Source organism: Brachionichthys hirsutus, chromosome 7, assembly GCF_040956055.1.
Source record: "Brachionichthys hirsutus isolate HB-005 chromosome 7, CSIRO-AGI_Bhir_v1, whole genome shotgun sequence".
NCBI classification, from domain to species: Eukaryota; Metazoa; Chordata; class Actinopteri; order Lophiiformes; family Brachionichthyidae; genus Brachionichthys; species Brachionichthys hirsutus.
In genome coordinates, this window is record NC_090903.1 from 8,093,778 (window position 1) to 8,165,866 (window position 72,089).

The 72,089-nt window shown below is 44.0% G+C and overlaps 3 protein-coding genes across 3 annotated transcripts in view; 2 read left to right on the plus strand and 1 right to left on the minus strand.

The window, feature by feature from the left end:
• The window catches only part of loxl4 (lysyl oxidase-like 4), a 16,663-nt gene extending 6,272 nt beyond the window's left edge, over positions 1 to 10,391 (plus strand). Inside the window, exons 6-14 of the mRNA XM_068741004.1 lie at positions 1 to 71; positions 4,120 to 4,274; positions 4,893 to 5,060; positions 5,474 to 5,636; positions 5,716 to 5,959; positions 6,899 to 7,014; positions 7,313 to 7,449; positions 10,122 to 10,233; positions 10,321 to 10,391. The exon at positions 1 to 71 is cut by the window's left edge and continues 107 nt beyond it. Of these exons, the coding sequence (XP_068597105.1) occupies positions 1 to 71; positions 4,120 to 4,274; positions 4,893 to 5,060; positions 5,474 to 5,636; positions 5,716 to 5,959; positions 6,899 to 7,014; positions 7,313 to 7,449; positions 10,122 to 10,233; positions 10,321 to 10,391 (1,237 nt within the window). The remainder of the gene's footprint in view (positions 72 to 4,119; positions 4,275 to 4,892; positions 5,061 to 5,473; positions 5,637 to 5,715; positions 5,960 to 6,898; positions 7,015 to 7,312; positions 7,450 to 10,121; positions 10,234 to 10,320) is intronic.
• Positions 10,392 to 24,241: 13,850 nt separating this feature from the next.
• Positions 24,242 to 37,045, plus strand: crtac1b (cartilage acidic protein 1b). The gene is made up of 14 exons (XM_068741020.1): positions 24,242 to 24,423; positions 25,371 to 25,567; positions 25,946 to 26,082; positions 28,073 to 28,229; positions 29,738 to 29,872; positions 29,964 to 30,106; positions 32,948 to 33,084; positions 34,528 to 34,610; positions 34,833 to 34,933; positions 35,008 to 35,176; positions 36,199 to 36,344; positions 36,414 to 36,456; positions 36,557 to 36,700; positions 36,921 to 37,045. The coding sequence occupies exons 1-14, from the start codon at positions 24,242 to 24,244 to the stop codon at positions 37,043 to 37,045; spliced, it is 1,899 nt and encodes a 632-aa protein (XP_068597121.1).
• Positions 37,046 to 46,874: 9,829 nt separating this feature from the next.
• On the minus strand, positions 46,875 to 58,576 carry golga7bb (golgin A7 family, member Bb). Its single transcript, XM_068741022.1, has 5 exons — positions 58,550 to 58,576; positions 53,127 to 53,252; positions 52,153 to 52,305; positions 47,538 to 47,639; positions 46,875 to 46,964 (listed from the first exon to the last, which is right to left on the minus strand). Exons 1-5 carry the CDS (start codon positions 58,559 to 58,561, stop codon positions 46,875 to 46,877), a joined length of 483 nt encoding a protein of 160 aa, XP_068597123.1. The 5' UTR covers positions 58,562 to 58,576.
• Positions 58,577 to 72,089: the final 13,513 nt, after the last annotated feature.

Sequence of the window (72,089 nt, forward strand, 5' to 3'; positions counted from 1 at the left end):
CAGCATTGCGTGCAGAGAGTTGGGCTTTGGCACTGCCAAGGATGCTCTTCACGGAGCCTTTATGGGTCAAGGTAAAGGGGAATATATGTCACTCTGAACAAAGAGCTTTTCACGTTATGGTCTGGAAAGTCCGGGGTATTTAATCTAATCTAGTTTTAAGGCTGCGATTTGGCTGCTGTGTTTATTCTGCATTATGGTATTACAGAGATTCCTTCGTATCTTTTGTCTATATTATACACAGCAGTAAGTAAGCCCCAGCCAATTGCATGATGCCTCGTCTTTTGCTTGTCAGTCTCTCTGTGTATGTTACCTTGTGAAGCCGTGACTGCGTTGATTGCAAGACGTCCAGCTGTTAATGCACGAGCCCTGTGCCGGGGCTGCCAGCTGCTCACACTCCGTGCATATCGAAGCCACAGACACACACACACACACACACACACACACAACGTGATGCTCTAAGCCACGGTGGTTAACAGTGGCATTTGGTAGCTAAATCCACAAAATCCCGCCGCCTTCAAGCAAGCTTTTTATTCACTCCCTGAGCGCTGCGGTCTTTTCCTTCGATTTCGAGCTTCCAGTTTTGTGGAACACGCGCTCAGTGAGCATCCAGCTGTGCCAGCGGCGTCCCCACCCTTACGGGACTCGAGAATGGCTTCCCCATGCCTCGCGCTAGTACGAGGTCTCTAATCATGCTGATCGAGATTGGATGACAGTCCGCTGGTAAAGCTAATCATAAAAGGGATATTTTTGTGGATTGGTCACTTTGCGTTTTGACCTCCATAAATTTGTTGTTCTGGAGGTTTTCTCCTTTCCTTTATAAATAAAACGGTTTCCCCTTTAAGGCAGCATGTTGCACCAGGCTTGGTCGGTGGGTCCATTTTCAGGTTCATTGTGGTTTAAGTAGTCTGAGGCAGAGGTGTTTAACTGTTTAACTGTCAGGAGGGGCTAAAAAAGCGTTCATTGACCAAAAATAGGCTTTCCTTGATCTCACCACAAAGCTACATTTATCTATATGTGTATTTTCTACCACATACATTATGTGTGTGTGTGTGTGTGTGTGTGTCATAAAAGCGGTCTTAGGATTATTACATGCCGCTTTCTTTGGTCAGCCAAATGGCAGGTTTAGCCTCTGCTTTTATTTTACTCCTGTCTCATTCCAGGAAATGCAGGTTTCCTGCTCCATGTTCTTTGAGATGACCCAACGTGATGTTTTAGTCTTTTTGGTGGAAAAGCAAACTTGCATGTTGTTCTAAGAAAGTTTGTCACTAGTTCTCTGATGCCCCCCTCTCCCAATAATGGTGTTGATGACAAATATGGTAGCAGTTCCTGGCATTTCCAAGGCCAAAGGATCATCAATCATATTTGAAACCGAAACAAAATGGGAGCATCATTTACATGAAAACATCAGCGGCGTGACAATAGATGAGCGTCTTGCGCTGTGTTAAAGTGCAAAAGAAAGTGCCGCTAGCGCCTTTTCAACCAGTGGAAAGCCAAACTGCTTCTTAGAGGCTTTGCTTTTTGATCCAAATCTGCTCTGTGCCAGAAAGGATCCCATCCGTGTGGCGTTTGTAAGTTCTTCCCGTGTCCATGTGGGTTTTCTCCGGGTTATCCAGTTTCCTCTAAAAACATGCAATTTCGGTGGATTGGTTGCTCCAAATTGTCTGTAGTGTGTGAGTGTGTGCGAGAGCGGTTGCCTGCCTCTGTGTGGCCCCGCGATGCGCTGGCGACGCATCCGAGGTGTGCCCCGCCTCTTGCCCATAGCAAGCTGAAATGGATTCCAGCAACTCCCGTGACCCGCAAAGTCCCGAATATTCTGTGCCAGCGCGGAACGGGCAGCATAAACACAGCGGAACCTCGCTTGTCAAACATAATTCGTTCCGTAATACTGTTCGAAAACTGATTTGTTCAAAAACCAAAACTATATTTCCCATAAGTTATCATGTAAACTAGATGAATCTGTTCCTACGCACCAGATAAATGCCCATTTACATGCCAACAGTTATGTTAACGTGTAATTATGTGTGTCTAAACAACAGATAACTCTGTCTATCACACACACACACACACACACACTGCCATTGCTGGATTGCCGTGCTGTGAAGTCCTTTCACAGCTTCCTTTCTGTAACACGTAGACATGCGGAGGGACGTTTGGAAGCGGCGCACGCTTCGTTTATTTGTGCTAGACGTGGGCTTTTTCCACTGTGAGGTTGCTTGAGAGCTCTCGCTGGACCAAAGCCAGCGCTGCTCTGTCTAATGTACAGTATAATATTTGCTTTAATTATGGCCCAAAGGCTGCACCGTGTGAAAGGTGGCCTGTGCAGTCGTGTGTTGTGCTGTTGTTTTACTGCACTATTCCTGCATGGCGCCATCATTTAGACGCGCCTTGCTGTTGTCAGTTTGCACATTAAGATCTTTAGTTAATAAATAAAACGGCACAAACAGACGCATACAACACTGGGGGAGTTTTAATTCGACTCCTTTTGGGATGACTCGCTCGGTAAGGGTTTGCTAAAGGGTGAGGCGTTAAACAAATGTTTGATTTGCACATGTGGGTAATTTATTTTTGAAGTTTCGGTGTTTCGCAAGGCAGTAATATTTTGATATGACTGTAAATGCATTCTTACATTCTTATAGATTGCATAGAATTTGGGTCCAATCGCTTCACGTCAGCATGTAAGAACAAACTTCTTTTGAATGTTATCTCTTGCAGTCTGATTCATCCGGACCGCACAGGAGAGCGTAGGAATACTGACGAGTATCAAATGATAAAGTCCTGGCTTACGTTTTTGGTTGGAGATGGTGGTAGACAACCTGCCAGCCGTCTGTTTCCAGCTCCAAGTGCTAACCTGTTCGCCACCTTTTATGCTGCTGTGAAATTTTGTTGACAAAGGGAAAAAAAAGACTTCCAAACTCTTTGGATTCTACCGTCTCGATGCCCACAACCAAACATAACCATTTGCAAATATGATTTTAGCACTTGGCTTCAGAAACGGATCGGTTCAATGACAGGCATAGAACAAGACGCTCTGTGGAAAGAAAGACACACACTTGCTACGTTAGTGTGCCTAAAACGGAGAGTAATTTCAGAGGGGGGAAAAGAACGGCAACCACTAACCAACTATTTGTGCTATTCTCAACAAGAATGTGACTGATGTTGCATGTTTCCATCGCCTGAAACATGCTTAATATAAGCTTCCACATTTGTATTACGCCTCAACGGCTCTCTCGTTGCTGTATATGCCATCGCTCATTAAGGTTTCAAGTTGAGGTCCATGCAAGCCGATGCCAAGGTCCAAGTAAAGAAAGCGCGACTGGCACTCTGTAGTGTATATACACCCCAGCCAAGGCTGAACAACCGGTCCTCACAAAACACCAGATCTGGGATCTCACTGACATTGTAAAGTCAGGGACGCGTTGGAAAAAAAATGCAGCGCTTTCAGCTTGGCTTGCGTTTTTAGGATTGAAGTTTGACCTTATTTGGTTTTGGTGATGTTTGTAGTCCTTTTAATGCGAGTAACGGAGCAGATTTGTCCCCAGCTAGGATTACCGTTGCTGTATTGCCTCCCAGTATGTGTTGCTTTAGTTACATTTATCCCAATGCCATTCGTTTCCAAATTTACAGTTTTGACCTTTTATTTCACTAAGAAACCGAAGCTGCCATTTTTTCCCTGCTTGCAATTGTTCTAGTAGCAGCTTTTACTTTCATGCATTCTTTAACCTTTTCCTCCATCTTTCTATGCTGTGCTGAGATGCTCTGGTTTTCGTCAACAAACACAAACAACTACGTGTTCAAATGCCCAGAATGGTCGACTATGCATCGTTCCTTTCTGTTGTGCCTGAAGCAGCAGAATGGTGGTAATGAAGTGTGACAGATCCCCAAAGTAGATGTTGCTGGTTCTTCTGCATGGCTTGCTGGAGCATTATGTCACGACAACATTTCAAATTTCATTTGAAGATAAAGCAGGAAAAAAAGGCACATTAAAAAGGACATAGAAAACCTTGTAGGTGTGTGTGTGGCCCTTTTCTGTGATGAGGTCTGCTAATCTCATTGTAACGACATTAGGTGGGTCCCGGGCGGTACACAAACATTGCACTCTATCATGTCCTCCCTTTTCAGGCACTGGCCCGATCCACATGAACAGTGTCCAGTGTATGGGGTCAGAGCGCTCCATCCTCGACTGCTATTTCCAGGAAGTCCAACCGTGGACATTCAAGCACAGCCAGGATGCCTCAGTTCGGTGTAATGTTCCAGTGACTGGCACAGAAAACACGGTACGTAAGATGCACAATCACAACATGCGCTTTTCAAGATAAGTTGCACCTTTGTTGATCCACAAAGGGGGGAATTGAACATGACACAGCAAAGCAAAGGAAGATGGTTCAGCATGAACTACTAACAATATAGTCCAAATAGAATACCACTCAGAGAGCGCAGACCTCCGCCAAGCAGCTCATCCCCCTCATAGTTAGATTTACACATGGTGATCTGGATCATCACCAAAAGGTTCTAAATTGTTCTTGGTATCTGTATACACCAAACATAAAAAGTGAAAGTGAATCAGAGTTTGTGTGTTTTTAACAGATTTATGAATCAGTAAATTGAGTTTTCAATGTTAAAATGTAATATTATTTTTCCTGACCTCATTCTGGATCAGATCCAGAAGACATTATGCACGATAGATTATATCGGACGCCTTTATGACTGTGATTTTTGGTGAGTGAATTGAATGCATATTTTACAAGATATGATTTTAAATCCTTCTGACAAACAAACAAACAAACAGAAGATATAGTAAAATAAAGTTTGAACGTAGAGAGGCAGCTGCTGTGTCAGCCTGACACATAGATGTACATCACTCAGTCCATCCCTTTAACCTACTGGATTTATAGGTTCGGCTTGCTGGTGGCAGGGCCCACTCAGAAGGCCGCGTGGAGGTGTTGATGGAGGTCGGGGGTCGTAAGCGCTGGGGCGCCGTCTGCAGTGAGAACTGGGGCATCAATGAGGCCATGGTGGTATGCAGACAGCTCGGCTTGGGCTTCGCAGCCAGCGCTCACCAGGTAACGATCCCCCTGACAGCCTCAGCATCCACGTCTGACGAGGTGGCAGCAAGCATGTCATTTTGATTTCCGACTGTGGTGCCGCCCCTTAAGTTTCGTAATTGTAAAAATGACAAAACGCACCATCTTGAAACCAATACCGATGACACGCCTACCGACGTTTCTCCACGTTAGCGTCTAAAATTATGGACGTGAGGCCCCGACTGAATAAACGACGTGTCGCCCCTCTAAAACTAATTAGTTTAAGTTTAAAGATGTCAAACAGATTTCTGTGCTATCATTTGTCCCAGACTTGACAAGATTCAACAACAGATTGAGGCCAATCCATAGTCCAGTGCATTCAAAAGGGTGGACATGAGCCACGCTGCTCCTTCATCGTTCACCTGATACCTTTAACCCCCCCCCTCTGACAGGAGACATGGTACTGGTCTGGTCATCCAAATGCATCTGATGTGGTTCTCAGTGGAGCTCATTGTGTGGGCACGGAGCTGTCAGTCCAACAGTGCCGTCGCAACAACTATGTCCACTGTCCCCGAGGAGGCGGGAGCAAGGCAGCGGGGGTCAGCTGCTCGGAGAGTGAGTTCAGCTATCCTCCAGTGGCTCCACGTTTCTCCTCTGCTTCTAAATCTGACCTCTCACTTCTAACCTGCTGTAGCGGCGCCTGACCTCGCCGTGGACGCTCAGCTCGTCCAGCAGACGGCCTACCTCGAAGACCGGCCCCTCCACCTGCTGACCTGTGCCAACGAGGAGAACTGCCTGTCCTCGTCCGCCGCCAGGATGAACTGGCCTTACGGACACCGCCGCCTGCTGCGCTTCTCCTCCCGCATCATGAACCTCGGTCGCTCTGATTTCAGACCCAAAGCGTCCAAAGAGAGCTGGACATGGCACCAGTGTCACAGGTAGAGGGGGCTCAAGGGGGTGTTGCGTTGCGTTAGTCCACAGGTCGATGCAATGGAAAGAACTGATGAAATACTCAGCATTCGCGGTTGACCTCGTTGGTCATCCTCAGTGTGGTCGGAGTGTCCTGAACACAGGAACGCCTTTAGAGGCTGTCAAAAAAATATTCTGACAAACACCTGCTCCTCTTACGAAATCGCTCGTACGTGCACGCTGAGCAATTTGGGTTATATTTAATTTAATTGCGTACAATTGCTACCAGGAAAGAAAACATTTTTTTTAATATACGTGTGACCGCTGCGCATGCAAAATAACCCTTACACACACGAGACTTTGTGTGTCACTGGGCCTGGGCAGCATCCTATCCCTTAGTTAAGAATAAATGAACTATCATCATCATCGAGTCTGTACTTAATAGACTCGATGATGTCTATTATCGATTCTATTACTCTTCCTCTCAGTCCTCGCTCACTAAGTTAGTTCAGGTCGCTCGTCGTGAGAGAAGAAGCTGTTTGAAGCTGAAGCTGAAACGGCGTCGCCTCGCATTTATTAATCGCCCAGCAGCGCGTGTTTGAGAAAATGGCGGTTGAACCAATTACAGTTTCACCAGATCAGGTGTGCAGCCAGCAGTTTGTCACAGCGACACACCAGAGCCGTGGGTGTGTGTGTGTGTGAGTGCGTGTGTGTGTGTGTGTGTGTGTGTGTGTGTGTGTTTCAAAGCCCTCCTTTCACTCAGTGGGTAAACAGCTGGCACTAAAACAAGCTTCTGTGCGAGGTGTTAAGGTGACACCCACACTCGTGTTCAAGCAGTGAGGTCATTGGGCTCCAAACCATAGGGAGCCACTGTTCACTTAAGCATTAATGCACACACACACACACACACACACACACACACACACACATGCACAGTCTGACCTGGACTTTCCCTTCTGTTGTCCCAGGCACTATCACAGCATCGAAGTGTTCACACATTACGACCTGTTGACTCTGAATGGGACAAGGATCGCGGAGGGACACAAGGCCAGTTTCTGTCTGGAGGACACGTACTGCCCTGATGGTAACGTTCACCATTCACGTGTCCCAGTGAGACGCTTTCCCATTCCCCGCTGACATGACATTCGTACCTATGATTCAACTACATCTATTTAGAGGTTTGGTTGTCACTGCTGTGGATTGTTCTCTCTCCATTTACTTTTTTCCCATCCATCCATCCATTTTCTTAACCGCTTTATCCATGGATGAACAAGAAAAATGATAAAGCAGTATTTATATGTAGTCTAACACAATCCAGGAAGCTCAGGGCTCTTTAACAAGCTGTGATGTGATTGCTAATGGTGTCCGTGTCTGCGTTCTAGGTGTGCAGAAGCGGTTCTCCTGTTATAACATGGGTGATCAGGGAATCTCGGTGGGCTGTTGGGACACATACCGGCATGATATCGATTGTCAGTGGATCGACGTGACGGATGTGCGTCCAGGAGATTACATCTTCCAGGTCAGAAGCCATTTAAAGTTCCTCCTCTCTCCTTTTGTGGATTCATTCATCCTGATCCTGAGTTTTGTTCTGTAGTTTGAATATTTTTCAAAGTACCTTTTTTATGTCATATAAATCAAACACCATCCAATGTTATGTTTAGAGGAACAGGTCTTCTTTTTTTTATTTTTTTACCCGGGAAGCTGTCAAGGTGGTCTTCCTCATTATTCAGTGGGGTTTCTGTCTATTTCAGTAAAACCCGACCTACCTCATCACTTTCAGCACCTTAACCATTACGCTGTTTCTTATTACTTTGACCCAGGTCAGTCATTCGAGTCATTGTGGGTAGCTGCTACACTAAAACACATCAAGGACTCCATATCCCATTATATTCTATTTGCTGTTCTGACTACTGATCCCGCCGTGGCGTGCAGCAGTTCTCAGATCTGCTGCTGCCAGCTTTGGAAGATTGGCTGCAGTGAAACTCAGTGTCTGCTGTTACCCAGCATCAGAGGTCACTCAATCTTTGTAATTACACTTCTCTGCTCTCTGCAGAAGAAGAATTTATTTAATTTATATCTGAAAGATGGTGTAACAAAACATATACGCGCCAGCTGGACACATCTTAGGCACGCCGTGATGCTTTTTATTATCGTCGTACGCTCTCATCGTGCAGTGGTAAGGCAGAAAACAAGACTGAATGACAGGGGACAGAAATGGAAATATGAAGAGGCCAGGGCAGGGGTGGTCAAACTTTTTGACTCGCGGGCCACAATGGGTTCTAAAATTTGACAGAGGGGCCGGGCCGGGCTGGAGTGTTTGTGTGAACAAATATAAATGACATGTAAAAGTCATTACATGAAAGGATTTGACCTTTTCCAGGCAGCATTACAGGGAAAAAGGTCAAATGAATGAGGTTTATAATAAATTTTTATTTAATGATATTATTTGGACAAGTTCAGCGGGCCGTATTATAAAGCCTAACGGGCCGTATATGGCCCCCGGGCCGTAGTTTGCCCATGTCTGGGCCAGGGTCATCTGAGGAGACCGGCCCTTTATGGGGACATAGAGAGATTTAAAGGAGAAGAAAAAGAGGATAATATAAACAACACAATCTAGATAGTAGACTGGTTCTTCAATAAAGCTACAGAATTGGGAAAATACACATTTGGTTCCTCTGCTGTGTTCCCTAATTCTCATTCTACAAAGTGCAGATGATGCTTGACTCTTCTGACCCTGGCCTTCATGTTCAGCAGGCCTGGCTTTGAACCACCACTGCTAATGAAACATGCTAATTACTAGGGGTGAAACGGTAATGTATTGAACCGTTTCGGTTCTGCGTGCTCGGTTCGGTCCACTTGCGTACCGTTTCGGTTTTTCGGTTGTATGCATTTTTTTCTCATTAAATGTATTACTAGCGCGATCTAAGCGCCCCGTGCGGAACTAAAGTCAGTCTAATTTAATTGAAATATCACCCAAATGGGTCGCTTTTAAATACAAATTCTATTGTTTGCATTTAAAACAAATAAAAACATTTAAGTAATTTTTTCTGCCTTTTTTGACATTTTAGCGTGCCGTTACACCCCTACTAATTACACGATGGCCTCCCTTCAGTCAAACAGCAGCTAGTCCCCCCTTCCATTAGGAGGGGCTAATTTGCCACCAACGAATGCTTCCTGCCCTGTTTTTATTTTTATTGCCACTTTCTCACCGAGCAACACATTTCTGCCACTGAACCAGCAATGTGCTAAAGCCTCATGCACTCCTGTTCAAGACTGTAATTTACCCAGAAAAATTAAGAGAGACGAGGTGTTGCACGTTCACTAGGTTCTTTTTGCGTGTGTGTGTGTCTAGTTTGCCTTCTTTCTGCCTGTAGCTGTTTGTAACGTGTACTTAAAGTGGGTGCAGCAGTTACAGAGCAGCTATTACTGTAAAATGCTCCTCAGTATTATCACCAGGCCAGATTAAGAGACTGGTTATATCAGCAGTTCTGGAGCTGCTCTCCAAATGACACGCTCTTAGTACAGACTAGAGCGTGGCAGCACTCAGAAGCAGACTGATCTCAGACACTGAAACGTGCCTCTACACAACAACCCGTCGCAACCAACTACAATTTCAGGCTAATTCAAGTCTTATGCAAACCCTTACGGCATTTTGACCCTGACCCCAGATCAGCCTCAAAATGCCTTGTTTTCATAGAAGTTATAAGCATTTTTTTTTTTACGATAGGCTTTCCTCCAAGATTGTCTGCATGACGATATGGAGAACATTTGTCAAATGATCATGCTGCATGCATGCGGCTTTGCAGGACCAAATGAGCATCAGGTTCATGGATTGTGTAATGTAATAACTCCTTCAAATACAGTATGGAAAAGTCATCCAGACTTTTATAGATGGGAATGGGACTGACCATGAAAACAATACTGACCATGCATGCTGTTTAATGACAAACCCTCAAACTATTTTACATGCAGCTGCTCTTTATTGAAATGGTTTCGTCAGGGTCTCTAGAGAAGAGCTGCCCTTGTTGGAAATACAGATACAGCATTAGAGCAGCCGAAAGCAAAAACAACAGCGTGATAAACTGTAGCGCCTTCCTCATAAATGTTTCTTGCGATGATGAAGTGCACAGCTGGAATTCATCATGCTTTTTAGTGCCAAGTCAGTGCTTCAGTGATCGTTTCTTATTACAGGTGGAGGTAAATCCCTCGATGGACATGGCAGAGTCTGACTTTATGAACAACGTCATGAGATGTCGGTGCAAATACGATGGCCACAGAGCGTTCATGTATGGATGCCATGCGGGTGAGGACTGAAAGCCTCCTCTCTCTTTCTTTTTTTCCTCCTCTGGGCCATCACTAATAGTTCCTGTTCTTGCGTTTTCTCTTCCAGGTGATGCATACAGTGCAGAGGTTGAAGACCTGTTTGAGCACCAGCGACAAATCACCAATAACTTTGTGTAGCCCCCTCCCACGGCCAAATATGAAGGCCTTCCAGTGGGGCCCAGAGACTACTCAGGGTTGGGTCGAGGCCCCGGGACCACAATAACAGAAAACTCACAGAATGGTGCCGGTTTCTTTCTCCAAGTCAGGTGTTGATGAAATATCTTAAAGTGCATCATATCACAGCAGCGACCATTGCAGAGTGGAAAAGGTGCAGGGCGGCTCAATATATATATTTTTAACTTGAGTTAAGACTATAATGGACTTTGTTTCAAACGTATACTTATTTTTGTGAACGTGGACAAATAGTAACTTAAGTTAGCTCATCCAAATATACATTATGTTCCCATAACTACTCTATCAGAAAGACGGTGGGGAAGCCGATCCCGTTGGGAAGTCTCCTGAAGTCTACAGTATAAGATACGGAATCTGAGAAAAGGAAAGTCTTTCTGTCGCAAAGATTGATTTAATTAATACACCATTAATGTAGCCAAAGTGCCAAAGCGTCCTCTGGAGGCATTATTTCAGCCAAGGTTTTTCCTTGTAGAACCAGTCGTGTGTGTAAATCTTTTCCGTGTTGGTGCTCTTTAACAATGTCGTATGGCATTATATCGACCTCACTGTGTTTCAGGTTAATAGTGCTGTGCAATGCATTCTGGGTGCTTTTCTTCTCAGTTAATTGGATATTGCAGTGGTTTTAAGATTTCTTTGTGTGTGTGAAACTTTAGTTGTGCTATAAAGTTTTACATTACAGCTAAAGTTGGAAAGCAGAGGCCCAATGATTTTCTTGGAACAGAGCACTTTATCACCAGTATTCTGTGCCCCCCCCCCACCCAAACGTTCTAAAATTAGCCAGCAAATTGACATTTTACGGTATTTGTCTTCAAATTCTTTGTTTTACAGTTTTCAAAGTGAAATATAAGGTTTCTGTTCAGTCTTTACATACATTGTACTATTTATGCTGTAACTTTATTTATTCATAGACATTACACAGCACACTCAGTGAAGTGCCCATGGTTAAGTTCTGGTTTTTAGGACACAATTAACAAGGGAGAAAAAATAATAATGTTGACGCTCCCATGACGTGAATGCTAATTAATTGATTTATTTTATTTATTAAAATAAAAGTCACTGTACGGTTTTGTCTTCCAGTCTCTCGGATGGGAAAACTGGACAAAAAAACCCCCACGGTATTGTGGTCGGTGAGCGTGCTGTGGTTTTAGAGCGTATAAAAAGCCTTTTCATTGCATCTGTTTGCGTTTGGCTTATAGAGCTATAGTGTGCGCTTTACAAGGACGCTGTGGAATTGTTGCTTATGGAACCAGGGGGACAAGGATGAATCTGGATCTCTACATTGACTCAAACTCTGACAGAGAGTTTCTAGAAGACTTGGCGATAGAGAAGGGGGTTTAAAGAAAGAATCAGAAAGTGACAAAGAGATTAAACTTGCTAAGACAAATGCCAACTTGCAGTTTTACTACCAGAGCTGTGTTTTTGTAGGCAACTAGTCAGAGACCACAAGCTGACATTTTCAGCTCCCCAACGAAAACATGTTTTTCTGGGAGAAAAAATAAACCCGACAATACCTGCTTCTACCCAGTAAACAGCGGCCTTGCATTTTACCTAAGATGAGCTCTTCAGAATATTCTGTGTTCATTTTTGTTTTATAACTTTTTAGCTAAACCCCCCAAAAATATGCGTCTCTGTTTTCTGTGCGACACAGAGCGGGTGTTGTTCCCCCTCCCAGCTGTGTCTGATAGGTTTCTTGTCTGGTTGAACACACTAAGGTGGTTTTCTATTGGACAGTTTCTGGGACACTTTGTGTAAAAGATACGTCCCTTTGGAGATTGTGTCTCCCTTTGCTTTGCCTCTGTGATATTAACGCCACAAACAATGGTATCAAAAATGTTCAACAAAAACATTGCTTTAGGAAATGTTGAAAAATTGGCCTGGCTTAAACTGAATGCTTGCCGAGAAGCTTCTCTGCTGTTTTGTGCTTGACATATTATCATGGTCTGTTATGTATGTTAAACCAAATCCTGCATCTATCTTAAATGAGCTCTCATTCTCCACATTGCTGTATTTGTGCCCACTGGGACATTGTTTTCCATGGCCAGTTCTACTTTTATTTATCTACAAAGCTGAGTGTGAACTATACCTGGTGCTCATCTACAGTCATATTCATAGCAGGCTGTGCTCTCAGGGACTTTTGAACTCATCTAAAGGGTCAAGAATGACATTTCCTTAGGAGGTTGTTTATAGCTGTGACGCATTCATGCAGACACCGATGGAAATGGTTATCTTTGTAGCTGTCTGCTGGCATCGCAGGTAAAACGCCGAAGGCACCACGAGGATGCATTTCAGGTTTTGCCTCGAGGGAGGGAAAGTACATGTGGATAGACACGAGCAAATTTCACTTACAGAACCAATCATAAGCCATTCATTCATTCATCAGTACTGTGAATCAATAAAGCTTCATCACGTATTGCAGCGTCCTCTGCTTCCTGCCTCCTCTTCACTGTTGATTCATGATGCCGCAGAATGATTGTTCGTGACAAACTGCAAGCTGTGCTCTCACATCAACAAGCAGCGCTGTCCTTCCACCTGCTCTGACACCCGGCGGCTGATTACGAGGGCAGATTTAGTCCATTCGAACCAGTGACTGAACCGCTCTGGGTTTTTGGACACCTTTTAAGATCAAGGAATTTTGGAACATTATTTCACAAGGCTTAAAATGCCCAAAGACAACCCTTCAAATGTTTTTTCTTGTTGGAACTAAGACAATTGTCCCTTTCAGGAGCAAAAATACATAAAAGTGACCTGAAATTAGGGACTTAATTCAAGGATATGAAATCTGGTGTAAGTGGGCGGAGTAAAGAGCTGTGTCTTGAAAGGAATTCTGCTCTGAACAAAAATTGGATTTGATCCCAGCTGACATGTCCACCCAGAAAGAAAGCAGCGGGGCTGTGAAGTGGTCAGTCGCTGGCTGGGATGAAACAGCTGCTGGACAAACAGGAAAGGAGTACTTGAGAGCAGAGCGCCTGAGTTCATTTTAAGCATTCCGTTTGGGTACTGCAAGCCATGTGTAAGTACAGTGGACTTCATAGATTATATTTATTTTAAGTCTCAAAATCTTTCCTTTAATCCCCTTTGGAATCTCTGAAATGAAACGAAAGAAAATCTGCCAGCTGCGGCAGTTTAACTGGAAACATGTCGCTACCATGGAGAGAGCTCAAATTATCTCATCACACTGACAGACGCTAGACACCGGCGTCTGGGACGTGCTTCAGGAGAATAGGATTCTGTAATCCACAGCTTGACTGCATCCCCAGAAGGGCTCATTCAGGTGCGGTGGATGCATTTGAACAAAAGCAAACTGAATCGCCACATCAAGATGAATCAGACGAGGTGACAGGACGCAATTTGAGATCAAAGAAAAGAGCTGAGGAAATATGGCCAAACTCCATTCCTAAACATTTGGCCATGCACTTCTCATTTTATCCTAACAGACCCACTTCCTGTTTGCAGCACGTGTTTTTATTCAGGAGGCCCCTTTCCCACTGCGCCTCTGACCTGATGGGGACCACAGACGGCTCCACAATGGAGACTGTGTGTGCTCTCTGAATGATAGACCTGTCCATACAAGCTACAAGGCTCCCCCCCCCGACTTCTCTCTCTCTCACACACACAAACAACTGGACTGCATAACAGGTTTTCTATTCGGAATGCAGTGTTCCATGGTTTAGGTGTCGAGACAGACGGGACTAAAGTGATTAAACTCCAGATTATTGAGATAATAGCTAATAATATATATAATACAGTATATATATATAATGCTAGAAAAATACTCAGAGAGCGCAGACCTCCGCCAAGCAGCTCATTCCCCTCCTAATTGGATTTACACCGTCCGCATGGTGATCTGGATCATCAAAAGGTTCCAAATTGTTCTTGGTATCTTTACACAACAACCATGTAAAGTAAAAGGGAATCAGAGTTTATTTGTATTTTAAACTAATTCTTGAATCCATAAATGTAATTTTCAATGTTAAAATGTAATATATATACCCAGATGAATCCAGATCCAGATGAAATTTGGTGGTGCGATGGAGGCCCCCACCCTCCACGACTCTGTCATATTCCATAAGCATCGGCCAATAATCAACCGAGATATCACAATTTCAAAGTGATCCATAATCCAGGATCTCTTCCGGGTCATCACCAAAATGTAATCATCTGTTCCCATGGAAATATTCCCAACCTTCGATGAAAATTCCATCAAGATCCGTCCTGACCTTTTTGAGTTATCTTGCTAATAGACAAACCAACGCCGGCGATTACATAACCCCCGCATCGGCGGAGGTAATAACTTGTTTTTTTAATTATGTTCAGGGTGATGAGCTGCTGCCGTGTAACCCAGGAGGCTGATGAAAACCATTATTAGTGCCCCCTTTTACCTCCAATTGATTTACCTGCTCCATTATTTCCATGTGCTCGTGGATCACAAGCGAGCCAGCCTAACTCCTAACCTGGGTTTGTTAATATTTACTAATAAGGAGGACGATTTCCTGAATAATGAATGTCTCATAATTGTCCCGTCTGGATGAGTGTAAAAAACACATTAAGAGACACACATTGGATAATCGCGTCTCGCCCACTGACAGAGCAAATGAATAGGCAGTGAAATATAACGACTTGCACAAGCAAACAAGGCAAATTAATTCAATGCCTCTTCCTAGGCAATTTGATCAACTTCACTATGGAAACACTGGAAAGGAAATTAAACCCTTTTAATTCACGCTAGAGCCTACATGACGGTTATTGAATACTTCACAATATATTAAGTCTAGATGTTTATGATACATGCATACATTTCAGTCTGTATGAGAACCCACAATCACCAGTACACATGAATGGGGGAGGGTGAAACCATATAGTACTGCGTACAGATACTTATCCCAGAGAAAAGAGGAAAACACTAGGAGTTGAGCATTGTAAGCGGATTTATGTGTGCAAGTGCTTATGTGCATGTACACACACATGCACACGCACCCACACACACCTCTCCATTACCAAAGTTATTGCAAAGCAGCACTGTGAGAGAGGACATATGCTCTGCCCAGTCTCTGCACTGCACCCTGACAATTACTGCTATATATACCAGCCCAAATGAGAGCCATGAACTAGTGTGATTACAGGGTGGAGCAGCGGCGAAGAGGGAGACGGGGCAGCGAGCCGAGAGAGAGAGAGAGAGAAGAGGAGAGAGGGATAAAGAAAGGAGAGAAGAAGGACGACAGGCAACGCAAATGGAAGTGATTGAAGTCTGCTGTAAATAGTTGTGCACATCTTTCATGAATCAGTGCGTGAGAGACGCTATGTCTTAGGCAGACGAGCTTTCTTCTCAAAGAAGAGAAGCTGCGATTAAAGAGATGATAAGCACGCAGGGAATGAGCAGCAGACGTCAGGATGATGACCTCTGTCTGCATACCTCTCAATGAATGACACAGGAGAGCTTGAAGGGAAGGAATCCCATGATGAATGTGGGAGAGATCACGTTTAGTAAAGACGTGCTGCCCTCTTCTGGACATGAGGGGGAAAAACCAAACACAGGACATTAATTATGAAGAGGAATTTGAAACTAGTTTGAAAATTGTGCCAAGATGAGACGTTCTCCCCTCTGACAGATCAAATTCAGTCACTTTGCAGGTATAATTCTTACATAAATTGTCTACAGTGCAAATAGAGAGAGGTTCTTGAAGCATGACAAGAAAACAGTAAAGCACTCGGAGAGCGCAGACCTCCGCCAAGCAGCTCATTCCTCTCCTAATTGGATTTACACTGTCCACATGGTGATCTGGATCATTACTAAGGTTCTAAATTATTCTTGGTATCTTTACTCGCCAACCATGAAAAGTAAAAGTGAATCAGAGTTGATGTGTATTTGTAAATGAAGTTTTCAATGTTAAAAAACTTCATCAAGATCATACGTCCAGTGTGGAACGCTGAAGCAGCTCACATGGGTCTCCAACTCATCTCCATCCATCGCTCGCTTCCCTGGTGGTTGTCTAAAGCTCAGCTCAACCCTTCAGCAGACTGACAGCCGGCTGGAGGAGGGGGGGCGCAAGAGTAGGATCACATTACCCATGTACCGCTTTTCATTGCACAGGAGCCCACGCTCCGCCTCACTCCAGCGATTCGCATAATTGAAAGCATCTTGGCATGAAGATAGAGTCAAGGTGGCATATCAATGGGCGCATACTCCAAGGGCATGCAGATAAGAGAGGCCTGCTCCTCTTAACAGGTCGTTTCCATGATGAGGTCACTGGCCCGCCCTAAAAAAAGACAGCAGGGCGGGTGTTGCCTCACATGCAAATAGCTCGGACTGATCGGTGGAGTGGAGCGCAGTACAACTCACTCCCAGCGGCGCTCATCTTCAACACTGAACTGTTTCGTTTCCAAGTCTGCAGGTAGAGACGCTGAAGAAGAGGCTGAGAAAGAAACTCTAATACCTTGATTGTTGTTTAATACTTCCTAAAACATGAGTATTAGAACGCAACTTACTATTCTATATGGGGTGTGTTGTGTGTCTGAATTAACACTTTAGATAATTACCGTCGTGCACTGACTCCCATCCTTTACTGGCTGCTTAAACAAACAGTAAGTTTGGGAAGAAAACTTATTCATGGCCCCCGAGGGGAGATCAATCAGGTGATGGGGGGGTTGGAAGAGTGCAATAGGGCGGGGATCTGTAATTAATACGGAATGCAGTAAAAGATGGAACCCGACTCTTCCCTCTTTCAATCTTGCGTCCCTCTCATGCTCGTCCCTCCTTCTCTCAGAGTCCGTGCCACGTTATTTATCTCCGCTGTCACACCGTTGTTGTGATTATGGATGTCATGCAGCTGGAAAGCGTTTTAGGATCAATAGCCCTGAAATTAAACCAAAAATGAATTTCCGCAGCGCTGGCCACATGCTCTCCTGAGCAGGGATTGCCTTGCAGGGGAACGGCTGATTACCCCACTGAGGAGACGGCAGCAGAAACACAGGGGGGGGGGGGGGGGGGGGGACTGTCAGCGATGGCATTTAGTGCAGGGACAGTTTTACAGCTGCCTGTTGTTTACAGCTACAGAACACACGGTTCTGTTAAACTGAGCTTCAGATGCTAACTTTAGCTAAAGTGTAGCATCAGAAATGGGATATTGGCAGAGGCCGACCTCACATGAGCCATAATACAGCTTTCATACAAACATTATAGATAAATATATTTGTTGGTATTCTGTGTGCTGCTTCAACACCCAAATTTGTTTTTGGTTCTCGCTTGTTTCCCTTGTCCCTCATTTAGAATCGATTTGCTATTAATGCCGGATCATCATAGAGGGATGGTGATAAGGGGTTGAGGTGAGCTCCAGCTTGCTTGACAGGCTTCTTCATCTCCGAACAGGAAATTTGGTTTACATCAACCACGGGGCGGGAAATGCCATCATGAGCCCTCAGGGCTAATGTGTTAGATTTATGTCCTCCTCGGGTAAGAAACGGCTAAAGTTGCAGATGTTTTTTTTTAGTGTTTGCTTCTATAAGTTTTCATTACTGGAACATGGAAATCCTTAATTCACGCACAGTAATGACTTCCCTGCACTTATATAACATGGTCAAATAAATTCTCCTTGAGCCATTTGTTTCTCTCCCTTAACGTGACATGTCAAGACAAATTGGAGCCACGGCTCCAGGAGGCCTGATGCAGGGCATTAACTACAGTTTTGCTTTTCAAATCAATTTGACAAACCGTTTGAGATTTTTAAAACAGTCTTAGAGCAAATAAAGGCTTGACACTCTGCATTAGCAGGAAGGCTATGAGTCAAGTCTGACTTCTAACCGTGCGGCTGCTGGGTCCGCTCAGGAACGCCGGGCTCTGTCTCCTACGACATTGTTTAAGGTCAATCAAGGTCATTGGAAGCATTGGAAACATCATGTGACCCATTTTCTTATTTCATGGTTCAAATCTAAGGCTAAAAAAAAGGAACGCAGCGATTCCCGCTATTATTTTCTCATCCTTGTGAGCATCGCAGTGACTGAACTCCTTCCCAACAATTAATTTGCTTTATTTCCTGAGATCAGCTATAAAGAACAAACACTATTAAGCAGCCAATCAATAAGGGAACGTCGGCGCTGTCCACCCCTCCCCTCTCTCTCTCTCTCGACAAAATGGATTTATCTTTTCAGCCCGAGCAACATAAATCACATATTCATACATTAAATTAAAAAAATATGATTGATAGCAACACAGAGTGTGTACAAAACCTCACAACGTAAAAAAAGAAATGTTTTAAGTGCAATTCGTCATCGGCTGAGTTCACAGGATCAGCAGAAGTTAACTGACATTGTTTTTAAAACTGAGGAAGTCGTTCACATAAAAAAAAACATAATCTAAATATGAACTGAAATCACAACTCAGTGTTAATGAACAGTTTTAAGTGGCTTTAAAGGATCGACTCGGAGTCCAAGAGGTGTTTATCTTGACTTTAAAGGGGCTGGGCCGCCATCTGTGTCCATCCTCTGCTGGGCAAAGTGCGCTAAGATGAGCAGATGAATTCACAAAGCGACGTTCAGATTGTGTCATACATTACAGGGCCCAGTGGTTACGGGCACGTTCCAAAGGGGAGAAGCAGAGGAACACGGCAGCAAGCATCAGAGGCTGGGCCAAAGAGAAAAAGATGCAGGGACAGGGAGGGAACAAGAGCTGGAGGTTGGGGGCCGGCCAAGGACTTTTAAGAGAGCTGTCAGGGGGAGGCTGATCTATGAAGGACCCTGCTGGCGAAACCTATATTCCTGCATATGTGTGTGTGTGGGCATGTGTGTGGTCACACCAATGAATGCAGAAGCACGTGTACTCACACACCGGAGGCTAACGCCTCAGTGAACTCGAGATGATTTTGCTGCGCGGTAACAACGCTTCCCTGGATGAAGGGTCTGCACACACCACGGCCTGTGGAGATTACATTTGGCCATTAATCTCAATAATTTTTAATAGAGTAAAATTAATATAATAATAATAATAATAAATAACATTAAAATAAGAATTAATATGCTAGATTTAAACATGCAAACTTATTGTAATTCTTTTGCTGTGCATTCTTGTGGTAATGTTTTTTTTGTGTGTGTAGCTGACTGGATGTTCTACAAACAGAACAGACTATCAAATTTGTTATATCAATTGTAATCACATGACAGGAAATGGCTTTAATTGTGCTTCGCTACAAGGTTTAAACGTATGCATTCTAAAAGAATTCCACATTGTGGATCTGCAAGATCTGCTGAGCATTGCTCCAGGTAGCGCAGTCTTCCTCAGCTGTGTCTGGGATGGCCCAGCATGAGCAGTGAGCGCCAGGCCGTCCTGCCAGAGGGGACGTGGCACTGGGACTAATACTGAAGTTTAATGACATGAGAAGAGTTCTCCTCGCCACTGTGGAGGGAATTCATCACGTTGGCGCAGCACGAGACGTCTATCAGGAACCTTTAAAGGGGAACGGGGACATGTCTTGGCGACTTCTGAGGATGAAGCAAGGTGGTGAGAAGTGCTTGATGTGTGTGTGTGTGTTTGTGTGATTGAGAAGCAAAGTCACAAACCACAACGTCTTGTCTGGGACATGTCCCGGTGTACCCCAGGGATAGAAATACTGTTTGTGCTCAGCCTCAAAGTCACACTTCACGCCGCCACTGGCTTCAGCTTAGTGCTGATAGATGTGTCTCTGTCCCCTCGTAAATAAAAGCACGGAGCCTCTTCTGCTGAGAGACAGGATAGATCACGGAGTAAATAGCTGCGGGTTGTCCTGTGCCGCGGGACGTCAAGCATGGAGGGTCTTGTCTGTCTTACAGCCCTTCACATTTTGCAACTGTGTCAGAGAACTCTGCATCCTGCAAATCAAATGGGGGGGGGGGGCAGATAAACTGCAACACAAGAGTGATCAAAATAGGCAAAGGCATTGTTGACTCTGGGTCTTTAACATCCTTTTATAGCCTGGATCCGATGCAGTAATGACGGCACTGAAAAGCAGAACTTTTCCATCCTGGCATTTGCGTTGTTCGAGTCGCAGCCGCCTGCCTGCTGACGTGCACCAGTGGATCACAGACAATAACAGCAAAGACAGAAGTGCACTGGTTTATGACTTCAGCACCTTCAGCTTGAAGTCTTCCAGCTCCAGTAAGTTTAAATTATGGCGGGAGACGTCCTTGAAATGTGAACATCTCATTTCATAGGGCTGCACGCAACCACACACACAATCTAGCGCACACGCACCACACCTATACACACATCTCATTTCACTGGGGGGGGGGGGGGGGGGGGGTCTCTAGGAGGCTGGATTCAGCAGAGCATGACGTAAGAATTATACATCTGGCAGCACTAAACCTGTAAACTCTCTCTCTCTCTCGCTCTCTCTCTCTCTCACACACACATGCATGCATGTGACTCTATGGATCACTAAGTTTTTCGTTCATTGCTCTTAGAAGAATGATTGAATGTTTCTGAAGATTGTTGCTATTGATTATTGTGTCACTGCTCTGTGCTAATGTGATGCTAAGAATCAGATAAACAGCACAGGTTTATGATTCTTTTAAAATAATTTTCTCAGTTTCACTCAGGTGTATTATTATTATTATTATTATTATTATCATTATTATTATTATTATTATTATTGTTTTAGAAACTAAAATGAAAACAGAAAAGAGGGCATGTGGTTTATTAGAGCATCCAAAGAGGAATCGGGAAGCTCTGCTTCGTCATCCCAGCTGCGTCATAATTAACACCTGGGGACACGCCCACCAGCTGGTGTCCAGCTCTGTCATTGGCTACATGTTTAAACATCGCTCGAGCTGTCTGACGATTGGCTCGAATATCCCACATGCAGGCGATTTCATAAAGCAAATCTTTTTGAAGTTGTGTAAAGGGGATAAGTGGATGGGGGGGGGGGGGGACCCTTGAGATCTGCTGCTGCGTTCAGACCGCAATTAGCCGCCATTCTGCTCGCTCGTTGCTCGCTGAAGGATTCTATCTGGAGCGTCTCTGCCTCTGTGAGTACCTGCGCTCTTCTTGCTGACGCCTCTCGACGGCGCTCCGCTGGGATCTGCCGCAGGGGGGGGGGGAAGCTGCTTTACAGAAAGTAGACCCCACTAAAAATAAATAAATACATTTAAATTAATTAATTAATAATAATAAAATAATAATAATAATAATGAAATAAAAACAGGCAGGGATCATTTTTTCAATGTTGCCGTGGTTGCACATTTTCTTTGTATCCACTGCTGCATTTTTGAAATTCTAATAGTTTTTTTTAATGATGAAATTAAAGCTGCGCGCATTATTTGATTTCATCATTTAAATAGAAGAACGTCTATTCTGTCTCGAAAATACTGCATAATATTCTGCGCTCTATACAACAACGCGTTTGTTGTGAAGTTTTGCTGACGACTCTTTCAGCATTTTAAACTGCTGTTTGTTTTGCTGAGACGACGATCAGGTATTTTGATGGATGAAGCAGAGCTTAGCGATTGGTTATTTCTTTTTAAACAGGACTTGAATATGTAAATACAATTTGTGTGTGCGTGTGTGTGCGCGCACGCGTTCTGCAGTCGCAGCGCGTCTTGAAGTGCGCGTGTTTGAAAGGGAAGAGCTGCTGCCTTGAGCGCGCCTGCTGAAGTTGCCCACTGTGATAACGGCATGGAAAACATTTCTGTTTGAAAGGGCCCCCCCACCCCCCCTTATCTCATCAGGACGGAACCCGCAGTGGCTCCAAGCACTCATTTGTCCTTCTTCTGTACCACTAGTGTATTTTTTAATAAACAACAAGTATTAAAAAATAAAAATAAAATAAAAAGAAATTCATGGCTCGCAGTTGTGAGGCCTGATCAATTAAAGCCTCGACACCATCAGGACTTCTTAAATCAATTTTGCAAATTGAAAAATAATTTGACAGATATTATTATTATTCCAAGTTAAAAGTGGTTCTGCAACATATTCCATGCTGAAGATGCAGAAGTGACACGTCTGAGAACGGCGCGGGCGCGTGCAGAAGCCTGAAAGACTCATCCTGTGTGTGGTGACGGCGCCGGCCGAGAGAGCGAGGATGGACCCTTTGTTTTGTAAGAGACGTACCAAGTTTGTCCCTTTTTTAAAAGTTTTTTTTTTTTTTACTGTAACTGTGTGTTTTAAAAATGATTTGCCAAAAGAGTGTAACCTTTCCAAAGCACTTGTTCTTTTTTGACTTTTTAAGTTTCCTTATCGTCCTCTTTTTCATTCAATTCACAGCCCTTATCTACCGAGTAGAAAATGAGCAAGCCTATAAAGCTGCCTCGTGTGTTCGGCAGCTGCTCCGCTCATTTATCAAGACATCCTGTTGTAATGGGGGGGGGGGGTACCTCATCCTGAGCTCTGTGTGTTTTTTAATTAACCCTACTTGCTCACCGCCACACTAGCAGCCGGCGTTATCGCTGCGTGGCCTGCCTGCAGAGCTTAGCATTAGCCCCCGGCATATTTCTGCAGGTGTCAGTGGAGGTGCATCCTCTCCCTGCCAATGTGCTTTTGAGAGTATTACTAAAACAGCAAAGCAGTTTTATCTTAAATTGAATTGTTGAGGGGGATGTTACAGAGCCATGCATCACCTGGACACTCGCAGCACAAAGGGGGGGGGTCTGCAGCAGGGTGGAGGCTGAGATGGGAACGGCCGGCTGACATTACAGGCGCAATGAGTACTATGATGAAGGCTGAGCCATAAATCCAAAGGCAGAGCAAATCAAGTTGTCAGCTTGTAAATGCCATTTTGAGCGTGTGTGTGTGTGTGTGTGTGTGTAAAGCTTTGCAGCGCTGTTGATGAGGAGCGTTTTATTTTAGCCTTAAGGAGGTGACCTTCCGCTTCCCTTGCTCACCCTCAACTCTTCTCATCTTTTAGCATAAGCGACCACACCCCCACATGCCTGCGCGTCGATGGGATCAATTCCCATATCTACTCTTTTATCTACTGGTCACTTAAAGGGCACTTACACACCACACAGCCCTTTTATTAAAACACCCAGACACTTCAGTGATTTACGGTGGGTCTCTGTCTCTACACAGAAACACCTCGGGTCGGATCGGGCCGTTCTGGCCTCCTCGCTTGCTCGCTCGGCCTCTGGCTAACGTCCCGCTCCACGCATGGATTTTCTGTCACGCATTTCCTCAGCCTGTCGGCCTGTGATGGGTTGTTCAGATCTAACCCTGCAGAGTGCGGCTGATTGCGCTGGTATATCGTCATCTTCTTCATGTCTGAGCATGGCAGAAAGCTCTGGGCCGATGGTGTTTGTTTCGCAATTGATTTGGAGAACTAGCAACGAGCGCGCATGTTGCAGTTTGCAAGTGTTTGACCTACCGCTCTTATACCTGATTGGCCATTCACCATCGACTAACTTGTGCTGCAGTGCAGCTCAAGGGTATTCAGCGTGCTGGAATTGTGCTTGGTTTTCGCTTGAGGAGACTTTTCTAAAGCTGCAGCGTGATTCAGATTCAGAACACACTATTAATCCCAAAGGGAAATTCCTGCGCACGAATAGGCAGCAATGCAGAAAGCAGTTACAAGCACATCTAGTACACAATAAACACACACATATTGGAATGGTGATGCTGCACTGGGAACGTGGGGGGATTTTCTTCAAGACAATAAGGATCCAGGCCAGTCCTGGGAAGCTGGGACCATGGCGGGTGGGGGAGGGGGAGCAGGACAGTCGAGAGGATGAAACCAGAACAGGACAGGCGAGCCATTGAGGGAGGGGTGTGTGTGTGTGTGTGTGTGTGTGCGTCAGTCCTTCATCAATTAAGTTGCAAACGGTATTTCCTCCCTCAGGTGAAGATGCTGTGGCCGGTTTTACTCCTGCCTGCCATCTCTCTGGCTCAGCGATCAGAGCCCATGTTCTCAGCGATAACCAAGAGCGTCCTTCCTCCCGATTACGACAACAACCCCACCCAGCTCAACTACGGCGTGGCCGTCACTGACGTGGATGGAGGCGGAGACCTGGAGATATTTGTAGCTGGGTGAGAAGAACGGAGGCAGGCTTGTATAAGCAGCCTTGCGTTTTCTCAAAGTTTCTTTTTATGCAAACCCCCGTCCCCCCCCCGGTCTTTTCAGTGTTACAAACACTATATCATCTTCATTATGCACAATTACAACGATAAATGAAGTATTGCGTAGTTTCTAACTGCACCAGAAGCTAAAACAGAAGAACTCTCTCATTTTCTAAGCGAAAGGTTGAAGACAAAGGCAAAAGACTAAAAGATGAGATATAGCGAGGGTGCCCTGGGGCTCACTCAGCTGATGAAAAGGGATGTGATTGGACAGAGCGCCTATAATGGGGACATTTTTGGCAAGTGTGCGTATACCCAGTGAAGCAGCAATACATTTCCCAGTGCTTAAAAGAGAATAGATGGATCAGAATGACCCTGCTTCATAAATGTCATTTAGCCAAGACATGCTATTCAGCAGGTTTCCTGGAAAGAAGGGCATCACAAGCCTCGCAAGCAACGCCACTGTCAGTGAGGAGAATATCAGGATGGAGTGTCTTGAGATTTTATACCCGTGTCTGGTGTGAGATGAGAGTGTTATTACACTCTTATTACCATAAACAGACTATCTGAAAAATAGACATCTCTCCAGGGCAGGTTTTCAGAAGCTTTTGTTAACGCAGCACAAAGGTGCACACCAGTTTAAAGGTTGGGACTATTTCAATATTCATGCATTCAAATATTGAATATTTGAGCAAAGTTTGATTTTGATGGCAAGCTATTGCCTCCGCTTAAACCGCACCTGAATAAAAGTTGCATTTGCTGTCAATTCCGGGATATAACTACTAATTTAATAATAATAATAATAATAATGTAAAGCATACAGTTTAGATATTTTAATCTCCCTTAAAATGTAATTTGTAAAATTACTTTGTGGGACTGGATTTTGTCACAGCTTTCCATCGGTGCTTTGTCGACAGTTACAATGGCCCGAACCTCGTGTTAAAGTACGACCACGAGAAAAGGAGGCTTGTTAACATCGCCGTTGACAACCGCAGCTCACCGTTCTATGCCCTGAGAGATCGCCAAGGCAACGCCATCGGGGTGACGGCATGCGACATCGATGGAGACGGTCGGGAGGAGATTTATGTCCTGAACAGCAATAATGCCTTCTCAGGTATATAGCACATCATTTTATACACATGCTCACACTTTCATTAAAAATATATGTTGATAAATGTATTTGTGCAAACACTCACAGGGGCCGTTCCTCTTTTCTGTACAGAGACAAAGTGGCAGAATCATTTTGCAGATATTAAGCTTGTCTCATCAGATAACGGCTAAGACGTCTGCTGCTATTAATCAATCTGAGGCTTGCAGAGCGCACGCTGCCAAACATCCCAACTTTTATCTTTTTCCTACAAATGTGTTTTATTGCGGTCACTTGAAGCTGCTCTTCTATTTCCATATCAATTGCCTTCATTCTTCCAGTGTGTGTTCAATCAATCCTCTTTTGTCTCCACGCAAACTTTGGCTGACCGAACGCTACATCGAGGTCGGGCAACATATTCGGACAAGCTGTTTAAGTTCCGTAACGGACGTTTTGAAGATCTGCTGAACGATGACATTAACGAGCACAGGGACGTAGCCAACCGTATGGCTGGGCGTTCAGTGGCCTGTGTGGACAGAAAGGTACCACACACACACACACACACACACGCATGCAGGAGAGTATATGCAGAGCCACAGACATGCATAGCCTCTCCAGAGTACGTTTCGTGTGCATGCATGGATGCTTCTGTTTGTTTACCGGTGATAACTCATGCCCTGCCTGCGCCGCCCCTCTCAGCACGGGCTGTGACAGTTCATTTGGCGTGCCGTTTTCTCTGCTCTGTCCATCGCACCATTGTAATTACAGCAGCCAGGGCTCGTTTGTTTTATAGAACGCTGCACGACGGTGGAGTGATGTCTGCACACACACAGCTTCCTCTGCCTGTAGCGTTTTCTTTCTTTTTCTCAGCTTCTTTTCCATTGCTTCTTTGCACATCCTTTTTCATGCTTTCCTTTCTTTCTTTTCTCTTTGACTTGACACACTTTCATTCATTCTTTAGTCCCTTATCTCTTACGCACGCAATGCAGTTGTCACTTCCGATCAGGGGACGGGTGCAAAAAGAAATCGTTGAGAAAAGAGCAGCAGGGATTACAATAGATTTTCAAACGCAGTCCCATCCCGGTCAACACTGATCGGCTGTGCAGGTGCCAAACTGATTGAAAGATATGTGCTTTTAATGCTTTTAGAGGACACAAAAAAACAATGTTTTCTCTTCCATCGTAGTTCCAGCATTTTCCTATTGCTGAGCACATTTTTATTTGAACAGAATTAGAGCAGTGACAGAAGGTTAGACGGGTCAAATCCGAAGCATGACATAAAAGTCAGGCAGGTTGCTGATGCGTTTGAGCCTCTTCTCTCATAAATAGCATGTTATCGTTTGGGAAAAAAAACAATCATCCCTCCCAGGCTCCTTGAAAGTGACATTTTATCATTAGTCTTCTATAAACTGATGAAGGTGACACACGGAGAGGTCTCACAATGATCTGACGGATTGGTTCACTTTGTACATTCAGGCACGTTGGAGCTTCTGGAAACAAGTAGATTTCAAAAGCCAGCCTAATTTAAAGAATTGATCAAATCCTGAAACATAATGAAATGAGAGGTGGTCGCTTCTCAGGCGTCTCGGCGATCGCTGTGTTTAAAGGTGAAAAGCAATGCAGCCACACGTTCCTGCACCAACGTGCACTTTGCAGGCTTGCATGTCACGCTATTCACAAAGTCAATTCCGGTGACAGAAATTAGCCTTGGGTAAAGAATTATTGAAAAATCATTGACTTTTAAGATCGTTAAGTAACAGCCAGTGGCCTTCAGGGCTTTCATTGTGGTTGATTCTTGTGTGTGTGTGTGTGTGTGTGTGTGTGTGTATGTGTGTGTGTGTGTGAGAGAGAGATTATGCATGCAACCCACTCCTCCTACCACAGCAGATCATAATGTGATGCTTTATGATATTTACATGCATTAGTGTCTCTTTACATTTCATGTCATATGATAAAGGCAACACAAATGGTGAATCATGCATGCTGCATGTTAAGCCTGGTGGGAAAGCTCAATGGAATCAAGTGTGTAGTCTATTAGTGTGGTTCCATCTGTGAGTTTGTGTCTGCAGGGATTCTGACTGATAATGGAGTGTGAAATTAATCTCCAAAGGGAGGCAGATGACGGAGTAGAGAGAGAGAGAGAGAGAGAGAGGCAGAGGAAAGGCGGTAAGGGTAGGAAACAGGGAGGAAAATGGGAAACGATGCCCTAAGAAGGAGGTGGAGGTCAATGCAATGAGCTGGCGTCTCATTTGGGGTGTGCCCCACCTCTCACCCGTAGCCAGCTGGGACAGGCTCCAGCAGAACCCATGACCCATAAATTCGGATAAACGGCATATCCAGTTTTTCTGCCATTCTGCTAACAAACACTCAAACACTATCAAAAACCTAACCTTCTCGGAAGAGGTAATACTAATAATAGTTACTCTGATACAAGCAAGCGCCAATCCAAAATTCTGAGACTGTTTAAGGGCTTTGATTGCTCTTCTCACACCTAGCAGCACTAAATGTAAATGCGTCTGTCTTTGCTTTCCAGGGTACAGGCCGCTACGCTATCTACATAGCTAACTATGCCAGCGGCAATGTGGGCCCTCATGCTCTCATAGAAATGGATGAGGTGGCGAGTGACCTTTCTCAGGGCGTCATCGCCCTCTCCAACGTGGCAGAGCAGGCCGGGGTCAACAAGTTGACTGGTAGGTGACTTACAGTAGGACCATCATACATCACCAGGCCTTCTGTCAGATACACAGAGGCTGCTTCACCCTGGCGGGAATCAGAGTTGATGTGTATTTTTAACTGATTTTTGAATCTGTAAATGGAGTTTTCAATGTTAAAATAAAATATTTTTTCCTGACCTCATTCTGGATCAGATCCAGAAGATGATCCAGAAGATACGATTTTTTTTGAAAAAGTCAGATTTTTTTTTTTTTACATGCAGACAGGTATCCGGATCGCTCTCAAAATGTAATGGAATCAAATTTAGATCAAGTCTCATCTTCAGATTTTTATTCATAAAGATCCATCCAGTATTTCTTCAGTTATCCTGCTATTAGTTACATCCGCCCCCCAAAAAACAAACGGCGTCAAAAACAACCTCCTGGGTGGAGATAATAATTCTCTGCAGTTATATTATTAGTCATAACATCTTATATGCAAATAATCTAGTTTTAAGTGTATTAATTGTCTTACATCAAGAACAGCAGTGACATTCACGGCTGCACCTCACCTGACTTCCTTCGGCTGCAGCAGCACGTCCCTCACCCCTCTGATGTATATCTCCTTTGGTGAAGACGAGGAAGTAATAAATCCCACAGTGAACAATCTCACCGTGATCTGCTTCTTTGATAATAGAGGTTGTCATGAGGGGGGGGGGGGGAAACGCTGCCCCAGTGATACTTTATTGTAACCACCGAAAAGTCCTTGACGCTCATGTTTCGGAAATGGGAGCCTACTTTATATCTCACCGTAACCCAAATCAATCTTCATCATCTGCGGATCTTATTGTATGCAGGGTGTCGTCGAAGTCACCGGAGGGGGCAGCGTGGGCAGGTCCAGCGTCGCTGTGGATGATGTATCGCAGCTGGCTTTGTCATCAAAGTGCCGTTAATCAGAACGGAGGGACAGTCGGCGAAGTTGTATATCTAATGGCGACACATCTCTGGAGAGCCATCAGTGGTTTATGGCCATAGGGGGGCGAGTGATATTTGTCTGAGCTGATGGAGTAGGCCAGTAAATCACGAGTGAGTCTCTGCATACTGGAAGGGCAATCGAAGCCCTCTCGACTCCGTAATTAGACACCGCTGGTCTCGGGTGGGACACTCCAGCAATTCGCTTTACTTCATGGCGTGTGGCACTGGAAAATCCGCGGGTTGATGAGGAGAAAATAGAGTCAGTGATTTCCAGCACGTCACATCTTCGTGTTCCTCTCTCTGTTTGTGTCGTGTTCGCTAAATATGTGTGTGCAAAGCATCAGAGTCAGTGATTGTGTGAGCATAAAGACTTGCCGCGCTGCGAGGAGATGGACTGGAAAGACGGTAATGATCTCTTGTATTTCACTTTTGGGAGGCAGCGGATCTCTCTCTCTCCCTCTGTTCTATCGCTCGCTGAACCTTTGCTGCTTCCTTTCTCAAGTTCCGTCCGCATTCCTCTTTTGCATTTAATCCTCTACGGCGACTCTGGCCTTCCGTTCCCATTTGTGCAGGAGGGCGAGGTGTCGTGGTCGGGCCCATTGTCAGTCAAAGCTCGTCGGATGTGTTTTGCGACAACGAATACGGACCCAACTTCCTGTTCAGGAATAACGGAGATGGAACATTCACTGATGTGGCGCAGCAGGCCGGTGAGAGAATCACTTTCACACATCATAGCCTTCAAATCGCTTGGTGTGAATCCCGTTGTTTGTAGAATGTAGAGCTGCTGTGTTCCTGTAGGCTTGGAGGACCCCATGCAGCATGGCAGGGGGGTCGCCCTGGCAGATTTCAATCGTGATGGCAAGACAGACATCGTCTATGGGAACTGGAACGGCCCGCATCGCCTGTACATGCAGCTGAATAACCGCAAACAGAAGTTCAAGGTGGGTCGAGATGTGTTAACAAAGTGTGTTCCTACCATTTTTCTGTTCTGGAGTTATCGGCAGAATTCAATTTCAAACCTAAAGGATGTCTCCTGGCAGTGAAGGAGTTAATGGACACAACTACCACTAGAAAAGCACTTGCCGAGCACAGACCTCCGCCAAGCAGCTCATTCCCCTCATGATTGGATGTGCGCCATCCACATGGTGATCTGGATCATCATCAAAAGGTTCTAAACTGTGTTGGGTCAGAACACTGTGAAACAGCGTCTTGCCGTTTTGCAGACTTGGTGCTAGACTGACCACATTAAAATCAGAGCCCAACCCCTTCCTTTCGTACGCTGCCTACTCGCCCCATAATGGCTAGAAACGTGTTTTTAGAGTTGTTTGTTCTTTGTATCTTTTGTCTGCATGCTTGTGAGCTCATTAGTTAGTCTTTAGTTAGTTTAAATCTTAACTCGTGCTTTTATTAGGTTGTATTGTACTATGTGAATTACTTTGAATTAACCAGTGCAAGAAATGTACTATACAACTATACGGTAAAGTTGACTTGCCCACTTCATCATGTTTTGCCCACTGGAGGGGCAGTCTACAGGGCACTTATTTGCATTTTTTTTTCAAACAAAGGGCACCGGGGGGGGGAGCAATCTGATTCCACCACAATTTCAGACATCATTAGTCAACTTGACAAGCACTTTATTTGAAGCATTCTGTGGACCTAATATATTTATTAAAGAGCCATTGAACCTATCCATCCATCCTTCCATCCATCCATCCATCCTAGTTAACTAGCACTCATTGGGGTAACCCACTTAAGGACTGTGTGAAATTTGGGATTGAGAACAACGCAACTTCTAAGAAATGGCCAAAAATGAAACATTTCCAACACTCAAAAATTAACAGAATGTGAAGAAACATAATTTATGTGTTATAATGCAGAGATCAGCCACTAAAGCTAATATATAAACCCGCTAAACCTGCTATGTAATTCCACTTTGCACCTCTAGAGGCAGTATTCTGACAGATATGGGTGGTGAGTTTTTCTAAGTTTCACACGTGCTTAGTGCTGAGTCTAATAACAAGAACTTACCCAATAAATAATAAGCCAAACTTACAAAATGTAAATTAAGAACATGTTTTAAGTAACACTATTTTATCTTCTATATATTAAAGGTCACTGCTGCCAAGGAAAACTCTGAAAAGTTTTTCAGTTAAAAGTTTTTAATGGTAGCTATGGCTACAGCCAAGATATAACAGAGAGTACATCTTGCAGCAGTTGGTGGTTACTCATTTCTGGAGCTGCCTTCGAACCCAGACACATTGTACGAGCAGCACCCGTGAAGATGGATGGGCACCGACTCACTGATTCAGCGACTGCAGACGGGCTCTGTGAAATGGCCAGCAGTTGCAGTGCACGCACACACACACATATATGTTTTTATTGCTGTTAGAAGCAAGAGAAAGAAATGTCCTCTGCTTCATTTAAATCTGCCTGTTTAGTGATCTATCTGTCGGGTGCATCGTCCACCAAACAGATGAATGAACAGTCGACTTCTTAAAGGGGTCAGGTAAAGGGTTAAAGTGTAATGCTTAGTCCAGAGACATTTCAATTAGCATGATCCACACGCACGCACGCACACACACACACACACACACACACACACACACACACACACATACACACACATACACACACACACAGAGGCAATCTAAATTACCCAGTCAACATTTTTGTATCTAAACTGAGAGAGTTAAATCCAACGCACACAACTCATGGAAGACGCCTGTTTGCTCCACACAAGCTGACGCCCGCCGGCCGCGTTGACCTTTGGCATGCATAATGAAGCTGCTGCATCACTCCAGTAAATCGCTCATTAAATTGGGCTGAAGCAGCAGCTCGCCCGGGTGCAGCAAAATGCCGATTAGGCCCGTTTGTGCGCTAATTAAAACGTATTGCTTGTGTATTCTTAACAATAGGCTTGACAAACTAAAAAACACAACCACGTATGTATCACATGTATTTAAATTGAAGGAATGGGTCCCATATGAACGTTCTTGTATTCATGTTGTATGTTTTTTTTTTTAAGTCATTGAGTTTTCTAAGCCACACAGGATATTCTTTACTATGACTATGGGACCCATGCAAACACTGAATGTACCAAATGAAAGATTACAGTCTCGTCTTTCATCAGGGACAGAAAGTGTTTCGTTCTGGAGTTATTGGCTGTTGAAGAGAGGCAGATTTCAATTTCAGGGTTGGCAGTGAATAATTATTGTTTAAACTCACTTTTTTTCCGACTCTCCTCTCTCACTCAGCGGTTTTGCTGGGAGTCCGTCTCTTTTCATCGTTCTTCTTGTCACAGCGATGCAGTAAATCTAGACCCGCCGCGCCCTTGAGTCTGACCTCTCCTTCACCTGAGAGGCAGAAGGTCAGCACTCACTCTCCCCCATCAGCTTTATGAGCCTTATAATTAAAACAGGGAGTAAATACTTGAGGGAGTGAAGGACTGCACTTTCACTGTCGGTGATGTGAGCGGCTATCCGCTACTGTCTCTCTGCTGAGGAGACTGTGTGAGTAGAAGAGCTATCAGATATTCTCTTTCATCCATAGACACAACTCCAGATCAGGTTACCTCAGAGTGAGACGAGCTATGTCTCATACCAGGGCTGGGATTACTGATGTTGTGAAGGCTGAACGCGTGACCTTCGTGGTATGGCGCTCTCAGCTGGCGTGCCTCCCTCCCTGCAGCAATCACACAACGGATCAGACGAGCGTCACGGCATGTGTTAGCATTGACCTTTCTATTTAGAAACAAAGCAAATGCTTCCTGCGTTGGATTTCAGGACATAGCGTCCCAGAAGTTTTCCATGCCGTCGCCGGTTCGCACCGTCATCACTGCAGACTTTGACAACGACAATGAGCTGGAGGTCTTCTTCAATAACATCGCCTACAGAGGGCCGTCTGCCAACAGGCTATTCAGGTAGTCACACACACACACACACACAATATATAGTTGCTCAGTGAGTTTATGAATGAACTACCCTGCTCTTGATTTAATATTCTAACACTTGCATGGAAGCCGAAAATGAATTAAAACTTCCAAGCCAAGCATATTTATCTCATCTGGCATTCAGCATCCTTCTCCACACATGAATGAAGCTTTCATTAAGACCGTGTTGGGTCTCTTTTTGGCTCATGATTTTACTTCCCCTCCAGATAATATTAATGAACGCCGCTCCCAAAAGGCAATTTATGATGTATATCAATTGTTGGGCCGGGCTTCGTATCAGAATAAACCCATCCTGTCTGTAAAAATCTGATTTGGAATATTTTTCCTGGACAGGATACAGAAGTCCTCATAAATGTTGCCATGAGCTGCAAGGTCCGTTCATTCTGGATAAGACGAATAAGTGGAAGCCTCTGATTCTACTGGATCAGAATGTAATTTTTTTGTTTCTGGACACAATGACAGTCTGATTTAGGATCGCTGCTCCTCTGCAATTATCTAGCTTAAAGGTGAATCAGCTATTTGGTACTTAAAAGAAAAGAGAGCTTGTACTTGTGCTAATTCATTCCAGACAACAAATTAGTGTTTAGCTGAGTTTAGGGATTTAGCAGCTCGGATCAGCACATTCAATGCAAAATGATATTAGCACTGAAAGAAACTTGAATATGGAAACTCCTTGGAAATAAATATACATGGCACGTAGCAATGTGAGTAATTTAATCCAAAAATGTCATCTTGGACACATAAACATCATTAAAAATTAATTAAATCACACTGCTTTTCAGAAAATCACAATTAAGTGTACATAAAACAACAATAATTATAAAGTAAAAATAGACAAGCAATACATGAAAACAAACATATATTACAATTATTACATGTAATTCCCATTATAACTTAATAAACATATAAGAAGCATTTTTTTCCGGCCATGTTAATTAACTGGGGTGTATGTAGTATACAGCATTAAAAGGACTACGCACTGTTCATGTCTATATAATAAATTATATAATATTGTATTATTAGTATTGCATTTTATCATTCACTGCTTACAATGAAAAGTAAAAATGTGCTATATTCAAAATGTATTTCAAGTAAAATATAAAGGTTTCATGTCATGACAAATTATTTCACTGGTATCTTGTGAATGATGTTTTAACACTTAACCAACATGTGGAAGTTCTTAAAGCAATTGTGTGCGTGTTGTAAAGACTATTTTGACCAATCTGAGACAACTCCCTCCTAATTAAACGTATTGGATTGTAAAGTAGTTTTTTTTTATCTAAGTAAAAGTACTCTTGTACAGTACCTCAAAGTTACAGTATTGGACTTAATAAGTTACCATTCAATGTGACTTCCATATTTATAGTCATGGTATTGATATCTTACAGATTGTATTGGTTATTGATGTGATAGGGTGAGCAGGCGAGAGCATGGAGACCCCCAGATAGAAGAGCTGAATGTGGGGGAGGCATCAGAGCCCGAAGGACGAGGAACCGGTGAGTGAGGCCGAACAATGAGTATCTGCTTTTCCAACAGCCAACCACTGGATGGCAGCAAAGCTCCATTTGGAACCCAAGTTTCTTGGTGCTCTTCAGACTTATTCCACACATAACTACTTCTTTGACTGTTGAAGCATACGCTCCATGAGGATGACAAATGTCACGCAGAGTGTCTCCTCCAGTTTTGACTCGTGTGGCTGTCCTGTCCTGGTCGCCTAGGAGCTGTAGCCACAGACTTTGATGGCGACGGCCGTCTGGAGCTGCTGGTGTCTCACGGCGAGAGCGCAGCTCAGCCGCTTGCTGTCTACAAAGTTAACCAGGTGAGATTCTGCAAACATCTCAGCATCATCACTTCCTGCCCTTGACCCCTTCGTTCCTTTCGCCTTCATGCCAGGGCGCCGCTAACTCCTGGTTGCGAGTGATTCCCCGGACCCAATTTGGTGCTTTTGCCAGAGGAGCTAAAGTGGTGGTGTATACGAAAAAGAGTGGCCCACACACACGGATCATTGACGGTGGCTCAGGGTACCTGTGTGAGATGGAGCCTGTCGCCCACTTTGGCCTTGGTAAGTTTGTACTTCGACATTTAAACTGCTGTTTTTGTTGAAACCTGTGCACTTGTAAAAACTATAGGCCATTTAAGCTCTCAGTAAACAAGTAAATAGGAATTAAGTTATCACAGTTCCATTTTTATATGGCTCTTTAGATCAAAGCTGAGAATAAATAGACTAGATGTTGAATGAAGTCAACTGGACTTGGAGGTAAAGCTTGAAGACATTTTGGCTCTTGTTCAAGAGGCTTCCTCAGGTCAGGAGACGCCGTCACAAAGAGCTATGACAACATGGAGAACATTCACAGACTTTCAGAGAAGAAAGCGTCTTTCAAATCAATCGTTTTCAGTATAAAAATCTTTTTTAGGGTGTAAAGTGAAACCTTCATAGCGTCATGTTCGATTCTCCAGTTCAATGATAATAAAGCAACCGAAAACGATATGAAACTGTTCATTTCCGTATTTGAATCAATGAAACCCATTTAGGTATTCTTTTTCCCTATTTGATATAGACGAATTCCCCATTGATTGATTAAGTGACCATTTTTAGCAAGAATTCCTTGTCTCAGCTGAGAAAATGACAGACGGCCATTAGAGAATAGGTAGATAGTCCTGGTGAGAAGGAAATCGAGCGCTCCATGTGGAAGGCCTTCATCATTACCTGATTGGACACCTCTTGGTAGATGAAGTTTTCCATGGCGGCAAAGTCATGGCAAACATTCCACGCTGTCTTGGCTTCAGAACAGTCCTCACACAAACTTGTCAAACAATTTAAGGGTTGAGGTAATCTTGAGGTGATCTTCGTCTCCAGATCTTCTTAAATTACACACGACATGAGACTTTAATTAAGGCCTGCGGTTCCTCTATGGAGAGGGGCTTTTCTTTACGCCTGATTGCTCTATTTAATGGAGAGAAACGGGTTTCCAAATAATAGGAACTCTTTGTGAGACGGCTGTCGACATTATCTCCTGAACTGCGTGAACCCTCAAAAAATGACTGAAACGCCCGTGACCTTTTCTGTGTTGCACGTCTGACCAGGTAAGGATGTGGCCACCAATGTCGAGGTGTACTGGCCAGACGGTCGCTCGGCGGCCCGACCGCTGGAGCCTTCAGACCTCAACTCGGTGCTGGAGATCCACTATCCTAGAGATGAGGAAGAAATCACTCCCCCAGTGGAAATAGAGGTACAGCAGGGCTTCGACACAATCTACAATTCTGAATCTACCTTAAAATGATCCTTCCATGCTTTACAGTGTGGTCATGGGTTCGCCATGAATGAGCTCGGCCGTTGCACAGGTAAGCTGTAAAGCTTCGCACACCCACGATATGCTTGTTTGAAGTTTAGGAAAAAGTGCCTTCCTAGCCTCACCTCCCCCCCCCCCCCCCCTCCCCCCAGATGAAGATGAGTGTACCCAGTTCCCTTCTGTCTGCCCCTCTGACCGCCCGATCTGCACCAACACCTACGGCAGCTATAAGTGCCGGGCCAAGAGGAGATGCGGCCAGGGCTTTGAGCCCAATGACGATGGGTCGGCCTGCGTGGGTGAGTGGTCCTGGTAGACACAAAGGCCGATGCAGCTGGAGCTCCAAGATCAGGAGGATAAAGGAATGCTTTAAAGGGCCTTGATTGGCCTGGTTGAGTAAAAGCTTCTAGGCACTAACATTATTTTGGCTGCACCTCGCTATGCGTGAATGAGCTCTCTTTCACCCATAACTTTGGGCTAACTTTTCCCTATCCTCTGTTTTCACCTCTTTCTACACAGCCCAGGTGGCTTACTTTGGGACACGGTCTTCTGGCGGACGGCAGCGCTCCGGCCTTTCACTCCGGCTTCTTGCCATCTCTGTGCTACCCTTTGTTTCTATCCACCTCCAGACTGGACTAGTGTAAGCTGCCTGCTCTCTCCTTCACAACTATCTCCACTGCTAAATGGGGATACAGAAAAAAAAACTCTTGAAGCAAACTTTTACTCCTTCCTCTCCTCTGTGGATATCTGCTCCCTGTTTCCACCAGTTATTGAGTCTTGTCCTCCTCACTGCTGCTTTTTTGTGTCGCCGCTTGGCTCCTGGCCTACTCTGGACCATAAAGGGAGCATGCTCGCTGGGAGCTACAGGGTCCGAACTAACTGTGTCACACCTGCAGAGGCCTCATGTCATCACCTGGCACTAATGCTCAGGAGTCAGGGACGAAGGACTAGTCGATACGTGGATCTGCAGCTTTAAACCTTCATGCATACCACCCTTCTGAAGATCTAATGATTTCATTAGAGAGATGCTGAGGTCACAATGTTAACCCTCATAACGTCACTCTCATTCTTCTTTTGGGTGCCGGGGAAAGACAGGTTGTAGGTCCTGTGTGTGTGTGTGTGTTGGGTAGAGAAGAGAGGCCACCTGTTTCCAATATTGTGTTTCCTGTGGATAATCCCATAGTGTAGTGGAGAATTGAAACACGTGTACATGAGTGTGTAAGCACGAGAATAGTTTGGAACAGTCCCGGAAAGGTGTAGCCATCATAAATTACTTAGCAACTTTTAAAAATACTTAATATAGAACTTTATATTGTAAATTTTAAATGAGAATCGTAGAGTTTTTTTTTATTGCTATTTAAACCTGAATTGGATTTTTTTTATTTTATTACTTTTTTCCCCATTTTAAATTAAAATAAAGGGCAGATGGCAAAACCATGAAAATAAAAAGGAAGATTGTGTTTAATGGAACAGGATTTCCTACTATAAGTCATCATTAAAGAAAATCCGCTAAATAAAAGTCAGTATAATGTAGCGCCCCTGAAGTTTCATATACAGGCTTTTATTTAGTGGATGCAAAGAGTTTAAGTCTTGTTGCCTGACAGTCTACTTATTTCATAAAAAAATCACGCTATTATATATCTATATTATGCCCAAAGGTCAGGGCCCAAACATAGAAAATGAAGAAGGTGAGGATAAACAATAAACAAACCTCCCCCTTTCTTCAAGTGGAACCCTCCATTTTTCCAAACACTAGTTGCTTTGTGTTTCATACAGAACAATGTGTACGAGCTGAACAAGAAGCAAAAACCTAGTCCTGCATGAGACACTGACAGCATCTTGACTGACAGATTTTCAGCCCACTTTTCTTTCCATTCGAGTAGCAGCTCCCTTCTCAGCCAGCCCAGTGCAGAACCTAAACCGCAGCTCCCAGATGATCCGGCTTTAGAGCACAATTACTGCCATAGCAGGGGATACATTTATCATCAATTGTACTGTTCTTCAGGGTAGCGTGTGTGTGTGTGTGTGTCAGTGACGTGCGGTGAGGTTCATGTCTGGTGAGGCACAGTCAGATTTACAAATAAATGAACCTACAGCTTGTTCATCATTTGATTGGCAACATTTAACGTGTTTTGTTTAAAAATTCGTACCAGAATTTTTTACATACTGTCACAAACCTGGCTCATCAGTTTATGACAAAAAGGGGAGACCACACATAATCTCCGTATTTACAAAAGATTTAATGAAATTATATGACGTGAAATTATTCAACTCTGCGTATCAGTGTGCGTGCAGCGTTGAATGTGTGTGGGTGCGTGTGTTGATCAGTTAAAGTTTAACTGATGTTTATGTGAGGGTCATGTTGCTGCACTTGTTAATTTGCCTTATTACGCACACCTGTTTCTGCCTCTCGCTCCTGGACCTGCGGCGTGGGGATTGGCTGCGGTCACCCCGGGCGCACCTGAGGCAGATTGAGCCAAATCGCCACCAGCCCTCATAAACCCGGGTCCTGCGCAGCGTTTTCTTTTTTTTGTGACCGGTTTTTGTTAGAGCTGGCTTTTTGGTTTTTCTTTCTCGGCTGTGTTTTTTGTTATATAGATATTTTCGTTGGGCCCCAGCCACCCCGCAATCCTGTGTGCGGCTCCAGGATATTGTGTTTCCTGATGGACATATCAGTAAAATATAAAGTCCACGATCGCGACATCTCCGTCCTCTGTTCCCTGGGGTCCCCTCGCACCCGTCCACAACAGTATAACTGTTAAACATATGTTCTGACTCTGAGATGTGTGTGTGTGTCCAGCTGGGGCGTGCGCGCCGCGGTTCTGCTTGTGTTTGACGAGGCTTCTCGGTAAATTCTTCATGTCGCAATATCCCATCCGAGTCCAGACCTTGTCAGAAGTTGAGGAAAGAAGGCAAGAAAAGCAGAAAACACAGGTTCTTGCTTGACGTCCAGACAGCCAGCATTTCCGTGTTTACAAGCCCGTCTGGAACGAGCGGATCAGCTGATGAGTGCACTGAATCACTCACTGGTCTCCTATCTTCTGCAGGCAGTATTACATGTGGCCTCATTCTGCAGTATTTTAATGCCGCTGAGCACAAGAACACGTGACGCACTTATTGTATTATTAAAAATGAAAAAATCCTAAAATATATAATGTAATATCACTGATGTTATATTATATCTTATATGATTTTTATATTATTTTTAATAATACAAATACATGATTTTTATATGATGACAGGTGAGGCTGTGCCTCACCTGCCTCCCCTGACTGCACGTCACTGGTGTGTGTGTGTGTGTGTGTTCGTTCGCTTGCTGAGGCAAGTGTAATATAGTTTGGATGTTTCCAGCCAAAAGCCTCACTCGTTTTATGGAAGACACCAGACTGGGGCTAATGAGCTGGACCCGGACCACACGCAATGTCAACTGTAAATATGAATCATTTCACCTCAGACGTAAAGATTTCACCCATTTCTCTCCGAGGCATTTTAATTAAAGCTCAGAGCCATCGGAGCATAAAGTAATGAACAAACAATAATGGATGCGTTAAAGCCGTTAAGGTTAGCCGCCACGGATCTCTGCTGGATCCGTGTTGTCCCGCTGTCTGCGTGACCAAACGACTCTGTGGAGAGCGTGGCAGAGGGTTTGGTGTAGCCCTGCCCACTCCAGGAACACATCTGAAGATGCTAAGAGATGGATTTCTTTTTAGGGAAGGATGAAAACTATGAATCACACCTGATGGAATTGTTTCAGGGAGGACTGATATGTAAGCTCATAGTTTGCATGCTATGGAAGATTCACAATCAAATCAAATGTGCATGTGAATCCAGTTTGTGTCTTTTCCTACAAATGTGTTTGTTTGAAGAGGGGAAAGAAAAATTGCTGAAGATCGTTCAGCGACATATGCTGTTCAGATTATTCACTGCGTCATTCGGACATATAGGGGGTGCCTGAAAAATGTACAGTTATACAGAATGAATTCAGGCGTGAGACGTATCTGTGCTCGTCCAAACTGGAGTTTGTTCAGAATTTGAGGTAATGCTGAAGAAATGAATTGAAACACACTTATTCGCCAGGTTGAGTCAGTTCACTCAACCGCTTCAGACGCACCTCGAGGAAGAAGTGCATATTTTAGTGAAAAAAAAAAGTTAGAAAAGTGAAATGTTATCAGTGATGACAATAACAAAACAGAATCAACTCCACAGAGGAAAGTCAGCTTGAAAAGAAAAAAAGGCTATGTAATGCAGCTGTACCATGTCAATACTGTGTGTGTGTGTGTGTTTGTTTTGCATGGTTTGAGTGTCGTTTTGTGTCACAGAAGCTCCAGCTGTGATTTTCTTTGCTGAAATAAATTGAAAGTGGAGATGTCTCTGTGAAAAATCAATCCATGACCACAACACTGTGTGTGTGTGTGTGTGTGTGTGTGTAGCTCACATGTCTCTTATTTCATGTTTCAGACCACTAATCACAAAGTCTGCCCAAAAGCAATTACTCAATATGGTCAAAGGAAATGACAGAAGATTAGATATGAAATGGTATTTTAATATCATATTTGTGCTGTACTGTCATCAGACAGAGGAGCCGGGGAGGAGATTGTCCTGGACGTGAGCAGGCGAGCAGGTCTTTCTAGCATGGCGATGTGTGCAGAGCTCCTTCTGCGTCTCGGAGCCGGGCAGTACAGGCCTGATTCAGTATGCAACGGGTTTTATTGCAGCCAGACGTAAAGTCAATGCTTGGTTTTCCATCATAATTGCTCAAGCACACCTCAAGTCATCTGATTTCAATTTATTCAAATCATTTCCCTGTGTGATGAAAGAAAATGAATGGCAGCGCAGATAAAGCTGCGTCAGCAAGAATGGATTAACACAGCAGCTGCTGAACGCCGTTCATACGATATGCCAGCGTAATGAAACGGGTAATAGAATTATATGAAATGCCTCGTCGCTCCTTTTCATTTCCTAAAGTGTCACAAGAGGTTGGGACAGTTTTCATGATGCAACTGCAGAAAGTAACAAGTTAAAGGACAATATTTTAATAGACTTATTATATATATATATAATAACCTAATAATAACAACTTATATTTCCAGATTATAACTATTATTGCATTAGTTATTACTCAAAAATGTAGCCACAAATGTATCAGGTAGAACAGACCAACGTTGAAGTCCTTTTATTATAATGAATGTAAAACGTATCTTCTTTTTAAGTCTGACTTGATCTTTTGTTTTCCTTCATCACTTTGCAGATAATATAATTGTCTCGTAATTTTGTCTTTTACTGTTTCCAGTAACTATTTTTACGGATAAATTGTGATTTTGTGTGTTCTGTGCAAATGCAAATGTCATCTTCTCCTTGTGGGGTTTAGAAGCAGTTCCTCTGCGGGGCTGTGTCATCCTGTTTCTGCTTAACATTCAGAGCAGTGGCTGATGCAGCAGGATGCATCTGCCTTGAGCAACACGTCGAAGGAGAATGACACACAATGGCCTCCGTCTCACAGCTAACCGGGGCGATCAGAAAGACTTATCTTAACTGCAGCCGCGCATTTCTAGCCATGGGCGCTTGACTATGTGGCATTCAAGGCTGCACAACTGCAGCACTGCCAATCGAGCAGAGGTTGAGTAAACTGAGATGCAATTCATGCCAAAGCCAACAGTCAGGATATAGGGGAGATAAACATGCTAAGCGCTGAGAGAAATCCTGCAGTTTAAACCATGTTTTAGGTCTTCTAAGAGTGTCAGCTCAGCAAATGTAAAATATCAGTTACATCCCACACTTCAGGGAGTCAGAATGGTCTGCGTGAGTACAGGATCTGTACAACAAGCGTGCGTGCTATAAGCCGTGTCACTGACCTGTTCGTTTTATAGGAAGACAGAAGTTTAATGCACAGTGACGGTGCTTTAATGAACCGATATGGATAAAGACTTGGTGGGTCTGAGTGATCGGAGTAAGCGTTTTATGCCTCGGAGGGCTTCGGCGTAGACCAGAACTGAACAGAGAAACTATTGGACTGAATTCTCAAACAAGGGTCAAGAGCGGACATCCTCCTCTAAAAGTCATGACAAGCCCAGTGCTTCTCCGATGCCAAGAGTTTTCCCCTATAATGACCATTCTGCATTTACCCGTGTCAAAACACTTAGCATGCAACAGTGGGATTCTGATGTTTCTGTCATTGGAGGAATAAACATTTGAACCGATGGATTCCTGAAAGTGACATCCCCCCCCCCCCCCTGGCTCTTCGTGACCCAGACCAACAAATATGTGAAAAGGTTCAAAGCTGGCCAAGTTGTCTCTTAGTTAAAGAACAAGAAATGAGGAAAAAAGGCAGGAATGGCAGGGTGGAAGTAAAGAAAGTTTCAGCAAGAAATAATAAAAAAAACTTGGAAACTCTAAAAAACAGTCATCATAACTATCTGTGGCAGAACAGAGGAATAAAAAGAGGTCTGTGCGGAGGGAGAGGCTTCTTTCAGTCTAAGACTGACCTTTACCCACAGGTGTTTCTTCACTGCTCCTCCTCCTCCTCCTGAGATATTCACCCACTCTCAGGATCTGCCAGAACCTTATTTCTCCTTTTTAGCCTTATGAGCAGGTTATGATGGATCGACTGCACGCGTCTTGCTGTACAAACTTGCTGTACTTGAAGTTGGTGTATTTGTTGTGGCAACATGAAATGTCTGTTGGCCACCTGAGAGCAATGCACCAATGAAGAAGATCGACACGCTGTCAACGTGCTGCAAACATTCGGTTACAAATTGGGGCAATTTACAAATCCAGCCTGGCGCCGATATTTTTCATTTGGAGCCGTGATCAACAGAAATATAAGTTGATTTCATGTAAGCGTCTTCCAACGTCTCCTTCAGATCCATTTTGCAATGCCTCAACATTTCTGGCTCTTTAGTGCTCATGTTCACTGGTGAGCTGCCAACTTGGACTTCAGTTTATTTACATACAACCATGGGAGTGAATGAGTGGCTTCAGACTGCTGTCTTTGTTAGCTAAGGACAGCAGACGCAGGGACGGTGAGTCGTTGATTCAGAGTACTTTTAAACTTCTCCAACATTATGTGACTTTTAAAAGGAAGGGGATCGTTGTGGTCTCCCATCAAGAAACCGCATTTCATGCTGCTTTTTAGGTTCATGAGTACATCTGCATGTTTTGGTCTTAGAAAAGCTCAGAGGCTCTGAAGTGATGCAGCCATTCTGTTTTATATCTCGCCAGTGAATCTGAATAACAGATGCCTCTAGCAGAGGAAGCTTTGCCATAACACCTTCTCATCTCAGTTACTGCTGCTTTGCCGGGAGCTCCTCTGCGTCTCATTTGTGTTTCATCCGTGCGCGATGTGACAAAAAAAACTTTCCCACTCGTGCTTCAGGAAGAGATCTGTGACATTTGATTTCACGCTGAATGTAAACTCCTGGGTAAAAGTTGTGTGTGACATGTCACTCGACCCAAGTTCACCTCCTCGCACCGAGAGAGTTTACCTCTCAGCTCCGACAGTCTTGCAATAACTCGCGCCTCTTTGTGAACATGTGCGTGTGTGCGTGCCTCAGATGCACGCAGACACACAGCACTGATTGAGTCTATAGGCAACATAATAAATTGAATACAAGTGAATTGATACCAACGCCGACCGTCACAACAATTCTCCTTTCCATCAGCTTCATCAGATATTTTATTCATCTCATGGAGACACAACTTGCACGGATCCACTTCATTAGATTAGTAGATAATGTGATGTAAACACCAATAACACCAAGATAAGATAGAGATTCGTCTCCCAGAGCAGCACCCCTTCGTTTTCACACACACATCATGCAGCTTTAAACATCGATGCAGTTTGAGGCTATCCTTACACAACGTAGCTCAAAGGGGCTGCTGAGAAGAAACAGCACACACCATTTACATTTCACCACACACATCATGCAACACTTTGAATAAGCCTTCCAAGTCAGCTTTAAAGGACAGCTTTGATTCTTTTAATAAAGTGCTCAAATGAACACGCTGATGTGACAATGATTGAAAGAGTTGTGGAACATTATTCCTTTAATGCCTCCGGCTGTCAATGCTCTGCAGCAAATTGCTGTAAGGCATTCTGCAAGAAACACTAATAGTACATCCATGCCAAATGCAAAGTGAATGTTCACATTTATTTACTTCAATAATTTGCAATGCAAAATAATGTAAATCCATAAATATTAATCGCTTCCATCTCAGAGACAAACCAAAAGAAAAGGAACGTTGCCATTGGCGTTCCCTTCCATAGTCAGACGCAACTGAAGTAATCATTTTACTTGTTATGTCAGAAAACAAAATCTGCCAACGACCACACACGTAAGAATCTCATTGCTGACTGGCTTTCTAAATTCCTGTCCCCTGGTGAACGCTCATAGTTTTACTTGCTCCGTTTGTGTCATTTTCCTGGCGTGAGTTTATGTTTGCTTCCATCTCTGCTATGCTTTTGTAGACAATTGTGCGACGGGACAATTTCACTTCCTGATTGTTGCAAATGCGTCATAAGAGCAAACGACTCGCTGGCAACTCCGTTAGGCTGTAACTGGCACACGAGCGAGCTAAATGCTAGGTTAGCATTCTGACATGCGCACAATTACAACATTCGTCTCAAAAGGTCAGATGCTTCAGTTTTGTCTATGAGCATGAAAACATTTAAGAATCAGCAGCGGGCTGGAAGTACAGCTGGCTGCTGATTGATGCCTAAATGAGAGAACATATCAAGACATGGTAACAGTGGATGGTAATTCCCGTCCACCTCACAAACTCCCATAAATAATCGATGAAATACATGTTAGCGTACAGAGCTAACAGTTCACACACTCTTTTGTTTTGTCTTTATGCATTGTCCAATGAGCTCCATTATTGGCATATTGGCAGTGATGAGTCTTTTAATTGATCAGTCCACCAGCCCCAGGTTGTGTATCCATTCCACTGGGATGAAACATGAAGGCATCAAAAAGCACAAGAGGCTGAACACAAGCACGGCTGAAGTCAACGACTGTGGCAGAATGTCTCTGAGGGGGGTCGAGCCCTCATCCAGGCGGTAAAATGATGAGCTGAAATTAGACTAGCCAATGGACTGAAGTAAAGCGTCTTCAGTTCCACAGCGACCTTTCTGGGGAAAGGGACACAAGGCTGTTGGAATGAGGTGAACAACAAATGTATAAAATAAAGCAATAGTGGAAGTGGTAAAAGAAAGAGGGAGATGGGACAGGCATAAATATGCTGACACTGTAAAATGACTTCTTTTATTAGACACTGTGTGAGTTCCCTGTCTACAGGCATCAATGTCTTTGCGCTCTCATTAGCCGCCACTCACACACACACACACACACACACACACACACACACACACACACACACACACACACACACACACACACACATGCGTCTTTGAGAGACAGAAATTCCCCAATGAGAGAGGCAGAGTTTCTGCTCCTCGGGCTGCAGCTCCTGCATAGCAGTGCAGTGGTGTGAATAGGTAGTGCTACATTAATATTGTGTTCCATTTAGGATCAGACGTCATTTTTCTAATGTTCTGTCAGAAGTTCAGAACTTCCTCAGTTAGGCCCTAGAGGGCGCTGCACCTCTGGGTCGCTGGAAGATCTTAATAAAGAACACAGGAGGCGTCGAAACTGGAATGAACCGAAGGACTTTGACAATGGAGAAATATTAAATATCTTCCTTTCTCAATGTTACTGTGTGCCAAATACGACAGACTCTAGACGTTTGTTCGTTGCGTTGATTTTAATTTCAACTAGAAAAGCACTCAGAGAGCGCAGACCTCCGCCAAGCAGCTCATTCCCCTCCTAATTGGATTTAAACCGTCCACATGGTGATCTGGATCATCACCAAAAGGATCTAAATTGTTCTTGTAGCGTGACCACAGCCTACCTGACTTCAATGCAATCATTGAGAGCATCAGGACTCCCAGGAGGCTTGTAGCGTCCAAATTTCAGAACTGGTGCACATACTACACCCCCGATGAGTAAGCATGCAGGCCTAAAGTCAATGACCCATGTGAAAACAATCAAGCGTTGATGTCCTGTCTCATCAAGGTTAAGCCTGCTGAATGTGTAACACAGAGATGATGTGTGTGAGAATAGACATGATGGGATGAGCAGAAATAATGAAAGGAAGACGTGGAGTTAAAGGAATTAGGGTTCTTTTGCTTTGGATAGCTCTTGGACGGTTGGGGACATTCCCCTCACAGACTATGGATGCTAACTTGTGCACGTGTCCAGTGTCTCGGTGTAGGTTCTGCTTCACTCACACTTTATCTGCTGTTCATTCAGCGTGTTTGGGCAAGCCAGATCCTGTTCTTGAGTTGGTACATAGTCGCCCCCCCCCCCCCCCCCCCTTGTCTTAGAACCTGGTGCTCTCATGTTTCAGCATGCGGATGTTGGTGAGCGTGCCGCTGCTCCTGTGGTGGTACCCGTAAGCCTGGCGCTGCCCCTCCAGTCACCGCGTGCTGCTGCCTGCTGACGACGTGCTGCTGCTGCTGGGACTGGAGCAGCCCGAGCCCCGGTCCTCAAAAACACTGACCTCCAGCTGAGAACAGAAATAATGTCAAGGCTCATCATGCATCGTGATTGGGAGCAGGGGAAAAAAAGGGGTTTGGGAAAATGATTAAACCCCCCGGAAAATCTATGGTTCTGCGGACAGGACATTTTTAATCCCAGAGTGCTGATGTTTCCATTAATGTGCGTATAGGCTAATCAAAGGGTTTCCAGATTAGGCATGTATGTGTGTGTGTGTGTTCCTTCTCCCGGGTTTCCTGTTTTCATTTGATGAACTCATCTCCAAGGTGCTGCAAATATCGAGATTTCTGAAACACGGTCTGGGACGTGCCAATAAATGCAAAGGTCATTTTGTCTGCATCAAAATGGACAACTGGCCCTTGACGGATGGGTCCCAGCAAAACGGGCAGATTTATTATCTCAAGCTGTTCCTTAGCATTAAAAGAAATGAGGTACAGACTGAAGCACGTTGCTCAAGGATGCCTCGGTGGGGCGGAGGAGAAGGTGTGTGTTACTCATTTATCCAACCCAGATGTTTGATTGATTGTGATCGATGACATTCCACTCTCCCCGCCTATTGAGTGAGTGATTTAGAGAAGGATACGACCCTCATTCCTCGCTCTACGGGGTCGGTGAGCAGCAGACCTCTGGGAGCATATATCTTCTCATTCTGCTCCTGAATGTAGCCTGATAGCTTCTTCAGCACCTGGAATAAAACAGGAGGGGTTTAGAGTTGATCCACATTTGTTTAGAACCAAGACAAGCAAGCATAGAAACTCAAGCAGAACACATCGTCCATCAGAAAACAATGGGAACAGACCTGCATGCTACCTTTCACAGAGCACTCTGTGCTGCATGCAGAAACTTGAACCTCCCCCCCTGCGCTGTCTTGCAAGGAAAAAATGAAAAATGGAACAAATGAGTCAGCGGTCCTTCTGCACGGAGTTGGAATTCGGTATATGATACTAACTCTCTTGAGTCATTGGCTGTCTTTATTGTCCCTGAAAATCATAATCTACACTCCAAGTAATTCCATTATGCTCTGAGAACAGCAGATATTTGTTTTATACATCGTTCCAACCACTCGCGCCAAGCAAGGCTGCATGAATTGAATTACTGAAGTTGACAAGCCGGAGGGTTTCTCTTTTTTTGAAGTTTTCCATTTGGAACCTCCAGTGGCTAATTCCAGAGATGGCTCTCTGAGGCTAGATGTTATGCTTTGGTTAACTGTCGGGGCAATTTGGAAACACTCTAACATGTGAGGTGGACGGTTTGTTTAAAGTGCATTTGCACTGCACTCACTATGCAAAACCGCAGAACAGCGGTGGAGTGAAGCAGTAAGTTCAGGCCGTGCCTTGGCACATCGATTCAAACCAGTGTGTCTGTGTGAATGTACTACATGTACTACACATAGTTCACCTTCTAATAATAATAAAACAACAACGACGAGACATAAAACACAAGGTCGCATTACACTTTAAGTAAACGTCGGAACTTTTAGGAAGGCACTGGAAAGAGAACCTTTATGTTTCATCAGGCAAGAGGAGCAGCAATTACATACAGATGCAGGTTAGAAACACCTTCATAGCAATCAGTGACATGACATGACATAACAGGCAAGGGATTTGTTAGTGATATGCCTCAATGATGGAATTAAAAGTCACTGGAAAAAGCATATCAAACCCTGAAACCTTTTCCATGATGATGGGGGGGGGGGCAGCTTTCAATAAGTCAGTGGTTTAAATCTCAGCTCTCTGTCCACATGTTGAAGTGTCTTCACTGGAGCTGGTGAATGGGTGAATGGGTGAATGCTAGGCATGCGCCCTGCCTGTGTAGAAAGTGCTAAAGATGTCTCACTGTCTGTGTTCTTGGCTCAGTTGGACTCTTTTTTTTTTAGAAACATTAGTAAGCAGCAAATAACTTTTCAAATCATAATTTTCCAGACCATCAAACACTCAGAGTGTTATTAGGGTAATTTCCACATTCACCAATTGATACTCTGATGGTGGAGGTTGCATATAATGTTTCTCCCGGCTCATCAGGAGCATCACACTTCTTATCCGAAACATCCCGTGATATTTCTACGCTCAGCCTAGCACGCGCGCACACACACACACACACACACACACACATACTAATCTAATCAGTGATGGAACAACCATCAAGTGCAATTAGGGGCTTGGTTTCCTGTCCAAGGACACTGATGTGCAGCCGGATCCATGGGTTTACCCACTGACCCCCCCGATGAGTGGACGATCTGCTCTCTCGAACCACACCAACGTTTCCAGGCAAAAATAATTCTTAAAACTACAAACTATAATCATCCTTTGAGAAAAGGTTGGATTTTGCAAGTTGGCTTAAGGTCACTGCAGCACTCTCAGCCCTGAGAGATTAACATAATAGCTGCTGTAAAACACACCGAGCAGCGATCTTGTAGGATGCCAGTGGCCCGTTACAGCTGCAGGCACAGTGACCGCTTCTTATAGTCAACCACAGAAGGACACTAACTTCTGTCCCCACATTGGTAGAAGAGGAAGACACATTTGCAACACAGTATCTGGGAAATGTTAAAATCGGATCGCTGACAAGACACGAAATCCCTCGTGAAAAGCCACATGAAGCCAGTAAGAAGCGGTTTGCTCCGTTGGGCTGCTTTAAATCAGACAGATTGATATCAAGCATTCCTTAACAGAAAAGCAATCCGTACTTGGCTTGACGCAGGGACACTGTCCACACATTTACGGGGGACAATGCAAACTGTGTCTTTTGTTATAAACTCCATCAAAGAGAATGAGAGCAGAGCCCTGACTAACCGCTTTATTGTCATGCAGCAAAAAGAAAAAGGCCAATCCTTTCAGTGCTTGTGAGCCCTCAGGGAAACTCAACCCTCCCCAGCGTTACAATGTGGCAGTAGCAGTGTAACACGCTGCGCCTGTGTTGTCCTGGAATGTGTGTGACAGCCGTTGTGGGAAAATCTCCTAAATGTGTTTATAGACAGCATCTCTGAAAGGTGTTGCAAGTTTGCTTCACTCGCACATGGTTGCTTGCAACGAACGTGCGCTCTAGTGCAAGAGGGAGCGCTCTGTGCATTATAAAGGAAGTGATGCGTGCGTGCATGTGTCACACGCGCAGCCACATCCTTGTGTAGAACAGAAGAAGAAAAGTGCGAGATGGAGGATACTGTGCATGAGGTAAGCTTCTTGAATGCTTGTGTGTGCACATGCATCTGTTCCGGCATCCTGGGAGCAATCAGTGTCCTTTGATAGGGAGCGATTCGAGCATCGGTGAGGCTGAACACTGGTTGGTGCTCACCGGTGCGTGGCCTTGTTATCAGTGAATGTAGGCACAGGCGGCGTCAACTTGGGTGGGTGCGGATGATCGTTGTCAGTCATGATGTCATTTAGCCCAGTTAAACGAGTAAATAAACAAGGCTCCTGTAGCGCAGATAGCATCGCAGCCTCTCATTGGACAGCATCCACCTGACTGGGAGATGAAAGACGCTTTGGACCAAAGGCTTGGCCTCAACCACGGCAATGAGCCCTTTCACGCTTCTTGGTCGGACTCCCAGTGCAACAAAAGCAACAAAAAAACCATGGAGCTGACGCATGTGGGCGGGAGTGCCGACCCGATGCCTCTCCACGCTCAACTAAAACACCGGCAGGTACCCAAACAGCACAACAGTGCATGTGTCTGCTCTGGGAGCGTTCCGTCTCGTGGCGCAGCAAGCAGCAACACCATTTAAATCACCTGCACCTTTGTTGTACTGAATGCAACAGTTGTGTCCCAGCAGGCTGGGCCACGCCTTTCCCACCGGCACACAGGTGGCTCAGAGCGAGTTTTCATATCGGACAGCCAGCTGAACGGGAACATTGTGCAAAAGAGAACGAGATTGCATCTCCATTTTTGTTTTGCTCCGTTGGCCTCTGTGTGCCGACCTCAGACAGTGAAACACAACACACAGTTGAATGCTTTTGGACATGTCGGAGAGCTGGTTTCCATAAAAATGGCCAAATATGGAGGTAAATGATTCTAATGGAGGAGTAGCGGAGTTTATAACAACCAGCTGTAAGCAACAACATTCCTACATTAATATTCAGATGCACAGGATCCAGATCCACTCAGGATGCTGCTTTCGAACGTGCTTGCCCGACGGGTCGCTTCCACTGTGTCCACATACGTGAAGGACGTTTGAAGGACATTTAGAGAGTAGAACTGGTCAATTTTCTGGATGTGTTAAATGTGTGGAAAAGCTAGACATCTTTCCAAAGTTCACTAACTAGCCTCACATGCAGGATTAGCTGCAGCTCTCTAACCTTCGACAGGATGCACATGATAGAAAATACGTGAATGAATATCTGTTTTTGCACAAGTCAAGGTTTGATGAAAGTGAACTATACTGCATATGCATGCAATACTGATTTCCTTTGGTATGTCTGCGCTTTCTATATAGAAGAGTTTAGCTGGAGAAGGAACAAGACAACGAGCGATCATACTGCAACAAGCGCTGTTGAAATGTCAAGCCTCAGGTGCTTGAGGGAATTATTCAAGTGTAAATGCTTGTGGCAGCTTTAAGAAGTAATTCAACCTTTGGGGAAAGGCTATTTGCGAGGTAAGTGTGGCGCTCCAGCCAGAATGCAATAGACTCCAATTCACAGGAGACATTTATACTTTTTATTTTTTCTAAATATGTACGTGTTAAATAGCATTAATGATGGCCATACTCCATCCAACGCTCCCCGTAGGTACACCCCCCAGGACCATGATCTAAACCAGGAGCTACATGGAATTCATTGATTTGATTATTTATAACTTTGCTTTCCTGGGCCAAAATGAGAAAGACCCTCCGGCCTATCTTAAGCATAAATACTGGAAGCTGTGTGTGGGGGGGCAGCTGGTTATGTGGTGCAACTATTTCCCAACAGTGTGTCCTGTTCATTGTTGCAGCATGTAACTCCTTTAAAAATCACAAACTGATGGCGAAGTTTGTTGCCGTGAAGACAAACAAATATAAAAACGTGTCGACTAGAATGATGAATGAATCCAAAGAATGCATTGTTTTTTTTTCTAGTAAGACCTTTTGGCCTATCTTTACAGGAAGAGAGAGTCTATCTGGCTCATTCTCCTTGTAAAATACGCAAGACGGAATGCAAATTAAACTTCTCAAAACTTTTTTCTTTCATTCTGGTCCAAAGGAGAACAGGCGTGAACAGATTTATTACCTTTTCGTAGCGTGTCTCCATGCAAAGGAAGATGAAATAAGCCGTCGCACAGGCTAGACATCCCTCGAGGCAGGACTGACCACCAATTTTCTCGGCTTCCATGTAGTAAGAGTTCAGGGTTTTCACCGTCTCCTCGAGCAAGTTTCGTTCAATCTGCAAACAAGCATATTTGTTTCGTTTTAAAACCGTGTACTAATCACGCAGGCTGGGCCATATAGAATGAAGATGAAAACATGGACCCGGAGCAGCTGAAACACAATAACCATCCAAAGATATCGTGAAATGTCGTCAAAAGTATTTTAGTATTAACAATACAACTAATGCTACATTTAGTGGTTTGTATTTGACTTATTTAGTATTTTACATGGACACCGTTGCGTTCCATGCTATGGTCTCCAGGATGTCTGGTCTGTTATCTGTAGGCCACACATCAAGTCTCTTAGAGGACACACTGCACTGGTCTCTGTCCTCGGTCACCTGGGAGACCCCTCAAGACAACAGCACTTTTGCAACCACCATTAGTTCCGATTGATAAGCATTGATAAGGTCTTGGAACCTTCTGACAAATTTGTCACACACACAAAAAAAACATCCTTTTTTTTATATACTGTAAGTGCTCTAATTTATGTAATTTTTGCAAAATCCAGATTTTTTTCATGGAATATCCAGATACATGTGTTGGCTTGTATCCATCAGCTTTTTCGGGAAAAGTCTCGTAGACTTTGTAGAAGTCTCAAAATCCAGAATGGTCATGTATATCAAATATGATACGTTTGGCAATAAAGGGTTAAATAATCAAAGACCATACATTTTTGAGTCAAATCACTAACATTCAGTAACATGCTCTGGCATCCCGGCTGCACCTCTGCCGTGACATGATTCAACTTTAAACCGCCACCGTCGTTCCTGTCTCTGAGCGTGTGGATTGGGATGCGGCTGGATGTGCGAGTGACTTTTGGCGTGTGCGTGCTCACCCTGTTGTCGAGCTCTGAGGGGAACTTGGTCAGGAAGCGGCAGATGGTTCCTTCGCTGTAGTCTCTCTGTATGAACACCTTCGTGAGCAGAGACGGACTGCGCCTCAGCTCCTGGAGGTTATGGAACTAAGGACACGACATTTAAGTGCGAGTGTTACACTTCTCCTTTTGCTTGTGTTCACGTTGGCTAAACAGACGCCGATCTATTGCATTGACAACACTGTCACAACTGTTCTACAAAGCTAAAGGTAATGCAGGCTTGGTCAGCTCTCTGCTGCAACAACAGACCTACTTGCAGGAATAACAAAAGACTGTGATGTGTTTTACACCTAAACAGTCATTCCCCCCCGAGAGGCTTACAGCAGAAGCTAAATGGGCAAATGCAACCCTTCTCCTGCTGATCTAAACGAATCCCCTCAAGAGGATGTTAATTAGAGATTCAGCGGGAGTGTGGCGGGAAGCAGTGAACAAAAATAGGGTAACATATATATATATATATATATATATTATGGCATGCCGTTCAGGAACTTATTATATATATATATCAAAAGTGCTGGAATATATGGACCGAACTATGAAAAGTCTGAGAATATGGACCGAACTCTGGAATATATATACGAAAAGTCTGAGAATATGGACCGAACTATGAAAAGTCTGAGAATATGGACCGAACTCTGGAATATATATACGAAAAGTCTGAGAATATGGACCGAACTATGAAAAGTCTGAGAATATGGACCGAACTCTGGAATATATATTTTGATATATATATTCAGACATTTTCATAAATATATTCAGACATTTTCATATATATATTCAGACATTTTCATAAATATATTCAGACATTTTCATAAATATATTCAGACATTTTCATAAATATATTCAGACATTTTCATAAATATATTCAGACATTTTCATATATATATTCAGACATTTTCATATATATATTCAGACATTTTCATAAATATATTCAGACTTTTTTCGGTGCACGGGAACATATATTTGAAAGCCGCGGTGTAGTGGTTGGGGTTCCGCGCTCACACCCCAGTCGCGCCCGTTCGGTTCCCGGTCGGGCAGCTAGATCGATCTTGTGTCATAAATGTAGTCAGCTCGAAATCTAGTGCCGGCAATCCTCAATGCGGAGATAATGAACGCCCTGAAACAAACCCGCAAGGGCTTTTTTGAAACGCTCCTCTTAGACAGGATGTTTGACTGTATTTGTAGTGTGATGCATGCTGTGGGTGTCCGTCTGACGCGCGACAAGTCACGTGATGGCTGGCGTGCCGACAGCTGATCGTCACGCCCCCTCGCTGGCCAAACTGTTCTGACCTGATACGGCACTTGACAGGTCACGTGACGGGGTCGAGGCTGCCTGCCCCGGAACATGCATAGCGCCGTTCTGGCTTTATACGGCGCTATGCATGTTCCGCCGTATAAAGCCAGAACGGCTTTATGCACGGCGATATGCATGTTCCGGGGCAGGCAGCCTCGACCCCATCACGCGACCCGTCAAGTGCCGTATAAAGCCAGAACGGCGCTATGCATGTTCCGGGGCAGGCAGCCTCGACCCCATCACGGACACTTATAGCATGTATTACAGTACAAGTACAATCAAACATCATATCTAAGAGGAGCATTTCAAAAAAGCCCTCGCAGATCTGTTTCAGGGCGTTCATTATCTCCTCATTGAGAATTGCCGGCACTAGATTTCGAGCTGACTCGCTCAGTGATGACGCAAGATCGCAGCTGCGCCGTGATGATGATGAATATATTTATTAGATAGAATGTATTTATTAGATAGAATGTTAGAGTACACGTACAGTCAGACAGCAGCATGTCTTACAGTACAAATATCCTGTCGAAGTGGAGGATTTCAAAAAAGCGCCCGTGGATTTGTTTCCGTTGAAAGTCATAAACTAGTTTGCCCGACCGGGAATCGAACAGGGGCAACAGGGGTGTGAGTGCGGAGCCCTAACCGCTACACCGCGGCTTTCAAATATATATTCCCGTGCACCGAAAAAAGTCTGAATATATTTATGAAAATGTCTGAATATATATATGAAAATGTCTGAATATATTTATGAAAATGTCTGAATATATATATGAAAATGTCTGAATATATATATGAAAATGTCTGAATATATTTATGAAAATGTCTGAATATATATATGAAAATGTCTGAATATATTTATGAAAATGTCTGAATATATTTATGAAAATGTCTGAATATATATATGAAAATGTCTGAATATATTTATGAAAATGTCTGAATATATTTATGAAAATGTCTGAATATATATATCAAAATATATATTCCAGAGTTCGGTCCATATTCTCAGACTTTTCATAGTTCGGTCCATATTCTCAGACTTTTCGTATATATATTCCAGAGTTCGGTCCATATTCTCAGACTTTTCGTATATATATTCCAGAGTTCGGTCCATATTCTCAGACTTTTCATAGTTCGGTCCATATATTCCAGCACTTTTGATATATATATATAATAAGTTCCTGAACGGCATGCCATAATATATATATATATAGAGAGAGAGAGAGAGAGTTATCGAGATAGTTTTCCTTTCAGATCTGAAAATAATATATGAAACTTCATATTCAGCAAAACTGTCATATGTTCCAATGATCCTGGTTTGGTCCGATACTGCAGTGTTTTAGTCATTATAAGCACGCACAGCCGGGGTTTATGAGGCCACCTGCACGTTTGAGCCAGAGAGAGCTAGTCTCATGTAAACAGGCGACGGTGCCAGGCTTTCATCTTTCTACAGGGTATACCAGGAATAGCATCTGAGCTTCTATTTTTGTCAGCTAAAAAGCCACGGCCGTCTCACAACCAGCGGAATCTTGTAGTCAGCCAGAGCTTTTAATATCCCTCTTTCTAACACTGCCCCCCCCCCCCCCCCCTCCTGCCCCGCGTTATCTTCAGGCCATCATGGCAAACAGCGAGACACTCTATTAATAGAGCAATTATCAGCACATGATTGAGCGTCGTTTATCCACGCTAGGATCAGTCGCTGAGAGTCAGGTCCGTGCACAGTGTGCGGGTCCTTTACGTGAGGCTGTGGGCCGCATGCCGTGTCTTCCTGCGAATGTAAGATGCAATGGTTGAAAAAGTCGCCAGTTCTTCCATGCAAGCAGCAGCAGCATCACCAAGAGGGAAAACGCTCAATTCTAGTGGACGTCTTGCCTTGAAAGTGAATTTGAAGTTGCTTACTCCCTCAAAAGATACATTTATGTATGAGCAGGGAACAGCATTAAAGTATGAAATTCAAGAGCTTATTTGTTAATAAAACAGGAGAGAAGGAAATAAATGGAAAGAAGGATGGAAAGGATAAAAGGCTAGAGGATGGCATCCCCCAACGGCCCCCTGATTCTAATAGACTCTGATCTGGTTTTGCGGAGCCTAAAACAAGGTGGCATCAGATTCATTTGATGAGATTTGGGGTGGAGTGGTTGTAGTCTTGTCCGTATCCACTCAAGTGTTTAAGGTGAACGTTTTCCACACGTTCCTGTGTGGAATATCGGAGTTCAAATCTAGTCTATTACTGCGTCTAAATATAGAAGACAAGCCGACTGAGCTTTGAAATGTCATCCTGAGCCCGCAGGGCCTGTATTGAGTAACGTTTCATGCTTCTACCTTCTTTGACCTCTCCCTCTACCCCCACACATCTATTACTTTTAACTTGCATTCATTTGTGCGCCAATTTAACGCTGCGGTGAAATAAACGGTTTCATCGTTAAAGCCTTTCCTGGGGAAGTTCCACTGGTACACACAAAAGGATGCATGCCATATATTGTAGTAGTGGATATGAGCCAGTGGCTGAAATGTGACAAACCAAGCTGCTGGGTGGGCTTAAACCAAAAATAAAAGATGATATGTAAACACATTGGAACACATGTTTGCTCTCATTTCTTTTGACTCCGACTCAGCAGACTTATTTTATGTGATTCCAACTGCCACGGCCATACCATGCTTCTTCGTTCAGTCGCTTTGACTCAAGAAACACACAGCGGCAGCATGGGTGAGCTGCCAGGGGCCAAACACTGCAAAGGGCGCACACACACACACACACTAAACACAGTAAGACAAGATGACACCTCAAACTCTTTCAGCATCTTTCTTACTCAGCTTGCTCTACATGATATAACTGGTTGTCTGCCACCTGCAGCGATTTTAATATTTGCTGCAAAGCCAGAGGTCGATAAATCCTTTCAGTTTGACAGTCCTGACAAAACGATCAAGTATAGCGTGGCATGCATGAGAGTGGGAGGGCAATGGCTGCAGCACCAAAGTTTAGGCGTGGAACACGGTCTCTGAAATGATCGCTGCGCTTTGACACATTATTGGCAGCGCCAACCTAGAGACCAAGAGGAGGATCTGGCAGTAGCTTTAATGGATACAGATAACGTCCATGCAGCACAAACAGGCTGCAGCATGACTTGATCCCCCCCCCCCCCCCCCACACACACACACACACTTAATGTGTCGCCTGCTGACTGAGCTTACAGGAAACGTCCCAGAATGAGTTGTAATATCTAATGAGACCGGGAAGGGGGGAGAAAGGAGGATGGATGCTCATCTTTGGACTACAATCACTGATGGTGTCAACCTGAACCAGCCGGCTCACATTAGATAGGCCATGCATAATTAATGAGTCCAGAACATAAAGGATGTCATGGTTCCACACACTGCATGAGCTTGCCTCCAGCATTGGTCACTCTATCCCCTCCCAGCTTCCTGTTCACTGCACAGCGCCGCTTGAATAACTTCACAATCCCATTGATTGGATGCTTTCTGTTTGATCCAACACATTAACACACAGGAAAACACACACACACACACACACACACACACACCACCGTGCATATAAGGACGCAGTGCATGCCTGATTGTCATCCTGAACGTGTGCCATATACTAGCTGTCTCCTCTAATATAAAGATAACTAAGGCAGCGGCATGGCGACTACACCAAGGACACAAAAGGAGGGGAGAGGAAGTGCTGCTTCTTTTCTGAATGGCTACCAGGCATTGCTTGGGCTAAAATACATCTGCAAACTCCGTCGATGCCTGCAGGAACTAGTTGCACTATAGGCATATCAATGACTCTGTAGCACATATGGAGAGAGTGGGACACACAAAAAGCTGCTGTTGCTCATTTAAAATGCAAAAAAGAAAGCTTTGTCAGCATAATTTTGAAGTACGAGGAGAGAAAGACACCGTCCCTATCCATGGTGCTGACTCTCCATCCTCATCAGTCTCCTCAGCATCATGCCTGCATGCCGGGAATGTTCCACCCGAATGATGCTTGTCTCTGTTTGTTACCACAGAATACACGGGGAGGGGGGGGGGGGGGGGCACATGGATTCATCAACACGCGCCCAAACAAAGGCGAAGGACGGAGACTCACCTCTGCCGACATCGTGACGGGCTGCGCGGTCTGTCCCGCGCCAGTGCGCAGCCGCTGAGTGAGACCGTGGGACCGGGATCCGTAACCAGAAGCACGGTGGCGCGTGCACGTTCGATTGCGTGACGAGCGCACGTGCCAGCGGACGGTGTGCGCGGTACTGAACCCTCATCAAAATAACAGGACTTCGCCCCGAGATTCACCTTCAAGGTTGAGCTTTCTGCAGGACACCATGCAGCTGCGGTATCTGAGGATCCTTCTCTTGCTGCGCCGCCTGTTTTTTTTTTTAGCGTGCTATTAATCCTTTAATTGATTATCAATTATTGAAAATAAAACGCTTCAAGATCGGCAGCAATAACGTGGGTGGAGCAAGAAGTCTAACCAGACGAGAGATCTCTAATCTCTCTCTCTCTCTCTCTCTCCCCACCCGGTCCAGACAGACTATGAGCCTCAGGTTCTGTTATGTTTGAGGCATCCTGTCATCAAATGAACTTCATTATGAAGTCTCATTCGGCTTTTACTCCTGAGGTCTGTAAATATCTGTTCCAAACCTCACAGTGCAGAGTTGAGTTATAGGTGCAGACGGCTCGCTTTCGTTTCAAGCATTTGGTTCCAATTAATTTCCTTGATGAAAACATTGGTGGAAAAGGTTCCCTCCATGACCAGGATGAGGCTCTGTCCATGCAACTCTAATGCTATCAAACACAAACTCTGAATTTAGTTGCCCAAAAGTCTAAAATGTGTTTTAAAAAATGAAAATGAAAATAAAATGTCAAATTATGTAGATTCAGCAACCCAGAGTAAAACCTGACTGGACATTTTGCCAAATGTTGTAGAGTCCAGATTATGACTGGTAGCCATGACACCCGGCTGAGGTGCTGCTCTTCACGCCTTAGAACCGATGCATGTTCTGCATCGTGCCGAGACTCGTAAAAGCACTTTACTGCATCTTCACTATTTGTGTCCCGGGCCTGTCTCTCTACTACGTGGAGATAAATAAATCATTCTGCTCCGCGTCTGTCTCTGTGTGTGGCAGAAGAAACGAAAAGAAAAGCCCATTTGGCTCCATTTTGCATTGACTGCAACAGGAAAGCTATTTTGTGTTCGTTTTGTGTCTTTACAGCGTCTAGCGGTGGAAAATTAGTGGCCTGTTGCACTTAAACCTTTTGCTGTGCTGAACATATGCCTTCCTATTCATATCATTTCTCATTGTGGTCTTGCAGTGTGTCTGAATCTGCACTTCAGCAGAAAATACTAACTTTGCTGCCGCCTCAAATGATCATAATGACCCTTCACACTGTGCATGTACACCCCTGCACACAAATGTTGCCTTCTTTCACATTTCAAACGTCATGAAATATGGATTCCTTGGTTTCCGCTTCACGTCAAAACTGTCAGTTCCTATTGGAAGATTTTGCTGTAAAAGTATGACTGTGGTTTCTCTGCTCTGGTGTGCTTAGACCTGCAAGTGGACAGAATATGCATGATAATGATAGCCATGTTCATTTTGCTTTCCATTTGATTGAAGACAGATACTTGTATACACTATCCCATTACAAAGGAATGGTGTAATAAAACATTTTCTCATGTATTTGAGGTCTTTTTTATATTTTACATTTTAGAAATAATCGCATTTATGAGCATTTGATGCTGGTTTATTCCCGTCATATCAATGCTGCTCTTACTTATTTATGACAGAACAACAGATGTTGGAGACAGATGGTGGACACGCAGGTTGAAGGACGCTGTACATATTTGTTCACATGTGTGCGAGAGGTTTTGATTACATTTCTCATTGTGAGCTCATATTTTCCACACAAATTAAAAGATTTGTGCGATTGTTTGTTTGTCATGTGAAGTCGCGCCTTCCTCTGCAGCTTGTCTGTGTGTGACTGTGCCGATCTGGCATCTTGAGCTGGAAGGCGATGACTGTATTTCCAGGGTGGTTTGTGTTCCTCCAGCAGACAGTTTAAACTCCTTGTGAGATGATCCGAGCGCTGAAGTGGATTTGTTTATGTGCCGCAGCTTGTGTGTCAAGCAGAGTCATCGACTTCTACTTTAGCAAGTACATGCTACCTGTACCAAAGAGTGATGCATGAGATCTGTGTTCATGCTAGTCCGTATTTTCCTTCTCCAAGTGGTTCCGGGCATTGCGCCACAGCAAACACCCTTGTCCTATTGACTTAACTGAAGTTGAGAATCGCTCAGACACACAAGTTTGCAGACGCAGTCTGAGGAACACACTGAAAGAGATCTTTTTCCAACATGACACAAAATGAGACCCTTCAAACCCTCAAATACATATTAAGTTTGAATTGTAAAAAGTAAATTAACATCCCCTCAAATAGCATTCAGGATTTTGAATAATGGGGGTCAAACTAAATAAAAAGTTGCGTCTTTCTTTTTTTTTATTGAATCTACATTTCGATGGCTGACTTTTATAAGTTCCAGCTGGACGATTTGGTGCCTGTGCATCTATATAACCTGTCGACGCTTGGCCTGGTCCTGAAGGAACTTTGATTTCCCCCTTTTGCCCAGCAATCAAATCTGAGCGGAAGCCTTTTTCATTTTCGAGCTAACAGATGTTCTTATATCTGATATCAATACCGGCCGGCTGAATATTGCACATGCCAGGTGGGATATTGGAACTAATATAAGATACAAGAACAAACAGGAAACACTTAGAGGAAAATGATATGGGCTGAGGAGCCGCATTCACAGCCACAAAGAGAAGCTGTAGAAAGGAGTTGATGATAGAATGAATAACTGGTATGGAAGAAACTGGTTAATCATATAGGATATTGGAAAGAGGGAGGAATGTAGGAAAGCAGGGAAAAGGCCTATACGGTACATGAAAGAACATTGGAGCCCGAGTTCATTCTTCCTGAAGAGTTGCTGCAGCTGAGCAGGCATTACTGCACATTCTCTATTGAGCCGTCCAAAATCACAATCAGTGCTCCACAAACAGCTGGAAATGGAAAAAGGCACAGACATGAAAGAATACAAATATGCATTCATTCCAATCCCAAATGTAAGACAAAAAAAAAATCTTCCAGTGCAACAGAATGAGACTTCTGCAGAGTGACATGCTGATGGCAATGGAGTCATTCCCTCTAGTACATTTCAGATTGACAGACATCGGCAGACTTTGGTTCATCGGTGGTGTCACAAGTCAGGAAGGAAATAAGAGTGAGTGGTTAAAACAAAAGCATATAAAGATAACCTGACAGGATGTGTGAGTGGCAGTACTATCTATCTAGCAGCAATGAAAATAATATCCTGCCAAAATGATATTCCTTGTTGCTCCATGCAGGAGGGATTGACATAATCAAAACATGTTTTCATATAAACAATACAATTTTCTTCTTTTTAAATAATGAACGTCTGTTCTAAGCATAAATGTACTACTCTAGACTCTAGATTATGTTGATTGCTGAGACACGAACAGAGACACGATTTGCTTACATTCTTGATTTAGTAATGACAAATGACAAGCGCAGGTTCCGACTGTGTTTTTAGAAAAACAGACAAACACTCCATCTTGCCTCCACTTTAAAATCCCTGTACCGCTTCGGATGACGGCTTGCAGGCGCTTTGCCGTCACACTGAATAACACTGGTCTTGTTTTACGCTATGGTGACGACTGTTGTCCTTCAGCGTACACACTACCAGAGAGAAAGAGATGAGCGCAGCAACTGGCGCCAACAGATTCCTGCCTGGAACGTTCATGTGCATGTCGCCCGCACTGCCATATAAAGACACATTCAAAGAGACACACATAGAGAAGATTGTCCCGCCTCGCCAAAGCACAAATCCACAAAAGAAACCCTTTGGGTTTGTCTCATTGACAGATGCTCAGCTAATTCTAATGTAGAGATCTGTAAAATCACAAAGCTAGATTTGCACACCAGCTTACATTCAAATCAGTGCCATCCTAGATCACATGAGACATGCACCGGCTGTGGCTCAGTTGGTGGGCCGTCCAGCGATCAGTAGGTCAGTGGTTCGAATGCCAGCTCTCACTTTCCACATGTCAAAGTGTCCTTGGGCAAGACACATGGCAGCAGTCGCCCACTGGAGTGTGAATGAGGCCAAATTGTCAACGCTTTGTGCAGAGTGAATGTGGACAAGCGCTCGCAGTCCATTTACAGCCTCTCTGTGTGTGAATCTGAGACATAAGAAGTACAACAAATGCTCGGTGACATCTTGATACATCAACTACATCAGCAGCGTCCCATCATAGAATCAAAGCTGTTGTGTATAGATATTTACCAGCAGCACATCAGCTAGCAAAAAGCTAATGGCTCTAATACTATGAAGTGATTTCACACTACGGTCGGGGAAGCTTAAGCTTGTTATTACAAATTAAGGATCAAAATAGATTTTAAGTTGTTGAATGCTAGAGATATGCTTACATCATCTTGTCATCTTGCTGTACGAATGATTTTATTTAGTTAAATAAATAACAATTATTTTTTTTTGCACAGAATAATTTGTGAAATAAAAATAAAATAAAAATAAAAATGCAGCTTGTTATACTTTCATTGGACCTGAATGGTTAGTTTGTTGTGAATTTAATTTAACTTCACAATAAACTGACTGAAACTGACTGACTGAAGAACCCTGACTTTAACTACTGACCCACAAATCAACCGTTTTTCCCGAAATGAGTTTTTTCCCCCCAATTAAGTGGCTTAAACATTGAAATTGATCTCCAAAATTTGTCAGTTGGGAACACACACACACCCACACACTCCTCTCACCCGTTACTCCAGTAATGAAGCGTCTTGCCAGGAGGCAGATGACGCTGCATTAGTCTTTGCTGACAGGCTATGGGGGATAAATGGGGGATAGAGGAAGGACAATATAAATGCTGCGATGCCCGCTCCTTCCTGAATGAGTCCGGGGACCAGCAGACGACACAAAACCTGGAAGTATTCTCACTCAGCCAATGACTGCCGTGGCGTTTAAGCATTTTGTGTACATAGAGCTCCAATTCTGAAATACAGTATTGCCGATACACACACAGCCCCCCCCCCCCCCCCCCCAGCGTAACACCAGGCAGGCCGGGCACAAAAGGTTGCCCCGTTAACATGCAGAATTCATTAGCTCTCAGGGCTGAGTTGAGCAAAGCCCTGTCAGTGAAACTGACAGCAACGAGAGCAAAGCTGTGGGACGGAACTCCATGATGGAGTGCTCTATAATGTGGTGAAGAATAATGATACCACCAGCAGCAGCTGTCCTACTGAGAGAAGAGAAATGAGCCCGTCTGGGAACGAAAAGTAAAAGACAAAAGAAGAAGAAAAGCCTCTCTCAAGCTTCTCATGTTTGGCAGAAGCTTTGCTTTTACAGCCAAATCTCTGTACAGATTGAAATGCTTTTCTTCATCAAGCGTCCACTGCAGCAGCCTGACAGTTATCTGGCTGTTGTTTTTTCCACAGGTGGAAGGATCCAGCTGATCTGTGCACAGCATCGACCAAAAAAAAAAAAAAAAAAGATCCTAAAACTTTCAACAAACAATCTTCATAATTGGAAGTAATCAGGTTGAAGATAAAGTTATTCCATGTCTCCTGCATTAAATCCAGCTTTCACTCGTCGTCCACAATGACAGCAGATTTTTGGGCTGCTGGGACATGTCCTGCTGGACATTTTAGTAGAAGGTTAGACGATGCCAGCTCATTTCCTGTCTTTAGATCACGGAGCAGATGGCAGCGTCCTGAGGGATGATGAGACCGTCTTCAAACGCTCTCCATTGATCATCCTTTACTGTTAGCAGAGAAAACTTGCAGCACATTGCAAGATGTTTTTTTTTTTGCCTGAAAATATGCACTCAACGCTTAGTCAAAGTTTTTTTTTTTTTCATGACAAATCTCGCCTTGTCAGATCCGCAGTTCTCAGAAGGATGGGTCAATCGGAGGCCAGAGATCAGCTGTGTCCGCTGCTCCCTCTAGTGGACATTCAAAGCAAAGTCAAGGCAATGAACCTAGTCCTCAGAGGAACAGAAAAACTTAGTTACGGTGGTAAAGCACTGTTGTGGACAAAGATATATGTAATTGATGATCTGATATGCAGTGCTTGTAATTTATTTCCCTTGCATCAGCATAAGCTGCAAAAAAAAGTGGAAAAGTTGAGCAAATGGGAAAGAGCATGAAGAATGTCTTCCATCACCCGAGAACAAATGCAGAGGGAACGTGAAATATGCAGCAGGAGCGTGTCAACTGTTTTTAATAAATGAGCATCCTCTGTGTCAGCACTACAATTAGTGTTTTAATGATTCAATCAAAGCACACATTTAGAAAGATTAAAGCGAAACACAGCCACAGCTGTGAGGGGAAAACCGACAGGATTCTAAACACGTTCTATCGAAGGCAACCTGTAAAGGTAGAGTCTGAGCTGTGCTGAGGAAAACCCGAATCAAGCCAGCAACGAGCACAGCAGATAGTGATTCATCCACACCTCATCTGAGAAAGAAAGAAAGAAAGAGAGAAAAGTAACGACGTTCTGGCTTTGAACAGTGAAATCATGAACACGAGCTGCTCTCTCTGTCGGGAGGTGAAGGTCAGGCCTCATTACTGACACACAAATGAATACATGCATACAGACGCAGCGATGCACACATGAACGCCATTAAAGAGCCGCATACACATCAGGTTTTTATTGCATTTGGAACAGCGCAGAAGCGTTCCCACTTCTTCCAAGAACTGCTCGACACTCTATTCAAGAGGAGCGGAAGTTTGTGAGCATGTGAGAGACACAACAGAGACATGGAGAATGAAAGACGTTTCCACTTATAAGGCAATAAATCATCGTAGACACAACATTCATCAGAAAGCTCAGCCTGATCATACAAACACTGATTATCATAAATAGAAAAAGATGACAAGGGGGGAACAAAAAAATAAATGAAAGAAAGAAGATAATAACTTCAGCATGCAATGAAATTCAGGTTCCCTCCCTCCTTCTGTCTCCTCTTCTGACTCATCTCTCTCTCCTGGAATGAGAAGGACCAAATGTAGAAATCCACGTGCGTGTGTGTGTGTGTGTGTGTGTGTGTGTGTGCCACTTCTTCTTCTCTCTCTTCCTGCTCCTTCTGACTTCATGTTTATTTTAATGTTTTTTTGGTCAGCTTCGTTATGATAATACAAAAATTCTGGCTGTTTAGTGTCATGGCCGACCCACCAAGTTGCACAGGGTGGCCCCCCAGACCCGATCACAGACTGTCTTGGTTCAGGCACCCAATCAAAACACTTCCCAAACTGAGAGCCCAAGCCGAGATTATTTGTAGAGCCCCACATGGGTCTGAGCCTCAGGAAATTACACCGTCTCCTGTTCTCAGACTCAAAGGAACACAATGTCCTCCAAATGTCCCATCATCTCCTAAAAGTGAGAGAGACAAACTACTGGACTCCTCAGTCATCAGCATAAATCTATTAGGGAGTAAAGGAAGGGGAGAGGAAGGTGAGACCACAGTGGCAGTGAGAGGGTGAGAGCAGAGAGGAATGAGACGGAGGTAAGGAGAAGACAGATTTGAGCACTGCCAGCATCGACCTGAGAGAAGCCGGTTTACATTGTAAGGGGAGGAAAAACCACAGATTCTGGGATGAGAGTCGAGGTGCAGCTCCGACTCGTCTGGGATGTATCAGGATCAAACTTCTACAGTGAAAGGAAACGTTTCCGCACTTGAGAATGTTTGTTTTTTTACTTTGGTTAATGGCAGAACAAGTGGGAAAAATGTATTTCTGGTGAGACAGAGACATTCAAGAATTTAAGACATTTGAAATTGCAATGCAATTTGGGAAAGTATTAAAGTATTAAAGGAAGGTATTGAAAGGTTACCTGCTAACAACAGAGCATCATGGGAAGCAGAAAGAAAAGTGTGAGAGCTGGTTTAAAGACATTTTACAACTTGCAGCCTTTTGACACACAAAATGAGTTCCAGTTTAAAAGTGGAATCTTTGTCTCCTTATTAAAATGTCAAAAGGTTAAGAACACCCCCATCCACGTCAAAGTGCATTAGTAATTGTTTGTTATTTTTTCTATTATTTTCATTGGTATAATTAATAATAGTAGATTTGGTCAAAACATAAATCCTAAATGATTTAAGAGAAACATTGCATCTGTGCATAAAGGTGAATGCTGACTTATTTACCAGTTTAGTAATAGTATTTTATCACAATTAAAAACTCCATGCACGCTGTAGATTCAAACCACGAAACTTACCATAGATATTCATGGTGTATAACTGATCAAACAATGACAAATGGTGAACTTGTCAGTCGTTAACGGTTTACTTAGCCATCCAGTCATTATTGAGCAACATCATACTTCATTTGGACTCATCTGTCTGGACTCCTGGAAAATATTTGCTCTCTTTAGCTCTGTTTTTTTCTGTCTCTAACAACTTCAGTGTGAACTATCTGGCTCTTCAGTTAATTGAAGCAGTGACTTTAAGGTTATACTGTTATATGTTGAGCTGAAACTCTCTCTAAAGCTCCTTAACGATGGTGAGAAAACAGTGGAAAAGCTAGGGATGAAAAATGGACAACCCCTGTTGTCCTTTTTTATACTTCAGTATTCTGATGTATGAGATAGACCTTTTCTTGCTGCCGAACTCACCCAAAGATCATCTGAATGGTGCAATAATGTTTCACGTTCTCCTCGTTACACATTTTTTGCACCTGTGAAATTGGCTGGGATGGTGTGGATTACCTTGAATGGGACTTCAGTGCGCAGGGCAACAGGCGCTGCCCTGGAGCCAGACCAACGCATGCCTGTCTAATGGCTGTGATATGTGAGTGGGACAGAGCACGCTCTGCACACTGCACCTCATTGATGAAGACGGGAGGATTTTCCTCTGACCAGGCATGGAATAGCCAGGTGGTCTGCCCTAGACATTTTTCATCTCTTCAAATTGGTATGTGTGGGGTAATGTGCATGAGAGAGACACAGAGAGACAGTGAGGGACTGAGGGAGAGAGAGGGGAGAGAATTATGCCTTTCCTATTCCAAAGTTTGCGTTGTCCAAAACTAGCATACGGTGAATGGCATCCAGGCTGGAGGAGGACAGACGAAGCGGTTTGGAACAGCAGCCTCGCTGCCAATGTGAGACTGCTGTTCTTCCATTTAATACAGTACAGTAGCGTGTCTGCCTGCTGCATTAGAGAAAAGCCCCATTGTATTTAACAATTAAGCAGTTTGTTCTTCCCTTCATTTGTATGGGCACGGTTTGTTCTGGTCTCATCCAAAATGTCATATTCTTCCTGTCATGGACAATTTAGCTGCACCTCCCAGTAATCCACGCTGCTGGCCACTAACAGCTTCCATTATGTGCTTCACTCAAGGACAGCTAAAAATACACAGTGGTCGCTATGGAAGAACATGAGTGATGGGCTAATCCCATCCCACCAAGGTTAAATAATGAGCATTTTGTTTTTACAACAAACAGTAATTCTGCGATTTATGAAATGGTTTATCAATGTGAATGCATTTATAGCCACCAACATATGAAGAAACCGCCACACAAATCAGATTATTTTGATTATGTTGAGATTTGTGTTTTTTGCCTAAAGGTGGGCCAATTTATATTTGGTAGGTGCAAGGCACGTTACTCAACGTTACTCAATGCTACTCAACGTTACTCAACACTACTTTCCTTCTTGGACTTTCCATTTTGTAAAAGTATGTGAAACCTCTTTATTGACCTCTGTTGAGGTGAAAAAGACTGATAAGACCTCTGATTGGTCAAAGAGAGTCGGTGTCGCATTATTTATGTATTTTTTATTGTGAATGGTATACTGTGCAGCTGTTGATGTCACTGATGGCTAATGAACTTGAACTTGAAGATGACGGCTTTGGTCATGGTAGCTTTGAGTCGCCATGACGATCAGCTACAATGAGACGGTACTATCCGCTAAGGGAAAATGACCAAAGCCGACTACAAGTTTCGAAATACTGGCTGCTGAACGCCGACATAAATGCCACGACCTTTTCTCCCGCCAGCCAATCATTTTATCACACAATCTCTCACTGAGATACGGAAAAACCTTGCCTGTTTGTAAAAACTCTGTTTTCCAACATAGGGGACGTCTCGCCCGTGACTGATGACCCTGGCCATTACGGAGACGAGCAGAAAGGGCATGTGGACACATACACACATATCACATACACAAAAACAAAAAGAGCGAGAGATACCCTGAAAAGGAAAAATGGGTTCCCACTGACCGGCATATTTGTGCATTGAAAGACAAGCGGATGCATCGATAGACGTTAAACATGGAAAGCAGCGAGTCTCGGGAAAGCGTTTGACAACACACGTTCCTGCCGCACGGCTCATAAATCACAGCAGATCGTGCTGTTAAGGCCAAAGCACACAAATCACTCACATTTGGGTTCACATTACAAACAGTGCTGCTTGGAGCGGCACCAGTCTCACTATAGGGCTGCACTGTAACCGCTGGTTATACAGTAGCTCACTCAGGTTAAACGTATGGGATTAAACAGGAAAAATGCTGAGCTTCAAATGATGTTGCCATCCTTTTTGTTTACATAAATCAGTGTTTCAAAAAGACCCCACATTTATATATTTGCCATATCCGATTATGTGAGTGCGGCGAGAATGCTGGTGCTCAGCTGGACTTGTGGTTTCTTCTACCGTTGAAACTTCCCTTCAAGACAAAAAACTCAATTTCAGTACGGTAAGGTTTCATTGGCCGGCACGTTGCCAAGTCTCTGCTGAATCCTCAAAGTTCATGAAAACCTATTATATATATATATTACTTTTAACTTTGTCGAGCTTCTAAGAGAGTTAGAGAAAACAGTACAGTGCAGTAAAGTAGCATGTCTACGGTCTCTGCCTTCTTGTCCTCAGCCTGAAAATGGTCACCACAGGAGCTACCACAGCAATCAACGCGTGAAACGAATGCCTGGACCACGACTGCAGCAACTATGATGCCAATGAAATGTTTTGTTGTTTATCAGAATGCTCACTTTAAACGTGGGGTCACGGCATGGATCTGTCACGTCGATGTCACAAACGGGTCACGTGCAGTCAACCATCAACGGCTGAGACAAACGGATCCCATTGGAGGAAACACTTTCCTCCATGTTGGAGCTATTTAACTGACATGCAGGCGTGCTAATGCTTACGCACACACGTACCAGTCATGCGAATGCTGTGGTAGGAAGTCTTACATAAAATGCTGACCAGAGCCGTCATCTCTGGCCGTCTTACCAAAACAGTCCGTTGGCGGTCTGCTGCTGCATGTGTTCATATGGATATGAGTGTCAGAGGATTCAGAGAAGCTCCCCCCCCATCACTCGACACACACACACACACACACACGATAAAAAGCCCTCCACCCCAGTTCGGGTATCTCTTTCTCTTCTCTGTCTCTTTACATTGGGTTCCATGACGGTGATATGGTCAAAGCAATTTTACAAAGACTCCGACTGCAATGGCGCTAAGGCCAGTTGTAAAGGGTTGTGTGTGTGTGTGAGCCAGCAAAAAAAGAGGAGCATCCAGAGTTGGAAGGAGGAGATCACACAGAAGACTTGCAAGGAATGGAAAACATGCAAAGAGCATAACAGAAAACCTGAGCTCTACCTGCACACGAGGCCCAACGACAGGAGACAGCAAACATTTGTCAGCGTTTCTCTTGACCGCTGGCCGGGGTGACGGGCATCTAAGGGTGCAGCACTATGTGACGGGGTGGCGCTAAAATCTTACTACATTATTTCATCACATTTCAGCAACTATGTGCAATAGTCTCCAGTAAATACGTCATTCCCCCGAAGAAGAAATCACTCATACTGTACAATCCCGATCTTTCCCCGTGTCATCAGGCTGCAGGGATTTTGTGCAACTCTGTGACATTCTTGGAGAGCTAAACCTCTGCTGATTCATTTGGTTTATTTATGCGCCTGTGGACTGACTGACCTCCTTGTAAGAGCCTTAATTGGACTTGCAAGTTTTGGAAGACTGTAGAATTCAACTTGAAATGTAAATTAAAAGATGTTTGCTAAGAAGGGTGTAACAAGACAGCGTAATCTATTGCTGCTGTTTCTCTTACCTGGATTTCATTGAGATTGGATTATGTCCTAATAGAGAACAATGTAGAGCACAACATTAAAAAAAAACTTATTGCACTTCAGCGACTATAACTACAACTGTATAAACGGCTTTAACAGCTCGGACAACGACTACTACTCTATCACTCTCGCTTCCAGGAGAATACTCTGCATTCAGGTACTGCAGTCTATATTAGTGTGTGTGTGTGTGTGTGTGTGTGTGTGTGAGAGAGAGAGAGCGAGAGAGAGCTGGAAGATGGTGGTCTGTGTATTTCACACATGTTTTGACATTTCTGCAAGCTAATCCCTATTGTTGCAGGGCAAAGCTTGGGGGGGGGGGGGGGACCGATGTGGGGGCTTACTTAGGACCGACCCGACATGGATAAAGACTCTGTACAGCCAGACTGGTGCAGGCTGTTATTCTGCTCTGTAGACTATGCGATCTGAGAAACATTTAGCTAGCTACTATTCAGTGTGTGTGTTTTTTTTTATTATTTTTTTTTAACCCTGTGTTGAAACAACTTTAACTCATGAACTGATGCTCCTGAGGACCGGGAGCTGCAGAATCTTTCTGAGTCAGAGAATGGCCAGCGGATGTCTTTCACATTGTCCTCTCCATCGTCTTGTGTGGTTTGAAATTCGAACTCAACTTGGAGGGCATATCTGGGCGGTTGGCCACCTCACCCACCCCAGCCTTTCCTCTTTAGAATCTCCCTCAAACCACACACACACAATTACCGAGACACTCTTTTCAAACCATGCTAAACCTTTAGACCCAACAATACAGGCTGGACTTAATCTTACAGCCCTCATCCAATCAGAGGGCTGGAAAGTGAAGAGTGGAATTGATTGGCCACTGGCCACAGAGGCCAGTTAGGGGAAGGAGAACAAGAGGAGGCACCCATTGTTGATTGATTAGCATGAAAGACACTTTTGTTACCGACTTGAAGGCTGTGCACAGTGTCGGCTGTGTCGAGTCTTAAAATAGGTCACCACTACACTCGTGAGTAGGCCAGATATGTCACTGAGATAGTCGGGTATGCACAAGACAATCTCACCACACCTCCAGGAGAGAGTAAGGTCCGCAGCTTATTAGCAGCAAGTAATATTGATTAGCTGTGGTGCAAAGGTTGGAGCTTGCTCCTATCTGTGAATCACAGAACATGGGAGAATGGCAGCGAGCGCTAAGTGATGGCGTAGAAGAGCTAACGTTATATGGACAATCAGCTTCATCAAACCAAAGCAACGCTTTGAGTAATGGCAACAACATTCCAGCTCAGTGCCTTCTCATCTTTCCACGGTCCGGTTACGAAAGCTTCTCCTAGAGAATATTATGCTTGCTTGTCATGTTTCATTTCCAAGAATCATCGCTCTGCGGCGTCTGTGAAACACCGATAAGTCAACAGCGGCTTGAAATGCAGTTTGGAAAGATACGGCTAGAAAAAGTTCAACTCCTTTCAAAGTCAAAAGTGATGAGA

What these genes read in the sequence shown, in the direction of transcription:
- crtac1b (XM_068741020.1), top strand. Translation starts at nt 24,242, where the DNA reads ATGCTGTGGCCGGTTTTACTCCTGCCTGCCATCTCTCTGGCTCAGCGA. An exon ending in TGATGTGGCGCAGCAGGCCG is followed by an intron (nt 29,873 to 29,963) that starts GTGAGAGAATCA and finishes GTGTTCCTGTAG; the next exon opens with GCTTGGAGGACCCCATGCAG. An exon ending in CTGTCTACAAAGTTAACCAG is followed by an intron (nt 34,934 to 35,007) that starts GTGAGATTCTGC and finishes CCTTCATGCCAG; the next exon opens with GGCGCCGCTAACTCCTGGTT.
- golga7bb (XM_068741022.1), bottom strand. An exon ending in CCTCAGAGCTCGACAACAGG is followed by an intron (nt 52,306 to 53,126) that starts GTGAGCACGCAC and finishes GCTTGTTTGCAG; the next exon opens with ATTGAACGAAACTTGCTCGA. An exon ending in TAGAGCGAGGAATGAGGGTC is followed by an intron (nt 46,965 to 47,537) that starts GTATCCTTCTCT and finishes TTCTGTTCTCAG; the next exon opens with CTGGAGGTCAGTGTTTTTGA.